Here is a 70178-nt window from a genome sequence, read left to right as displayed (position 1 = left end):
GGCCACGTGGTGTATATCGAAGGTCACACCGCACATAGACCAAAAAAATATTCGAACAACTTAGAATTATTCGAATATAAAATTTAGAAAAAGTCTATTAATTAGTTTAATACTCCCTCCGTCCCACATAATTTTACCCAATATTCCATTTTAGTCTGTCCCACATAATTTTACCCATTTCATTTTTACCATTTTTGGTAATGGACCACATATTCCACTAACTCATTCCTACTCACATTTTATTATAAAACCAATACTTTACAAGTAGGATCTATATCCCAATAATTTTTTCAACTCATTTTCTATTATATTTCTTAAAACCCGTGCCAAGTCAAATTGTGTAAAATTATGTGGGACAGAGGGAGCAGTAATTAGGATAATTAAATCGTAGTGAGATGGAGCATATATATAGTGATCCGAGGGAAGAAGCAAGCACATGATGGCAGGCAGCATTTGGCTTTGACTGTGACGATGATACCAAAGCCCCATCAAAGTATCATGCTCGCTGCACACCATGACTATAAATACTACTACTACTACTACTATTAATTATAGTATTTGATTCAAGTTATTAGCATTGTAATAATCCATGCCTCCTTGCCAGATAAGATCATTGTTTCTTTGGAAATCAAATTTTGTTACACTTTTATTGATGGGTACATGTGTTTGCGCCATGGAAATCGAGCATAGAAACAATTCAAAACATAAATAATATAGTAACAAAAAAAAAATAATGAAATCAAAATATATAAAAAAATAAATATACAATCTAAACCACCGCATAAGGAAAGCAAGACATCCGTAAGAAAATATAGAAAAAAAAAACAACAGATATTCTAACGTCTGGCAATCTCAATCATCACAGGTAAGTAATCTAACAATAACCTTAAAATGAAACAGATTTTTCACACAACCACCAAACCAACAATTTGTTAAACAACAAAAGTATAGCCTTAAAGTACCTTCAATTGAAATCTACTCCACTAGGTATTAAAAGCAAAAGGATTTAATCAATTTGAAAGTGAAACGAATTTTGTTGACCTAATAAGCTTATAAGAATCATTCAAGATGTAACTATATTTACATGATTGTCACTTGACATTAGACACAATTCTGTTTGGTTAAACTACATCAATTTTTTATGAATAAACTCAAACACAATTTGACTGTCAAGGGTAGTATTTAGTAGCATATCAATTTTTTTTAAAAAGCATCACTGTATATTTGTGTTCTACTAGTAAAATAAGCACTCCTTCTGTTTTTTTTAGTTTAATTATTTTTTCATTTTAGTAAATTCTTTGATATTTGAGTTATGTACATGATAATAATTAATTCACTTTTTTTTTCTTACTTTATTCTTTTCTACTTTATTCATTTTTTTTACTTTATTTTTTTTACACTTAACACATTAATAACCATTTCTTAAACTCCATGCTAAAAAAAGAGAAAATGTTCAACTATAAAGGTACGAAGGCAGTATACGACTATACGCCAGTAGTACATATTTAATGTTGGTTGGTATGACACAATAAAAAATTATTAAAAAGGGAAATCTGATGGAGGATAAGAATGAACAGGATCTGAACATTGGAATGAGTAATTAAGCAAAGATCACAAGCCCAAAACTAGTTAATTAACTAATTAATACTACTACTACTTAAAATTAAGAGAGACATTTATAAGATTGAAATGTGTGCGCACGTGCATACATGTGTGCTCATCTGTTGGAAAATTCTGAATCGCCATATGCACACGTGCCGACATGTGTGTGTGAGTGCGTGTTCAATTGGAGTTGAAGGCATGTGAAATCAGTTCACCAAAATTTACATAGTCACACACTATAATAAATCTGAAATTATCACCCAATTAGTTAAATCTAATCTCTTAAAAAAATAATACTATGTGATGATTAAGTACAGTGCATTATGGTACACAATTTGTTAGTTTAAGTTTAATGACTTCTAAATTAGGCATGCAGCATGCTAAATTCCCAAGAATCTGATGCTTCTAGTTTAACCTCAATTTGCATTTTAACATAATTAATTACACAATTAAGAATTTCCCTATATCATTTTTTTTAAACATATAGTGGTCAAACTGACCTAGTTTTTGACTGACCCATATGTCTTTTCTTGATCCCTTTTCTTTTTTTTAATTAATCGGGTTACAATTAGTCATTACTAAATCGGGTTAATCGGGTTACACATACTAATTAATCGGGTTACATAGTACACATTACACATTAATTACTAATTAATAGGGTTACACATTACAAGAGAATGCACACTTCTAATTAGATAGAACAATTTGTCGAATATAGAAAGAAAATGCTTATGGACAATCCAAATCGAAAAGAATTGACAAATTAACGATTATTTATAGATTGTTAGTCGCTCTGATATCACAATAGAATAACTAATCCAATAGCAGGATTATTGTTATGCATTGCATAATGGTTCAATCTTCTCATTCGATATGTTACATGCATCAATTATTTATAGGATTTATTATTATGACAATTATGATGTATAAATAAATTTATTCAATTATTGATCATTTCCTTTTTTGACTTGATCTCTTCTTGATTCTGTCCTCGATTCTTGACATGTTTCCCCTTCATTCTGCAACAACACCGAGCAAAAGTTAGAGAAAAGAAGATTCGCATTTAGTTTGGGAAATGAGTTGTTAGAGAAATGGGTGAATATATAGGTAGGAAGAAGTAGAAGATGCAATAATATTAGAGAGGAAAGGGTTGTATGTCCAAATAGTGAGGAAAAGAGAGTGAAGATTGTACCCTGTTTTGCTATGAGAGTACACTCTACCCAGCTGTCTTGCATGTGATACCCTTAATTCCCATACATTCCCCTTCTTCACATCCCACCTCACTCTCCCAATGTACCTATCTAATCATGAAAGTTACATAATTGTCCTTCATAACTTAATGATTCCCCAAAAATGGACCCAAATTGCATCCTATCTAAATCTCCATGCCAAGATGTAGTCTTGTGTTCGATGATCTGATCGTTGGTATATACAGATTCAAGATCAAAATTGATTTAAACGTTTTGTTTTGTGTGAGTGTGAAGTGGAAGATTACCAAATCGTCACGCTTAACTCAGTGATTCCCCCAAAATAGACCTGTATTGCATCCTATCTACATCTTTTAATTAAAACAGAGTATTTTGTTCGATGATCTGGTCGTTACTATATCCAAATTCAAGACCAAAATTGATTTGATTTTTTACAACATCTGTTTTATGTGATTCCAAACTCAGTCTCGATACGAGTAGGACAGTTCGACAAGTCTGACGCTAATTCACGTATTACAAGATGTGGCACCTCGAAGTATCTAACTGAAATCAAAGTTACTTAAGTGTCCCTCGTAACTCAGAATAATAAATCCGAATTGTTGTGTGCAAGTGCAAAGTGTCTACGGATACAAGTACGACAAATGTTTTTGTAAATGTGACACACTAATAAGCTTAGTTATGATGGGACAATATGCCCGCAACGGTAACGCAGTTAATTCAAAAGGGGCAGATTTGCGAGAAGTATGATTGGACAATATATAACTGGCCTACCTATTAACCTCAAAGGTTGGTGTTAATTAAACTCACATCAAACATATCCATTACCCACTTGAATAGTGCCAAAAAACTCTCATTTTCTCTTGTATTTATCCTCAAATCTACTACTCCCACAAACCTAAGAAGATCAACAAACAACCACCCTCTCCCACACATATATATACACAACATAAATAGATCAAACAGTATACAATACCACAAACAAGAAGAAGAAGAATACAATGAATTACATATTCGAAAATCAAGAATGCAGCAGCGGTTGTGAGTCAGGCTGGACTCTCTACTTCCAGCAGTCTTATAAAACGGAAGACGATTCGCCTGAGCCCCGGACGAAGAGATCTACCGAGGAGGACGACGAAGATCTGTCTATGCTGTCGGACGCCTCGTCCGGGCCGCCTCAGGTGCATGAGGAAGAAGGCAGCTGCTATGATAACTACGCTACGCTTTCTCAACCGTCGTCGGAAAGGAAGAAGAAAAGGGCAAATCGATGTCGGAAAAAGGTGCCGGAGCGCTCCTCTTTGCTCGACGACACTGCTAGCTCGTCGCTTTACGGCTACTGCAACGTGAGTTTTTTTTTTTTTTTTTCACAAACGACACGAGTTTTAATGAAACACTGAATAGCGTTGCTAAAATAGACCGAAAAAGTTGTTAAAGTACTATTACCAAAATAGAAGTTGATTTATTTTAATGATTATATAAAATGGAAAAATAAGACTAAATTTATATGTATGTATATGCAGAAAACAAGAAGGCAGGCATCAGTGGAGAATGTGGTGGAATATTCACAAGGCTACTCCTCAACTCAGTTTGAGGTATGACAAATTTCTACTTTTGATTTAAATTTTTTTGTTTATGGAAGTGACATGAATTTTCTTTTGTTTATTTATTTATTTAATTTTTCTAATTATGTGCAGGTGAGACCTACATATGTAGAGGAGCATTATGATTTCTTGCAGTCTGGAAACCAACAACTTCTGCAGCAAAACCAGTTGAGTTTTTATTATGCTTTTTTAATTACTAGATCTATATATTTTTATTTACTAGTAGTAAATTGGATTTGGTGTGAATCTTAGCAGGTGGTTTGAAGGTAAAATGTGGTGACTGGTGAGGCAATGAGATGATGTAATAATGTTCAAAAAGGATATGTTTTTGCAAAGGCAAAAATGAGTCTTGAAAAGGGGATTTTGTTTCCTTTTCTTCTCTGTTTCCCTCCCATTCTTTTTGTAGCTCTAATGCAAGTGGAAACAGCTTGAAAGAAAGAAAACAAGCAGAAGAAGTGGAATTTCATTCTCAATATTTTGTACTAATAGTAGATTCAAGATTTTCTAGTATTAGAAGTAATGACAACAATTATTTGTTTTTAATGTTAATATTTTAATTTATATGTAGACAGCCCCTTGTGCTCCCTTTTGCTGCGACATTGAAGATCTGTCTAGAATTTGTCTTTATGGCAGCAATTAATTAAATATCCAATTTTATGAAGAAATATACTCAATGAATACAATTAAAGGTAATGAGCAACTAATTTTCATGTATTAAGTTGGTTATATAGGTTGGATATGTATATAATTATATTAAAAGAAAATGTAAACCCAAACTTTGATAAAAAGATAATAATTCTACTTTTAATAGTGTTAAAAAAATTATTGGAAACAAGGATAGAGTGAGTACAACAAGGGTAACAATAATTATTGTCAGAAACCGAGATTTATTAAATCACATGAAACAATATATAATTGTCAGAAACTAGGATTTATTAAGTGGGCCAATTATTATATGTATATATCTATATCCACATGAGAGATCTTTAGCATGGACCATAACAAGTAAGCATGCATTTGTCTCTTTTCCAAATTTCTCCACTTTCTTTATTTCACAAAATAGACCTATTTAGGACATCATTAATTGAAATAAAATTAAAAGCCTAACAACCCATTTATTTAGTTTGACAAACCCTACTTCTTTATTTTAAGACAAATGTCTACCCTTGATACTTTTCCACTCTAATACAAATAAAAAGAAAGAAATATAGTTACTCTCGCCGGTAGAATTGATGAGCTCGTATCCACATAAAACACTGAAGTGAAAAAAAACAACAATAAAACTATTAAACAACAACTACATGCACGAAACAAAATCATCATTCAATCATAAATACGTAAATCGAGAAATTTAACCAGGACAGGAAACTCTTCGAGGTGACTAAAAAAACCAACGAGTCACCAAATCATGTTACAAGTCACCTAACCATATTTTATGTGTTTTAATTTATGGTTTTGAGACATTATAATGTAGAAATGAAATGATCATATGTAAAGATAAAAAGATTTTGTAATCCTAGGTGATGGGCAGTCAGAGATGAGAGGTAAAAGCCAAAACATATGTTGGAATATTTCATATGCATCTTTCTGACTCTTTTTCAATGTGTACAGATTCTGCATCAGATCTTCCTCACCCATTACAAACATCCTTTATCTTATTTTGGTATTATTATATTTTACTTTTGTACAAAATTATTTTTATTAGACCATCCTCAGTTTTTTTTTTTTTTTTTTTTAATTCTAATATGCTAGCATCTAACAAGTTGACTTCAATGTTTTTCATTTTCTTTTTTTCCTTCAATTTATTATTTCCATAATATTTTTAGGTAAATATATATCTACAAGAAATGCTTCCTTTTTCAATTTTCCATCTATACCTCCATCCCAATTCCCAACAGAGCAATGAATACACAAAAAGATGTAGTAGAAAACAAAAACCCAATAAATATAGATGATTGGATTGTTCTTTGTTTGTAGTGAATCATCAAAAGCGTATGGAGGGAAACATTTTTGTCCTTTCAACACCCACCAACACATTTACCGTCCATCCCCTTGTTAAAATGAAAAGGAACAATATTTAAAATAAATAAGTAAGTTTTTTTTTTACCAAAATTTTGCAAAAAAAATGAAGAATTTCACCTAGGACTGTTCCCAATAGTGATGACAACACTCTTCTTCTCCATATCTCTGCAGTTGCCAACTAATTTTCAGAGGTGTACCAATTACTTCTAACACCCTCTTTATTTTCTTGCAGCCCCTTGTGTTTTGCAACATTTAATAGTATATGGTTAAATTGTGCCTAAATAATAATCATTCATTGTAAAATCAGAATTTGGTAAAAGCTTGTCTATTTAGACACAATTAATCCTTGCTTTTAATTCGTCTTGGATTCAAAGGTGGACGTACATTACATGTACAAGTATAGTACATGAATAATGATGGCAATAATAATACATACTAGTATTTTATTTAATTTTGGATGCCAATTTTATGGAGACAGCTGGTGCAGCATCATAAAGGGTGATGGCATGTAACATATAGGAAATTGATGAGATGATGAATCAAGAAAGGACCACAAATGAAGAAGGTGAATATGATTGAGCAAAGTAGGAAACAAAATAAGAGAAAAATAAATAAATAGTGGGATTGAATAAATGAGATTAGATACAGTGCATGATGTGTTCAGACCAACCATGCATAAGCCCATATTCCCCATTGTTCAACCCATAATAAACCTATCCTGTTTTCATCAATTTGAAATAATTTTTTCTCTGTTTTCTTTTGTTTTTGTCTACTCCTCCAATATATATTCAGACTCCAATTCTTCCCCCTTTACCTTGTGCTGCATTTTCTGCTATAATCTTCTAACAATGATTGAGCCCATGAAGATTTAATGAATAGTAGATAACACGTAATAAAAATAGGATTGCATGATTACATTTAATCAAACTTCATTCTGATATATTCTTAGATGCTCATATTTGTATATATATATGCTTGTTTTTTGTTGTTAATTTACATATATGTAGTATATTCTAGAACACCATTTCTGAGACGTTGGATAGTTGTTTTGTCCAGCTGTTTTGCTAGGAATGATGTATACATATTGTATAAATATGAAAGAAAATACAGTACAATATTTATATAATTATATACTATCTCAGTCCACCAAAAAGTGGTAAAATAAGAAATATGTATAGGGAAAATGCGTAGTACTATCACTTTTTATTGCAAATTTAGCAGATCAATTTTGGACATTAGTATGTATATTATCAAACTAAAGAGTTTGTAGTGAAGTGATAAATGTACTTATAACCAAAGGTCAAGGGCTCGAATCCCACTAAGGTCAAATCCTCTAATAGGGGTGAGCAAAAAAAATCGAAAACCGAATATCCGAACCGAACCAAACCGAAATTTTGAAATTCAGTTCGGTTTTTTCGGTTTTTCAGATCGGTTCGGTTTTAAAAATATAAAAGTTATGATTTTTCGGTTCGGTTCGGTTCGAGCAAAAAAAAAACCGAAAAACCGAATTATATTTTAAATATAATATTATATATTTATTCTATTAATTTAATATATTATATCATATATATAATATATATTCTTTTAATATATTTTATATAATATGTATTATATATATTCTATTAATTTTATATTATATATATTGTATATATAAAATAAATTAAATATTCAGTTTTTTAGTTTTTTTTTAAAATTTTGGTTATTTCGGTTTTGTTCGGTTTTTGATGTTCAGTTTTTCGGTGTTTCGGTTCAATTCGATTTGTAATTTGAACTAAATTCGATTTTTCGGGTTTGGTTCGCTTTCGGAAAAAAACCGAACCGAAACCCGAATGCTCACCCCTATCCTCCAATGTGGGTCTTTATAGGTTTGATGATATCCCTTTGGTTAGGTTATAAACACTTGATGGTTTGATCACATGACCTTAATCTGGTTAGGCTATAAACTTCTCTGCCACTTCACTATGAGATCTCTTCTGAAAATGATATGAATTTCAAAAATAATACTCCTTCCGTCCCATAAAAATATGGACAATGTATATTAGGAGCGTGGGGCCGTATTAGGAGTTTCAAATAAGTGTGGGACCGTCCCACTTAGGAATTTTAAATAATTTTTCTAAAAATGGAATACACATATTTTCAATTCGGACATAACAAATGCACGTAACTGTAGTAGGGAGTAGTACTACTATTTTCGATGGAAAACTAAGTGCATTTGTACAATTTGTGAGATAATAAAAAGGAACTAATTTAGTAAGCGAGGTTTGTAATTAACACTAATCGCAGAATGGTTAGAATACCTAAACTTGCTAAACACATCTCCTTCACTAAAACAACATGGCTTCTCCTCATCAATCCTCCCAATTCTCCCCACTCCTCCGCCGTAGCTGCTATCCGCCGCCGCTCTCCTCCACACAATATTCCCCTCGGGGTCAACATCCACCCTCGCGCCGCCACCTCTTCCACCCATCGAAAGCAGCTGCATCAGATCACGAATATCCTCACCGCCGATATTCATCTCCTTTGACTCCTGAGTAGTTTGAGGAACGGTGCAGTTTACGACAGTACTGCGCCCACCGCAGTTGCAGAGAGCCTTACTGTAGATTTTTCTCGCTCTTGTAACAACTCCGATCTTACTCGTCTTCTCAATTTTGGTCTTTCCCGACATACCTGATCTGATTCTGCATCGATCACAACTCAATATATATATAGTTGATTGTCACATAATTTATATTTGTTAAAATGCGTATAGTGTGGAATTGTATTGTGGATTTTTTTGGTTTGATCGATGATGTGAATGATTGTGTTGATGATTTGGATTAGACGGCAAGGCCACAAAACAATCCGTGAGAAGGGATCAATTAATTTGATTTGTTTATGAGAGAATAAAATAATAGTAACAACGTTATAAGATGTATCGACATTTTAAACTATAGTTGTTATAATATGGGTTGGGATTTTCGTCTAATAATTAACATATGTTGTTTATTGGATGTAAGTAAGCTGCGCATCTTAACTTGGGCCGTGAGGACATGGGCCACAATTTTGGGCCTAATAGATCTCAAATTACCCACCCTAGATCTTCTAAGCACTGGGAGTAGTATTTTTACGATTGTTTGTAGTTCAATTTGTTTCTGATCTTTGATTCTACTAGTAGTAGTTAAATTCTTTTGGATATGTAACGGTATCGACGGCGGAGGCGGCGGCGGCGGTGGTGGTGGTGGTGGTGGTGGTGGTGGTGGTGGTGGTGGTGGTGGTGGTGGTGGTGGTGGTGGTGGTGATGATGATGATGATGATGATGATGATGATGATGATGATGTACTCCATTAAATAGCTAAAATGTACTACCTCCGTCCCCCAAAATTTGCTACACTTTAATCCGACACGGGTTTTAAGAAATGTATTGGAAAGTGAGTTGAACAAGTGGGTGAGATGTGGGTCCTACTTTTAATGTATTAGTTTTATAATAAAATGTGAGTAGGAATGAGTTAGTGGAATATAGGGTCCACTACCAAAAATGGTAAAAGTGAAGTGTATCAAATTTTCAAGGACGGACCGAAATGGTAATATGTATCAAATTTTCAGGGACAGCGGTAGTAATATTCTTAAAACTGGAAAAAAGAATTCCTAAGAAAAATTAAGATTCAGAATCTTTGAAAGTATAACTTATTTTTAGGATTCTGATTACTTTTTCTTGCGGATAATAAACTTTATTTCTTAGTCTTAAATGATACTCCCTACTACATTATTTTTATAAAGAATATATTAAGTTTTATCAATTAATATATTTAATTAATTTTTTTTTCTTTCAGTTAAAATTTTCAATTCTCTTCACTTTTCCATTTAGTACTTACACTTACATTTTCTTTCTCCATTAAAAGTGTATTTCTCCATTAAAGTGTACTATATTAATCAACAATTCCAAAAATTACGCGTCGACTAGAAAATATAGCATCTTACTTGGAACGGAGATGCATGAAAGTATTCAAATAAATTAAGTCCTACATATTTAACCAAGAGTTGTTCGCAATCATTTATAGCCGACCATAAACCAGTTCTCTCATTAATATTTTAAATATACGTTTTTATCTATTATTTATTAATTGAATTACAAAATTTATCCCTATTATAATCGATCATATCAAAACTAAATAATTTTACGATCATATTATTAACAAAAAGCCCTAGCATATGATTCATTACAAAGATGCTTCAAAACGCAAATAATGGGCCAGTAATAAGGTAAAGTATCGTTATAAGTCGATTTTTTCAAACCAAAATAAAATACTAGGAATTCCGTTCTTTAAAATAAAAACTATTTTAATTTTAGATTATCCTTAAAAATAAACTTTCTAAACTTTCCATTTTATCGCGTGGACCATATAATTCATTAACACCACTTTCACTACTTTTTCTGTACCTCTCTCTTACTTTATCCATTTTTTTTTCTTTTCATCTATTACTTCACCAATTTTTCTCTTACTTTACTAATTGTGCATTAAAACACGCTATGTTTAAAAAGTTTCTACTTTATCCGTCCCTGAAAATTTGTCACTTATTTCCATTTTTAAATTTAAATTGTTTATCAAAGTAATACTCCATCCGTCTCATAATAGATGTCACACTTTCCTTTTTAGTTTGTCCCACAAAAGATGTCACATTTCCTTTTTTAGAAAAAGTTCCCTCTCATATCAATTATAAAATTATATTTTCTTTTACCACTTAATAAACAAAATAACATCAATCTCCACAGTGTGACATCTACTATGAGACGAAGAGAGTAGTACGTACCGATACCGAAAAGTATAGAACAGTAAAAATTGAATTGAATAGCAAATGAGTAGAAATCATGAACTCTGCATTGGAACTAGAGTCGTATTGTACTTTCTACAAATTTTACATGAGTTTTTAGATTAAAAAAAAGAAAACAAAAGACAACTAGCAACACGTTACCTTGGAATTTCATTCCCATCTTATACTCCCTTCGTCACATAAAATTTGTTCCAATTTAACTCAGCACGAATCTTAAAAAACTGTTTGATTTTTATATAAAATGGAGATGTGTAGGCCATTGCTGTGGGCAAAAGGACAGCATTTGATGTTGTGCCCAAAAACGAAGTAGTTTCATCTTTAATACTCCTCTAGCATTTTCTTGCAAATTTGTTAATTATTAATCCATTTCATCTCGTTTCCTTCCTCCTCTTTCTCCCTTTTTTTTTCTCTTCTCTGGTGGAACATCTTTTTTTTTTTCCCCAACCTTTGTCTTTACTCACCAAATTTAGTTTCTGAAAGATGAATTAATTTTGCATATTTTATTTTCATTAGTTGTAATTAATTGGATTGATTGTTTTTTTTCCTTTTTCCTTTTCTATGTAACCAAATCTTATACTCTGGAACATATTGGATCAATTGTGATTAACTTTTTCACATTTATTATGTAACCAAATCTTATATTAGTACTCCCTCCATTGAAATGTTGTCAATATTGAGCTTGACATGGATTTTAAAAAATATAAAGAAAAGTAAGTGAAAAAATTAGTGAAATGTGAGTTCTTTATTTATATAATACTATAATAGAATGTGAGTGTGATGAGTTAGTGGAAAGTGAGCTTCATTTACCAAAATTAAAAATAAAGCAAAGTAGACAATATTTTGCGGAATTATTGAAATGACAAAAGTGAATAACATTTCATGGATGGAAGGAGTAGTACGGAACATATTTCAGTAGACATTTCATTGATGGAAGGAGCAGTACGGAACATATTTCAATAGAGACGTATCTAATGACAACTATCAAGATGGAAACTGATGGAAACCGAGATCAATAATATTATAATGTATTTTTGATACAAATAAAAAGTGTGTTTCAATTTATTTTTGTATTTAGTCACTCAAGTATTGTAGTATTACAGTGTGATTTTATATCTTATGTCAACTATTAATTGGGTATTTAGTTTTTATTAAGATAATTTGGTGGTACTCCATAAGTTAGAGTTGGTAGTATTAAGCACAAGAAAAAAGATTTAAGAAAAGATATGAAAAAAGATTCCATATAATATGTCCATAGATAAAAGCAAGTAAAGTCAAAGAATTAATAAAAGTAAAATGACGTGAATTAAGTTGCTGTAGTGACAATTTAAGATGAAACTACGTTGTTTTGGGGCACAACATCAAATGCTGTGTTTTCTCCTACAGTAGGGGATCCTTCCCCCGATATGTAGTGGAATAAAGATCCCAAATTAAGGAGATTGATTAATTAAAGGATGTATTTAATGTCTAATTTTGGTAAGATTCCAAATGGAACAAACTTTGTGGGACGAACGAAAATGGTAAAATGAGATAAACTTTGGGGACGAAGGGAGTAACACTATGCAGAGTGCTTCTGCACACATCGCGGACATCACGAGCCCCATATGTAGCACACGCATGCGGTGTGAGACTAGGCTTTGTTAGTATTTAATTGTTATTACTTCATCCGTCTCAATAAATGTGAAATATTTATATTTTCGCACGAGATTTAATTTAGTACAGCTATTGTTTTGTAAGTTAAATAGAAAGAGAATAAAATAAATATGATATTGTTTCCATTATAGAAAATGTATCAATGAGATGCATCGCGCACGTCACGAGCCTTGCATGCAGTCAGGGGCGGAGGCACGATCGATGGGGCCCTGGGGGCCCTTGGGCCCCTCACACATTTGAATACTTCGTGTATATAATATATGTATGCATAATTGATTATATGAAATTCTGGCGCAGTTGGATCAAATCTTGGCCTCTTGCCCAGGATGGCACAAGTTCGACCTTCCTTGGAACATTGCTATTTTTTTGAGTTTGTTTCTTAGTTTGGTTCATTTGCGCTTTATTTATTAATAATATTATCTCCGTCTCGCTTAACATGACACACTTTCCTTTTTAACATTGCTATTTTTTTGAGTTTGTTTCTTCTAGTTTGGTCCATTTGTGCTTTATTTATTAATAATATTCTCTCCGTCCCGCTTATGATGACATGTTTTCCTTTTTAGTTTGTCTCAACTAAGATGACACGTTTTCCTTTTTTGGTAACTTTCTCTCTCCAATTAATACACTCAACAATTTTTTCTCACTCCTATTAAAATATCCATCTTTCTTCATTTCTCTACTTTAATATTTACACCCACCTTCTCTCTCTCCAATTAAACACTTTAACCAATAACTCCTAAAATTCCGTGCCGGCTAAGCAATGTGTCATCTCAGCCGGGACGTAGGGAGTAGTAATTTTGTATAAATAATTTTTACTTATGATTATAAATATATAATAAATTTGATTTTGAAGCTATTGACGTATTTTGTTTGTGGCTTTTTTCTAGTTTTTTCATATTCATTTATATTTTATAGATTTTCTTACATTAGTAACTTTTATTGATTTTTCACTAGTAATTTTATATACATATCCTTTTTAATTTATAATCATAAAAGAATGATTTTTATAATTTAAGAAAATAAAATATTTTTTTGATTTTATAAATATTTTATAGTATTATATATGATAATAAAAATAAATTTTAATGTGATTTTCTTTATTATAAAAAATTTATAATAAAAGATAACTTTTGATCTAATAAATATGATAATATATAAATTATGTTAGTAAACTTTTCTTAAATTGCTAATTTGCTAACTCATCAACATATTGTATTAAAAATGTTAACACGATGATATTGAAATGTCAATATAAACTTAAATTGATATTTTAACAAATTGTGTTGACATTAATATTAAAATGTCAACACAGATATGTGCTAATATTTTAGTATGATCGTGTTGACATTTTTAATAAATTGCGTTGATGAGTTAGCAAGTTAGCAATTTAAGAAAAATTAGCATTATAATACACCCTGTTAGTAAAATATGTGATATGCTCTAAATATCTATTCACTAATTAGATTTCTCATCATTCGTTTTTCACGCGCAATTTTTTTATTGCTCACGTTTCTGTGTCGTTAGCACTGAAACACTCAACAAATATTAATGATAGTTTGGACCCCCACTATTAAAATTCTGGCTCCGTCACTGCATGTAGCACATGCTTGGTGTGCGAATAGTAGGCTTTTAAATAATGATGTGACGGATCTGGTTTCTAGTTGTGCTGGGCCCCTCTGGGGGAACCAAACAATTAATCAATAATAGCGAAATATATGCATGTCACACATGAGTTTTTTGGGTAATTAGAGAGAAAAAAATTTTGGCCCAAATTTTAGTTTATCCCATAATTTAAAAAAATGGCCGATTAAATTATAACTTTGATGATTTTTTAAATTGTTTTATGAATTTTAATTTGGAGAAAATCGAGCATGACATGGACGTAGGCAACGTGATTTCAACCCTATATTTTGCAGGGAACGTCATTGTGCGTGAATTGAACGGTGATTTTAGCTCTATAAATCATAACTTAAACAATCGTGACTTCTCTTTTTTTCATAAAAGAGATAAATCTGGAGTGGAACGATGTTGTAATTTATTCCAAGTCATACCTTCCCGACGTCCATGTCACACTCAATTTTTTCCAAATTCAAATTCATGGGACGATTTTTTGAAAGTTCGTCAAAGTTATGATTTAATTGGCCATTTTATAAAATTACGAGATACATCAGAATTTGACCAAACTTCTTGCTATGTTTTTCCTTTACTCTAATTTTTTCATGCATCCGCTTGCAAATAAAATCAAATAAGTGGGACAGTTAATAACACTCACGGAACTTAATAAGCGTAAAGTACAATTAATTATAGTCGAATTTTTCAAACCCAAAACAAATCCTCCTCCTCGTCCAAACTAAGTTGAGTTGTATTCGCTTTTAGAATGTCCCAACTAAGTTGAGTCATTTCTATTTTTGACAAAAGACATAACATCTATCACTCTTACTATATTTCATCTCCTACTTTATTCTCTTTATTTCTCATACTTTATTTCTTTCTCTTACTTCCTCCGTTCCAACTAAGTTGAGTCAAAACTATTTGGTACGAAGATTAAAAAATTATGTTGAAAGATAGGAGAGAGGTATAAAGTAGGAAAAATAAAGAGAGAATAAAGTAGGTAATAGAATAAAATAAGAGTGATTGAATGTTGTTTTTTAACAAAAAAAAATAAAAAAAATAATTCAATTTAGTTGGAACATTCCAAAAATGAATACGACTCAATCTAGTTAAGATAGAATGAATACTTTTTAACGCAATTTGCCAAGAAAATTTATTAACTTAATTGGGATGAGGGAGTAACTCTACTTCTGCGGTGCATTAAAATAATTATGACAAATAGTGTACCATCATGATTTACAAATAGTCAGACAGATTGCGATTGAAACATAACCACAGGTACTAGCGTGACAGCGTCACTAATTCAATAATTGAATTTATTGATTGAATTGCAAAAAGATTCCCACAACGTTAGAGGATAAAAAAACAAAATATAAGATGTTAAAAACATAATTAGAACCGTAAAAAATGATTCAACATGACCCAATCTTAAGCTGGTAAATCACATCGCAAAAGTTCAGTAGGCAAACTTTTATGTTAAAAAACTCTAGTGCGTGCACCACGGTGTGCACACTCTTCTTCTCCGGTCCTCCCTTCTCCTTTCCGTCAGGGCTGGACCCATGTATAAAATGGGTAGGGGGCTAAAGCCCTTAATTCATGGCAAATTATTATGTAAAAGTCCTTATAAATAATTTAAAACAATAAAAAATATATTTTAAAATAAAATTTAGAATTCATAGCCTTTATCGTTATTTATTTCTGCGTCCGCCCCTGCTTTTCATTGCCTCCTCCACCTCCATTGCAATCTACTCGCTTGTCTTCTTGAGCTCACCACACGCTGGGCCCAAGACTAGCTCAACTTTTAAATGGAGTTGGTAGCAAAATATCATCACAAAAAATGCCATGGGTGAAACAATAATTGTGGACCTTTGTTAGTATTTAGTTATTACTTATTACTACTTCATCCGTCCCAATAAATGTCAAATATTTGTTTTTTGCACGAAATTTTATTTAGCACAACTATTGTTTTGTGAGTTAAAGAGAAAGATAATAAAGTAAATATGATATTATTTTCATTATAGAAAACGTGTTAATGAAGTAAATATAATATTGTTTCCATTATAGAAAACATGTCAATGAGTCGCATCACGCAAGTCACGAGCCTTGCAGGCAGCATATGCCTGGTGTGCGAGTAGGCATGTTTTTCCATTTATTTATTAGTAGTCTTTTAAATTTTGTAATATTTATATTTTTTTTACTACATGAAATAAAATACTATGATACTAACTTGGAGTATATTTTTAAATGAGCGCCTCGCTATTTGGCAGTTCTAAAAGAAATTGATTTAACATTTAATGTTTGGAGTGTAAGATATGGATTGTGTTTTGAAACTTTACTGAATAAGGTAAAATCGCACGTTCAATTAACACTATTTAGTACTCCATTCTTAACGTTAATTAAGTCATTTTTTTTATTTTAAGAGGTTCTGTTACATGAGTAATTGAGTAATTTATATTTTTTTCAATGTACTTTATTTCTCTTTTACTTTATTTACAATCACCGTGCACTTAGTACACTCTCTTAATCTCCGTGTAAAAAACAACTGCCACAATTAGAAAGGAAGAAAGGGAGTATATAGACACGTTTGAACTCACTTAGGAATGCAATGTCATAAGCCATGATGCCATTTTTGTTGCATTTCCTTGTTTTACTTTTGGTCGGATTCAAGCCTGCTGCTTCGCAATCAATCGTCGAAACCCTCCCCGGCTACGACGGAGCTCTGCCTTTCAAACTCGAAACAGGGTCTCTCCATTTCTCAATTCACTACACTCTGTTTTTCTCTGTTTAATTAGAAAGAATTGATGTTGTTTTGTGGGATTCAGGTATATTGGTGTTGGAGAGGATGATGAAGTCCAGCTCTTTTACTACTTCATCGAGTCCGAAAACGACCCAGCTAGAGACCCTTTGCTCATCTGGCTCAGCGGTGGCCCCTGTTGCTCTACCCTTTTCGGATTCTTTTATGAAATCGGTCTCTTCACTTCTCTGTCACTCACACACACACACAGAAATGTAGTTTTGAATTGGAACTTAATCCTATGTTTTCTGAGCTTGGTGGCCTATTTGTTGGATTTGGTGGTAATTAGAATATTTGATGTTAAATTGTAGGTCCACTGGCCTTTGATTTTGAGAGCTTTGATGGAAGCTTACCTTCTCTTGTATTGAACCCATATTCATGGACTAAGGTTTGACACATAAATTTCCATTTTGAATTCATCCACATTGCATCATGATGGTGGTGATGATGTTAGGTTGCCAGCATTATTTTCCTAGATTACCCTGTTGGAACTGGATTCTCATATTCCAACACTACAAGAGGCTACTCTTCCTCCGACACAAATTCAACCCAACATAATTACTCATTTCTACGCAAGGTAGCTTTTGCTTGACATGTTTTTTTTTTGGGTTGTTGTTGTTGATGAAAGTTTACCTTCTTTTGCTGGTTTTACTGTCATAAATACAGTGGTTGTTAGCCCATCCCGAGTTTATCAAGAATCGTCTCTATGTTACCGGTGTCTCTTATGGTGGCAAGATTGCTCCCATGCTTGCTCTTCAAATAGCTAAAGGTAGGTAGTTAGTTGAATCTGAAGACTTAAATATACTTATGCTTTGTTTAACCTTTATTGTTGTTTCTACCTCATCAAAATTTATGTCGAAAACTTGCAGGCAATGAAGCTGGACTAGAGCCAATAATGTCTCTCAAAGTAATGGGAGTTCTTGATTTGTTTTCTTATCATTGGTTTGTTTCTAGCCTAACCAGATAAAGTTATTTTGTTGAATGGGACAGGGCTACTCTATCGGAAATCCGGTGACGGATGAAGATGCAGATATTAATGAAAGGATACCTTATGCTCATAGAGTGGCACTCATTTCAGACAAACAATTTGAGGTGCTTTCATTGTCTACTTGCAAATTTAAACTAGTGTTGTAGATATTACTAAAGTTGCTTCAATAATGTTTTCAGCAAGCAAGAATCAGCTGCAACGGAGAGTATGTGAATTCAGATCCAAATAACATCAAATGTTCATTCGCTCTTTATATTATCAATCAGGCATACAGTACTAAACATATTTTCCTTGGAAGATTTTGATGTTTTAGACAACGCTGATTGCTTTGCCTTTTAATCAAGTGCAGTGCACCAAGCTTATCTATGGTGATCATATTCTGGAGCCAAAGTGTCAAGAAATCACAACACCAAATCAAAGTGGTTCTAGAAGGTTCCTATTAGATGATCCAATCGACTTCCTCTCCCTCTCGAGCCGAAATGAACTAACATGCCGTGTATTCCTCCACTCTGCCTGTCACATTGCCTTCATGTCATCTTCGAACTAACTCAAAGCTGTCATCGTTTGCAGGATCACAGATATGTGACCTCCAATGTGTGGGCTAACGATGAAACTGTGAGAGAAGCTCTGCACATCAGAGAGGTACAAAACATGACTCAACTTTTTGAATTTGAGTATAACAAATTATTAAGATGTTGTTTTGCTTGATCATTAACCAATCAATCAGGGAACGGTACCTGATTGGAGTATATGTAACCGGCACTTGAGCTACAAAAAAGACATAGAAAGCGTTGTCGAGTATCATCAAAATCTGAGTGATAGAGGCTTCCAAGCCTTGGTGTATAGGTGAAATCAAATCTAATTCATGTCTGAAAACTCGCGTATAATTTTTGACATTGTTAGTGAAGCTATACACCTCTTTGTTTCAGCGGTGATCATGACATGACTATGCCTTACATGGCCACGTTGAAATGGATACGCAAACTGAATGTGTCCGTGTATGATGAATGGAGGGCATGGACCGTTGATGGTCAAGTTGCAGGGTAATTTTTCTGCTGTAGCAACTGATGATTGAAGTAAAAATATTACTTACTCAACCATGTGTTTTGTGATTTGCAGATACACAGAGCTATACAAGAGTAAGATCAAGGAGGCTTATCTCATGTTTGCTACAGTCAAGGCAAGATAAAGATGCAATTTATTTTATATACAATTTGAACTGAAGTAAAAAATTATAGTACTAATAAATTTTGGTTAATTGGTTGCAATGCATATTTGCAGGGGGCAGGGCATACAGCTCCATCATACAAGCCTAGAGAGTGTTTTCAAATGATAGAAAGATGGTTATCACTCTTCCCATTGTAAAATCTCTCTCATTTTCATTTCTGTAATAATTTTCCGTTGTTGATTGGATTAAAGCACTTGGAAATTTTTATTTCGACTTCTTTATGTTACTTCATTTCTGTAATAATTTTCCATTGTTGATTGGATTAAAGCACTTGGAAATTTTTATTTCGACTTCTTTATGTTACTAATACATATATATTTGTAATAGTTGCATGATTAGGGATTTAATTACTACTCCCACCTTACACTATTTAAAGACAATTTTGACTTTAACACGTGTTTTAAGAAATTGATTGACTTTATATATTTGTAATGTGTTACTAATATATATATATATATATATATATATATATATATTTGTAATAGTTGCATGATTAGGGATTTAATTACTACTCCCACCTTACACTATTTTAAAGACAATTTTGACTTGACACGTGTTTTAAGAAATTGATTAACTTTATGAAGAAAAGTAAATGGAAAAGGTAAGTGGAATGTGAGACCCATTTTTAGTACTACTAGTTTAATAATGGACCGTGAGTGTAAAAAGTTAGTGGAATGTGAGATCCGTGAATCAAAAGCGGAAAAAACTAAATGTTCCTTTAAATCGTGGACAATCTAAAATGACAAAATAACTCTTTAAATGGTAGAACGAGGGTGTATCAATTCATGTCAAAGGTTAATTTTTTACTTAACTTAGAAGTTGACATAGAAGAACAAAGAGGACGTGAACGTAGACACCATATGTAGATTCTAGGTTTATAAGAAATTAATTAATACCAGCACTTACACAGTACTCTCTCCGTCCCTGATTAAGAGTCACACTTTTCTATTTCGGTCCGTCCCCAATTAAGAGCCACACTTCATTTTTACCATCAATAGTAAGTAGGTCTCACATTCCACTAACTCAATTCACTCACATTTTATTATAAAATCAATATAAAAAAATAGGTCTCACATTCCACTAACTTTTTCAACCAACTTTTCTTTATATTCTACGTATGCCAAAATCGGATTGAACAAGATTTCTGAAATCCGTTATAATTAGATTCTATATATGTTAAAACCACTACTAGTTCATGTGAATGTAGACTTTGATATTTTTAAAATCACACATTCATCGAAATATTCCTCCAGCCAGTATAATTTATTATTTCTAAACATAGAAACATCAATTTTTCTAATGCATCTCTCTTTTACATTACTTTCTCTATCTCACTCACAAAATAACACTACATAATATCATGTGTCGAATTAGAAATGCGCCACTTAAAATGGGACGAAGGGAGAAATAGGTGCGAGACTCATACATAGTGCTGACTTAATTTATTATGACTTAAATAGTTTTTTGATTCACTTGGATTATACATGGGTTTTAGAGGGTAGTTTTACTTGGATTTGATCGTATATTGTGTATTTTGAGACATGGTAATAGTTACTTCTCTATGATATTGGTACTTTGACCATTTTGTGAAGAATGTGTAGAAAAATAGTCGAAAATGAGCTTAAATGACGAAAGGAGGCAGCCGAGATGAAAAAGGACGAAATTGCAATGCACAGCTGGTGAACCGCCAGCTTCGAAGATGCCCAACCTGGCGACTCGCCAGAACAACAGCCTAAAATCGCCGAGAGCAGCTGGCGATCCGCCAGCTTCACCATACAACGAACCTGGCGACCCGCCAGGTTCGGCCGACAGTTCAAAACAAGGAAATTTCGAGCCCTATTTAACCTAATATGCTTGAGACCCCTTGTTGGCATAGTTAGGAAGTTAGTTGAGCATAGGATAGTTGTTATCGATCCCGTAGGATTCTACCCTTCTCATCCTTGATCTACATCCGTTTTCTTATTTGCTTTTAGTTCTTTAGTTGTTTTTAATTGTTTTTACCTTGATTTTAAGTAGATTTAGAAAACCCAAACTTTCTGATTCATCTAGATAGTAGTTGAGGTTGGTTCGTGGTAATTAGGTTGACACTGATTGTCTCTATGGATACGATACTCTTTGCTTACTATTTGCTACATTAGCCTCGTACACTTGCGGGTATACTTGTGTTAAAAATAAGTTGAGTCATGTTTTTGGCGCCGTTGCCAAGGACAATTTTGTGTTACTATAGCCACATATTGTGATAAAAATTAAGATTACTAATCTAGATTTTACTTGCTTTATTTTTTTTTCTTTTCTTTTTGAGTTATTCTCACTTTTGTGTTTGTCTTTTCAGGTTGTATGCTCACTCGCTCTAAGGGGCAACCATTAGAGTTATTCGATCCTGAGATCGAAGCATCCAACCGAAGGAGGAACGCTCAGAGAAGGCTCAACCAAGGGAGATCACTTTTGCCTCTTAAGAGAGAACCGCCTACTCCTGTTGCAGTAACAATGGCGGATAACGAAGAGAACAATGTACCACATCCAGATCTGATAGTCCAACAACTCCAATTACAACTTGCAGATGTGGTGAAACAACTAAAAGAAAAAGAGGGACAACAAACCATAGTGCCAGTGTAAATACACACATGTACGCTTACAGAGAGGTAGAGAACCCACCAATTGGCAATGATGGGATCGATGCCAATCATTTTGAGCTCAAGCTAGGATTGCTTAATATGGCCGAGGCTAATGCTTTCGCGGGGAAGGCCAATGAAGATCCCAACAAGCATCTCACTAAGTTTATTCAAATCAGTAACACGGTGAAGCTTAATGGGGTGAGAGATGAACAAATTAGACTAAGACTATTCCCATTTTCCTTGAGAAATGATGCTAGAGACCGGTACGACAGCATGGGGTCAGGATCTGTTAAAACGTGGGATGCCATGGTAGACTTATATTTGGAGAAGTACTTCCCACCCAGGGAAGTTCTAAAGAGGCAAGCAGAGATAATTCAGTTCCAGATGAAACCTCATGAGACAATCCGAGAAGCATGGGCTAGATTCAAGACACTGCTGAAAAGATGCCCCAAGCATGGTCTTCCAGGACACCAAGTCATAACTTTTTACAGGGGGTGTACTCCAGATGCAATGCGTGAACTGAATTGGAGCGCAGGATGAGCACTCCTTAAATTAGGATAGAATGATGCCATGCAAGTGATTGAGAGAGTAGCTTCCACTGATGAAGGATGGAATAATGAAAGAAACAAGTCATACAGGGTGGCCTCCGTTATAGAAGATGATAGAATAGACAAATTGTCTCAGCAGCTAGATCTTTTGACCACTCAACTGGGGATTATGGAGATGAGACAACCTGGACCAGAACTGCAAGGAGGAGTTGAAGGTGTGAACTATGTGCACCAAGGAGGAAATAATAGGAACTTCAACAACTATCGCCCAACTAAGGTGGTGGTAACTATAACAACTATGGTAACAAGGTGCATCCCAATCTCTCATGCTCTGCAACCACCGCCAGAGTTCACAGTGTCTAATGGGTTGGTAGAACAACAGAAAAAGCCTAGTACTGAAGATATCTTGGCAGCATTCATGAATCAGACTACCAAGTATATGGAGAAAACACACAAGTACATGGAGTGTAATAGTCAAAGGCTGGGGAAGGTTGAGAATGACGTGCAATGTTTGAACGTGCATATGAAGAGCATTGACACTCAGATTAGTCAAATTTCTCAAGCTGTAGGTATCCAACATCAGCCAGGTCAATTCCCAGCACAGACCATAAACAATCCCAAGGACTGCAAGACCTTAAACTTAAGGAGCGGTAAAAGCTATGAAGGACCTTCCATGCCTGTAGAGGAAAAGAAGAGTACTCCAGCGGAATATGTCAATGCAGAAGAGAATTCTAAGGGGAAGAACAAGGTAGACAGTCAGACAGAGAAAGAATCAGTGCTAGAAAAGATGCCCCCTCTGCCTATTCCTACGACAGTCAAGGTGCCCTTCCCATTTGAGATGAAGAAGAAGAAGATGGATGAACAATTTTCCAAATTTCTTGATATCTTTAGGAAGGTGCAAATCAGTATACCATTGGTGGAAGCTTTGCAAGAGATGCCAAACTATGCTAAGTTTTTGAAGGATGTTGTTAGGAGTAAAGGCTGACACTCGAATAAATCAAGCACGAGAGGTGCTGAAAGAAGTTTATCTCACACAGAAACTTGGCACAAATTGTTCAGTTAAATGCTCAAACAAAATACTCAAGAATCTGGAAGAGAAACTCTCGATTATTTTACCAAAAGGAAACTAAATGGAAATGAACACAAAAGAGAAAAACAATGAAACAAAATCCTCACAAAGGAGGCCTAATCCTCCGCAGAGGCCTACGAGAAATCTCGTCCTATGAACTGATCTTCCCAGATGATTTCTATCTCCTAAGAATCTAATATTTATAGACGATTAATGCAGCTAAACAAATCAAAATAACAAGCTTAACAAGATTGCCTATTTCTTCTCCCCATATCTTCTCCATCAGTTAGCTTGAACAAACTAACCAATCAGCTAGATTTGTGGAGCTATCATGCTGGCACCCACTTAGCTAGACTATCCGTATCAACTGCCTCACTCTCGAAACAACCTTGAGGGCCCTCAAGGTTGAGCTCAAAATCGAAACACAACACATTCTCGGTGGAGGTTCAAACACATGCTTCCCGTTAGTAGCCAGAGCATCGAACCATTGAAGATGACGCACTATATGAAGGAATTGCAGCATGACTAGACAGGAGAAAGGAACGTCAACTGCTGCATATGGGAAGCCCGGAAAGGAAACCATCGTCTGCATAGATTGGTGGCTAGCAGCGGAAACTAAACAACGCAGCAAGGAAGAGAATGGAGGTTGAAACTGCAGAATGTAAGGGTTGGAGGTGGACAACAGCGGTGCTGTCACTGGTGCTAGTGTAGGTGTAGTTGCTGGTGTAGATAGACTAGGAGGAGATGGTAGAGGCACCAAAACTGGAGGTGGAATGTGTTGTTGTGCTGCCAAAGGTGTGCACGTTTGTTGTATAGGTAGGGGTTGTTGGATGGCGTGTAGAGAATTCTCCTTGGCTGTTTTAGGTGGACTAGAGAAAAACAGCGGTGCTGTCACCGTTGCTAGTGGAGGTGGACAGGTAGGAGATGGTAGAGGCACCAAAACAGGAGGTGGAATGGGTTGTTGAACTGCCAAGAGCAGGGGCACTGTATTGATCGCTTTAATGTCGATATTAGTGTGTATTGCAGACGGGGTAATAGCTGGTATCTCCTGGCGAACAGCAACGCTCTTGGGTTTCCATGCTTCTGAATCACCAGAACGTTTCATCATTTCCTGCGCAAACTGGTCCCAAGATAGAGTGGGAATTCGTCGCATAAGGAGTTGGATCCATGGTACTGCCGGGCCTGCCAATGCTTCCATGGCAACACTCACGCGATTATCCAGTGGAATTTTAGACACCAGGAAACACTGTTCAGCCCGCGCGAGCCACACGATCGCATCGGAGCCGTCGAATGTGGGGATTGTGATTGGTGGTGTGCCACCTGAAATTTTCATGTTGGAGCCGTGCCCGTTAGATGAAACTTTAGGGAACGAACCAGTAATGCTGTTCGGATTCCCATAAAAGAAAGCAGCCCGCATTTCTGCCCTGAACCTCTCGAGTTGAGACCCCAACGCCGATACACTTTCGTCCATTTGCAGGCATTGAATTTTCAATTCATTGACCACAGTGGCCAACGTCTTCGTCCTCTTCTCCAGATTGCCGACAACCTTCTCCAAACCATCTAAAAGGGTGTATGTGGTACGCGGAGGCACCATCGTTCACCGCACCAATTGTTAGGAGTAAAGGCTGACACTCGAATAAATCAAGCACGAGAGGTGCTGAAAGAAATTTATCTCACACAGAAACTTGGCACAAATTGTTCAGTTAAATGCTCAAACAAAATACTCAAGAATCTGGAAGAGAAACTCTCGATTATTTTACCAAAAGGGAACTGAATGGAAATGAACACAAAAGAGAGAAACAATGAAACGAAATCCTCACAAAGGAGGCCTAATCCTCCGCAGAGGCCTACGAGAAATCTCGTCCTATGAACTGATCTTCCCAGATGATTTCTATCTCCTAAGAATCTAATATTTATAGACGATTAATGCAGCTAAACAAATTAAAATAACAAGCTCAACAAGATTGCCTATTTCTTCTCCCCATATCTTCTCCATCAGTTAGCTTGAACAAACTAACCAATCAGCTAGATTTGTGGAGCTATCCTGCTGGCACCCACTTGGCTAGACTATCCATATCAGATGTTATCTCCAAGAAAAGAAGGTGGGGAGAATATGAAACTGTCAATTTGACAGAGAGCTAATTCAGAAGAAACTGCCAGCCAAGCTTAAGGATCCCAGTAGCTTCACTATTTCTTGTATAGTGGGCAACAATCAAGTGGGGAGAGCATTATGTGATTTAGGGGCAAGCATTAATCTTATGCCCCTATCATTCTTCAGAAAGCTTAAGATTGGAACATTGAAGCCTACTACTATCACACTCCAAATGGTAGACAAGACGGTCACATATCCTAAAGGCATAGTGGAAGATATTCTAGTCAAAGTGAATAACTTTATCTATCCGGTCGATTTTGTTGTGCTAGATATGGAGGAGGACCAAAAGATCTCATTGATTTTGGAAAGACCTTTCCTTGCTACATGGAAGGCAATGATAGACGTGGCAAAGGGAGAGCCTACACTTCGCCTTGACAATGAGAGCATTACATTTTCCATCTACAAGGCCATGAAAGTGCATGATGATGAAGAAGTAGAGATGATAGAGCATTGCAACTATGTGCAAGTGGTGGAAGATTGTGTTGAAGGAGTGGCCGGGATCAACTCTTCACATGATCAACTTGAGCGATGCCTATTTCAATCTCTTTATTCCTCTGATATTAATGAAATAACTGATGCTAACTCTGAATTATTTGATTTTGTAGGTGCACTTGACTCCTCCGAAGAGATCCCTTGTCGTCAACAAAAATTTCTTCCATTAGGAACGAGGATGAAGAGAAAGAAAAGGAGAAAGGAAAGGGGACCAAAGTTGAGCTAAAACCATTGCCAACTCACTTGAAGTATGCATTCCTTGGAGAAAATGAAACGTATCCGGTAATTGTATCTTCTTCCCTATCTGTGTCTGAGCTTGATAAGTTGTTGAGAGTTCTTAGGAAACATAGAAGTGCTATTGGATGGTCTATTTATGACATTAAAGGGATTAGCCCGACTTTGTGCATGCATAAAATTTTGTTAGAAGAAGGGTGTAAACCTAAGGTTCAAAATCAAAGAAGACTTAATCCAATTATGCAAGATGTAGTTAGGAAAGATGTCATAAAGTGGTTAGATGCAGGAATTTGTTTATGCCATATCTGACAGTGAATGGGTTAGTTTAACTCAAGTTGTAGCTAAGAAGGGTGGTATGACAGTTGTGCAAGGAAAGAATGATGAATTGATAGCCACTAGAGTTGTGTTCGGGTGGAGAGTTTGTATTGATTATCGTGCTTTGAACGCAGCCACTAGGAAAGATCACTTCCCACTCCCTTTTATTGATCAAATGTTAGATAGGTTGGCAGGATATGAGTACTACTGTTTTCTTGATGGATATTCGGGTTATAATCAAATTTTAATTGCCCCGGAAGATCAACATAAGTCTGCATTTGTATGTCCATATGAAAATTGGTTGTATTTAGAAAAAAAAAATAACAAGAGAAAAGAAAAGAAAGAAAAAAAGAAAAAAAATGGGAAAAGAAAAAGAAAAAGAAAATAATAGTATATAGAGAATAATTCAAGGTCTTTGGAAGTTGGGAAGAAATTAGACAAAGTCTAGTTATTGTTGAGAAGTGTTTTGGTGAATGGTTGAAGTTGAAAGTGGATTGTGTAATGTCTTGGAATTTCACATCTTTTTGGGAATTTAGTCACTTTAGCCAAATATTACCCTACCTTACCAAAGAGCCTACATTATAACCTAAACAAAAGACCTTTCAGACTCTAGATTTATTGTCACACGAAGTAGAGGAGAGGTTAGACATTGAGCAAGCCTATGGTAAACCATGCATTTTTGATTGATTTGAGCGTTACTTGATATCCTATACACCTTGAGTGAAGTGAATATACACACATATATACATACCGAGTGAAGCATGAATCCAAGGTGATATACGAGTTAGTTGTAAAAGTGCATTCGACGGCTTAACTTGATAGAATTTGTATTGTGATGTGCTCCTTTATTCCGTATTATTGTGTATTTTGAGATATGGTAATAGCTACTTCTCTATGATATTGGTATTTTGACTATTTTGTGAAGAATGTGTAGAAAAAGGGTCGAAAATGAACTTAAATGGAGAAAGGAGGCAGCCGAGATGAAAAAGGACGAACTGGCGAACCGCCAGCTTCGAAGATGCCCAACCTGGAGACTCGCTAGGACAACAGCCCAAAATCGCCGAGAGCAGCTGGCAATCCGCCAGCTTCTGTAATATCCCTGAGCTAATTAGGAAAACAAAATTAGGATAATATTGGAGTTAGTATGTGTTTTACATGTATTTTACTCCCTTCGTCCACAAAAAATAGATCACTTTGTGTATGACACGGGTTTTAATATAGAATTGGAAAAGTAAGAGAGAGGAGGAGAAAAAGTAGGTAAAGTAAGAGAGATAAAGAGAAAAAGTGAGTAAAGTATGAGAGAAGGAAGAAAAAGTGGGAAAGTATGAGAGATAAACTTTTCATATTTAGAAAGTGATCTATTTTTTGTGGACGTCCCAAAATGGCAAAAGTGATCTATTTTTTGTGGACGGAGGGAGTATTGTTTAAACCAACTGGAGTAGTTTTTATATAGGAGGTCAAAAGAAATATAGTTTAATAATAGAATCGAAAGAGATAAGTAAGGAAAAAAAAAAGGGAAGATACGTGTAGTGAGGAAGGAATTTAGGGAAAATTATAAAGAAAAAGAATAAAGAAAAAGGATGGAAGGATTTTGACGAGTAATAGGGAAGTGTGTTTTTTTTAGGAAATTAGGAAGAGGAAAAAAAAAAGAATTAAAATTAGTAAATGATTTGGTTAGAATTTTGCAAGAGAAAGAAATAGCTCATATCTCTTTTCTCTCTCTCTTCCCACGCTGCTACCTTCTTCACTATAAAATTTCACAGCTTTTCTACTCCCTTCGATCAGCCACCGTGATAGCTCCGATCACTCAACCGTGAAGCATGTAGTATCCACCATCAATTCAAGCTCTCAATTTCCTCCTAGTTTTTCTCAATTTTAGAGCTGAGGTTGCAAACTCATCTCCACTTAGCTTTGCAAATTAGTTGAAATTAGAGGTTAGACTCCTCTATAACCTCCTTAATCTTGTTTCTAAGCATAGTAGTGGTGTTAATTTGATGTGATTCTTGCTGTTGGAGTCGAAATTAGGGTTTTTGAATTTGGGGATTTTGTTGCTTTGATGCTTTTGTGTAAATTGGCTATGCAATTATGCAATTGGAAGTATGTTATGACATTTAAGCATGAAAGTGATAGAAAAATCTGAGTTTGAGGGTAGTATGTGACCTTAAACTCTTGATAGTGATTTTAATGTTACTTTCTTGATGGTTTTGATATTGTATAAAGTTGGGGCTGCCTTGTGGTAAAGTTTGATGTTGATTTCTATTACATATTCAAGCTGGAAATTTTTAAAAAGGATTTGGTAAAAGAGGTTTAGTTGTTGGTTGATATCAAAAGACTTTTGGTTATGAGTTTAGCTTCAAAATGTCAAATTTTTGAGTTTAATGTTAAAATAAAGTTGCTGTCCCATATTTTGAAAATTAATTAGGTTTGGTTTATGGAGGAAAATGGAATTTTGAGGTTTATAATTTTGGGACAGCCAGGTATAGCCCTCTTTTTCCGGAGTTATTGAATAATATTATTGAATTACTTTGCTTCTTTTTGCTATAAATGAAGTTAGAAATCTTTTAACTTGCATACATATTATATTTGGCTTATTTTGTGATAAAGGGAAGAGTATGGAAAGTGAAATAGATAGATGTGATTATTTGGCTTTATTTGTGTTTATTTATAAACTGTGTATGTGATTGTTTGAAAAATTAGGTGAACCGAGTGCAAGCACAAACGATAGGGGAAAGGGGCACATCCACGGTTGACTAAACAAATAATAGAGCTTTTGTGACGTGTACAGGTAGTGTACGCGGGTTCTAGAGTTTAATCTCTTTAACTTCGAGACATATTGCTACATTTTTATATGTTTTATCTGCTTGTGCAATAGAGATTAAATATGGTTGTGTGAATGGTATAACTCAATGACATAAATGAGATATGGAAAGGTAAGATGTGGGAATTATGTTTTAAAATTGTGAATTGTTGTGATATATGATATGCAAAGTGATTTAAGTAGTTATATGTGTTCAATAATGTGAAAGTTGATATGAAATAGTTGTGTTATGCTCCATTGCTTGAGTGAATCACATGGTATAGTTGGCATGACATATGACAGCAGTACTGCACACATGTTTGATCATTCGTCTTCCGGATAACCGAAGCGATGATCCATATGATATGTTGATAGTTGATATGAGCCCTATACGGGTAATATGTGACAGATGCCTTATGATAGGCTATACGAAAGATATACAACATCTGATAGTATCTCACCAAGATGTATACATGACAGAGGCCCTCATCGGGCTACTTATAGTGTTCGTGTACCCGTGTCCATTGCTAAGCATAATTTTGGGCTGATATGTGATATGAATGTGATATCTGATTGAGAATTGATGTTCCGTGCCTTGGATAGCTGAATAGTTTTCCTAAAGCATATTGTTGATTAATTAAAGGAATTGATAGTTGTATGATATATGTTACTTCGTGCCATATGGTTTTGATTGATCGATGGTAAATGGTTGCATTTGAAAGTATCATCATGACTAATATATTGTGTTTGTTGTATCAAGATAGTTTGGGAGATATTATATAAAGTGTTAGCAAACTATAATAGACTTTGAAAGGAAAATTGAACAGATATTGCATAGCATTCCAAGTTATAATTTGATATTTTGTGTAAGTGATATCGATTGAAGTCTTTCGAGATTGATTTCTGGAATGCGTTTACACTACGAGCTTGTTGAAGCTCACCCCCATTTTTTCTCCCTCCTGCAGAGTTTAGAAGCGAGTGATCTCGCTCGTGGGTAGCTGCATGTGTCAAGTCACTACCCTCCTTTTTGCTGGTACAGTTGGAGTTCTCACGTGGAATGCTTAGGCTAACTTTTGATTGTATATAGTTGGTTTGGAGATGTAAGGTTATGTAACCTTCTTTTGCTAATGGGATTGTAAATAATTGTCGAAGCATGTTATCGTTACTTTGTTATGTATAGTAGTAACTGGTTGTGCTAACAGGTTTAGTTATGCTGAGTGTTTGCAAAAAGAAAAAAAAAAGTTATACAGGTTAAATAGACAGGTTTTAGTTTATCGATCGTACCGAGATGTGACACCACTTATTTAGTTAAAATTAACCAAGTAAGGGGTGTTACAGCTTCACCATACAACGAACCTGGCGACCCGCCAGGTTCGGCCGACAGTTCAAAACAAGGAAAGTTCGAGCCCTATTTAACCTAATATGCTTGAGACCCCTTGTTGGCATAGTTAGGAAGTTAGTTGAGCATAGGATAGTTGTTATCGATCCCGTAGGATTCTACCCTTCTCATCTTTTATCTACATCCGTTTTCTTATTTGCTTTTAGTTCTCTAGTTGTTTTTAATTGTTTTTACCTTGCTTTTAAGTAGATTTAGAAAACTCAAACTTTCCGATTCATCTAGATAGTAGTTGAGGTTGGTTCGTGGTAATTAGGTTAACACTGATTGTCTCTGTGGATACGATACTCTTTGCTTACTATTTGCTACATTAGCCCCGTACACTTGCGAGTATACTTGTATTAAAAATAAGTTGAGACGGTAGAATTATTCACAAAATGTGCTACGATAAGAATTTCGAAGGTGCCAAAAATTTAAAATAATTGACTATTCACTCACCGAATGTAATGTCATGTGAATCATCGTTTAACATTTGTCTATTTTTAAATGGAAATAATTGTGCATCAATTGTGAGTACAAACAGAGAGCGATAGAAACCAAACCCCATTTACTAGCATTTGTCATTGAATGCAAAAAGATAAATGAGATATTTAACTTGGAGTACTCCTTCCGTCCTGATATAAGTAAAATACTTTTTTTGGGTACGATATTTGAAAGAGTTAGAGTGCAGAGAGTTAAGTATGAGAGAGAGAAAAGTAGGGGAGTGACGAGAGAATAAAGTAGGTGTGGGGTATAAAATAAGAGAAGAGATTTTTTGTTAAAAAGAAAAATGGATCACTTATGGTACTGGGATATCCCAAAAAGGAATGTGACTCGGTTATCTTGGGATAGAGGGAGTATAAGATATGAATGGTGTTTTGAATAATTATTACTTCATCTATCCTCCATTAATTAACACTGTTTGATTTAGCACGAGTTTTAGGAGATATAGTGGAAAGTAGGTGGAAAAAGTTCGTAGAGTGAGATCCTATTTTTATATATTAATTATATACTCCATCAGACACTGAAAATTTGTCACTTATTTCATTTTCTCGTCCCTAAAAATTTGTCACTTTTCACTTTTACTATTTTTGGTAGTAAACCCCATATTCCACTAACTCATTTATACTCACGTTTTATTATAGAACTAATATATAAATTGATAGGCTAGTTTTTGTCACTTGAATTTGATCACTTTTCGCACTCTTTTGTTGAATACTATATGCATGAGAAGATGCTATTTAATTTGGCAGGGAATTGAGCTTATAATTCAGAGGCATTGTAGAAAGACATTTATAGTTGAGTGATGCAAAAAGTGCAATAATTTGAAGTATAATTTGAAGTAGTCGAAAGAATGGCAAACTGCCCAAGTTGTCAGCTTGGCCAACCTGGACTCGACGGGAAAACTGCATGAAGTCATTTGAGCACAATTACAAGACCGCTTCCTTTTGTGGCACGTGTCCATCTTCGTCTAAGGCATGAGAAAAGGGAATTATCTTTTGTTAAAAAAACAATACTTAACTTAGCTTGAGACCAACTACCACGAATTTCCATCTATCATCTTTAGTTTTAGTAGTAGCTGACTCTCTCTCTAGAAACATACTCTCTTCATTACAGAACAACCATCATCTTTTTGCTCATCATGGGGTGAAGTTGTAGTTTGTTTGTAGTGGTTAAATGCTCTAGTTCTTTTGTAGCACTTGTTTTGGTTTTACTTTTGCTAACATCTCAACTCTATAGTTAAGAGTGTTGGCCTTATTTTGCTGCATATTGAAGTAGTAGTTATTGCTCTAAGTTCTTGTGTATTTATTGCTCTTGTTGTTTAGTTGTGTTGGGAATTGATAGTTAGTTGCTTAGTGCATTTAATTTTCGGTTTTGCTTGTTATAATTTAGTTGTGAGCTTGAGTTTATATTTACTTCTAAATCTTATTTCAGTTTGTGTTCAAGGATTTTGAAGAAAAAGAAAGCACCAAAAAAATATTTATTCTTGTTTGAATGTTTAGGTTTTAGCTTGTTGTTTAGCTCTAGGGTTTGTTACTTTCTTGTTAGTCAAAACTTCTTTCGAGCTTTTAAATCAGTTTATCTAGCTTATTTCCTTGATTGTGTTTGAATTTTGTGGAAGAAAACGCAAAGGAAAAACGTGTATGCAAGATTGCCGGTTGATTTCGTGATTTTTGCCGTCTAGTTGGGTTCGATTTGCATGTTTTGCATGGTTCATGTTGGTCTTGTTTTTTAGCATTTCTTTCACCATGTTTAAGTGTTCTTAAGCTTCTTTAACTTCTTCAACGAGCCTTTAATTTTCAGCTTTTAATTTGATGTTTTGTATGCATATGTTTTGGAAGTTTAATGAATTGATTTTGTGTTTTTAAGGTTTAGGTAATTGTGTGTCAGCCATTTTTCTTTTCCTTCCTCATTTCTTGCGTGTGATGGGAGTGGAATTAGAGAGTTAGGATCACGTTTTAGTAATCAAATTGTTTAACCATTATTAGTTGAAGTATTTTTGTCCATTGGTTTTGCACATTGGACAATAGAAATTAAGGGAACACAAAATACTAACACCTTTTCGCATCGAGTTTCTCTCTCTTTTCTCACTAAGTAGAATCTGATTTGTGCACTCTTTCACCACTTTAGCCTCCATTTCACATTCAGTTTTCAGATACACTTTTAGACCACTTTTTTGGGAGTCATTTTCCTAGTTTTTATAACATTTCTAGCTCCCCTTGGTGAGACTTTTTGTTTTATTTTTAGCTTTTAACTTAGTTCTTTTGCTTCTGAATTTAGTAAATTGTTGCAAGTTGCTGCTTTGTTTTTATGTCTAAAAAATTCTAATTTCCGCCACAGTTTGAGTTATTCAGTTTGTCATCTTAGCCTAATTGGAACTTTGGAATTTGGGCCATGAGAAGACATGGGCCAAAATTTAGGGCCTAAGAAATCTCATAGTACTCATTGTAGGCATCTGAACTCTTCTTTACCTTGTTTGTAATCTTAAATTTTTGTTTCACTCCTTTAGATGTTCTAAGGGCGTTATTGGCAACTTATGAGCATTGAACGACATGCGTAAGAGAAAACGCACGGTGTGCTTACATGCCGTAGCGTGTAAAAACACGTTACAACACATGTTGTCCTCTTCTCGTACGATGAATATGGAGCATGAATCTTTTCAAAAAATTACTAGATGCCAATCAAAATCAGAATAAAAAAACTTCTTTTTCTATTTGTCAAAGTGTGCGTTCAACCTTTTATTCTACTCCCTTCGTTTCGCCATAGTTCTGACGAAACTTTTCGCACAGAGTTTTAGAAATGAATATTGGATGTGTTAAATAAATAGATATAAAAGTAAAATAGAGAGAATGAAGTATAAAGTAAATAAAGTAGAGAGAATAAAGTATAAAGTAAATAAAGTAGAGAGAATAAAGTAAGAAAGAGAAAAAAGTTACCATATATAGAAATGACTCAACTGTGAAGAAACTTCCCGGAATGAAAAATGACTCAACTATGGCGAAACGGAGGGAGTACTAGTACTTACATTATTTTAATTTCCCGATCGTTTATAAATATCACATTTTATTCGCATTCATTTTTAACATTATTAAAAAATGAAATTTTGTGCATGAATACGACAACTAAAAAAAGTTAAAATTTCATAATTTAATGCTCCCTCTGTATTTTCTCTACATTATTTTCTCTTATTTTATCATTTCTCCACTTTAACTATTTATTATCATTTTATAAAACGAGTGCAGAAACGGAAGTGTGACTCCCAACGGAGGATGGAGGGAGTATTACGTTTTCAAAGATAATTTAACTGGATTTCATATTTAAATAGTAGCTATTTTCGAAAATTAATAATGTTTGAGCCCATAATTAATTCAATTAAATTAAGCCCATTCAATTCATATAATGAAATTAAACGCCGCGCTCTTCTTCTTCCCGACGCCTCTGCACATCCGTCGCCGCTTCTTTCTCTTCCAGGTATGTCTCTATCTTCCTACAGTGTTTCTTCCACTCACAGAATTCTGCAAATGCATATTTATTGGTTGATTTGCAATTTTCCAAAAATATTTGCAGTTCAAACGCATATACTGTAGCAAAACGAAAAAAATGATAAATTGGGATAATTGAGCTTACATTTTAACAAATTGAAGATGTAGCATTTCATGTTAATGCTAAATGCAATCTGTATTGCGCTTTTGAACATTTTGGATGATGTGTTACAGCAACATGTTTACCAATGATCAGAGACAAAAGGAGCGCACCGGAAAATATGGATCTCCGAGATTGCAATATCTTCAGGTCAGTTTCCTATCTCAATCAAATGTTAATTTTGCCCTAGAATTGTTCAATTTTTCTAATTTATCGTGTATTTAAGGAGTATGATCAATTGTCAATTGATGGGGACTAGGTTTTAGGGCTTTAGCTTTCTACATTTCTGTGCCACAGGAACTGGTTGCACAATTTCAAAATGCATCTGATGAAGGTATGAGATATCAATCAATTGTTTCATGTATTTGAACTCCAATCAGCATTTAATAATTTGTGGTGATGATAATGCAGAAACAAAAGAGAAAGTTGTTGCTAGTTTGGGGAACTTTGCTTATGATCCTTATAATTATACATTCTTCCGTCAGGTTTGTGTTTTTATTGTGTTCGGTTTAGTTTATTAGTGAAACGGATCTCGTATTGGTGACACGAGCAACTGTTCTTTTTTTCGTTGAGCAGCTAAATGTTTTGGAGCTTTTTCTGGACTGCCTAACTGAGTCCAATGAGAGGCTTGTGGAGTTTGCAGTCGGAGGAATTTGCAATGCTTGTGCAGGTGTGGTTGGACGCTATGTAGTTATCATTTTTTTCCCGTTGCAACGATTTCTCGTTTAGAATTCTTTTCCAAATTGCAGATCCAACAAATGCTGCGGTTGTCATCCAATGCGACGGTATTCCTCTTGTCATCCAATGCTTATCGAGCCCTGTTAGAAACACGGTAAATCTTCTTTGAGCTCTTAACACATACTACTATACATTATTTGCTCCACCGTCATCAATAAAAAGATTCCATTCAAGATTGTTTTGGAGCTTTGAGCTCGATTTGATGGCTCTCGTCTCAATGTAGTTAAGGTTATGTTCATCGAGAAGTTCCTTAAAACGCTTGTATGCAGGTGAATTACGCAATTGGATCTCTGTACTATCTGTGTAGTAGTGCAAAGGCTGAGGATGAAATTTTGAAACCAGAGGTAGTGGATGCTATGAAAAGGTTTACAGCAGCTGGTGCGAGCTTTAGCAATCCAGCACGGGCGTTCTTGGATAGGTACGTTACGTCTCTCAACGAAAAATAGGCTTGTGTTACAGCATGTAAGTATAGCAGATAAGTTTAGTTTCACATCTCCTGAATTTTTGAGCTTGTAAGTTGGAAATTATGATCCTACATGACATGAATGAGAGCAAGAGGCTTATCAGATGAGAAATCATGAAGATTATTTTCTTTTCTTCTAAAACATTTCATTTTGTATATTTTTTTATTGTAAAATGTGAAAATTTATTGGAAAGATACATTTCTGTGTTAATTGAGGTGACAAAAGTCACACAATTCTACATAAGGTTTATAAATTCTTGCCAAATTTCTATAGAACACCTTTTTTTATGGGTGTTTATCTCAAAATCATAGAAAAGGAAAGTGGATTTGTCTCAACTCTTAAATGATGATGTGATGGAGCTGCTTACTAATTCTGCTGGGCCCCTCTTGGGGAACCAAACATTTAATCAAATATTAAATATTAATAGCGAAATATATGCATGACATGACACACATGAATTTTCTGGGTAAATAGAAAAAAAAACTTGGTTCAAATTTTAGTTTATCACATAAAAAAATGGCTGATTAAATCATAATTTTAATGATTTTATGAATTGTTCCATGAATTTGAATTTAGAGAAAATTGGGCATGACATGGACGTAGGGAACGTTGCAACCCATGTGATTGTGCGTGAATTGAACGGTGATTCAGCTCTATTAAATCATAACTTAAACGATTGTGAAGAAGAACGGAAGGAACACAATTTCAACCTCTTTTTTTGTAAAAGACGTAAAGCTGGAGTGGAACGATGTCGCTAATAATTTATTCCACATCATACCTTCCTGATGTCCACGTCGCACTCAATTATATTTTCCAAATCCAAATTCATGGGACAATTAAGAAAATTAGTCAAATTATAATTTAATCGGCCATTTTATACAATTATGAGATAATACATAAGAATTTGATCAAACTTGTGTCTTTTTTTTTTCTTACCCTAAATTTTTCATGCATCCAGCTTGCAAATAAAATCAAATAAGTGGGACAGTTAATAAGCATGAAGTACCACTAATTTAAGTCGAATTTTTCAAACCCAAAAATTTCAAACCTAAAACAACTATTCCCTCCGTCCACCATTTAGAGAGTCCTTCTGATTCAGCACGAGTTTTAAAAATTTGTTTAACGTTATGAAGAAAAGTAAAAGGAGAAAGTGAGTGGAATGTGGTATCTATTTAAATTGTGAGTGTGAAAAGTTGGTGGAATGTGGAGTCAACATACTAAATGTAGAATAAAAGTAAATGTTTCTATAAATCATGGACAACAAAAGGAGTACTCCCTCCATTCCACAATAGATGTCACATTTTCCTTTTTAGTTTGTCCCACAAAAGATGTCACATTTTCTCTTTTAGAAAAAGTTTCCTCTCACATCAATTGTAAAATTGTATTTTTTCTCATTATTTAACACATAAAACAACATCTCTTAAAATCTCATATCATTTTCTAAATGAGTCATCTTCGTTGAGGCGGAGGGAGTAAAATGATTCTTTGAACGGGGGAAGGAGGGAGTACTCCACTGCTACATTAAATAATTGTTCATTGATATACTGTAGCATCGTAACAAAGAGTATACCATCATGATATACGTAATCAGACAGATTGAGATTGAAACCAAATCATAGATAATAGCGTGACAGCGTCAGTAATTCAATTCAAAGCTTAATTCTTATCTTTCTCCTTTTGTCCCGAGCTACCTATTTTTCTCTTTTCGTATTTGATTGAATTGCAAAAAGATTCCCACAACGTTAGAGGGAAAAAATACTAACAAAATATAAAATGTTGCAAAACAATTAGAGCCGTTAAAAATGATTCAACATTACCCAATCTTGAGCTGGTAAATCACATCGCAAAAGTTTAGTAGGCAGTCTTTTATGTCAAAAAAAGCTCTAGTGCACTTGCACGGTGTGCACACTCTTCTTCTCCTTTCCGTTGCCTCCATTGCAATCTACTCGCTTGTCTTCTTGAGCTCACCACGCGCTGGGCCCAAGACTAGCTCAACTTTTAAATGGAGTTGGTGGCAAAATGTCATCACAAAAAATGCCATGGGTGAAACAATAATTGTGGACCTTTTGTCCATATTTAAAGACATAATTATATGCTACTCAAATATTCCTTTTGTTTAAATAATTGAAGCAGCCTTAAAATCAAATCTGCAATAAAATCTTTTGAAGCAGAACAAATGTTAATATAAAATTGATAAATTAGAAGAGATCAAAAGAAATGAGTATAAATTGAAAATGATAGTATCTTCTACTTTTAGTAGACGGATAAAAAGACAAAAATATATATATATATATTTTTATTTAATCATAGGTGTACCGAACCCGTCTTTTAGCAGAATTCGACTAATCCTATTCGACCGAACTTGCGGATTAAGGCCGAAAGTCTTCTAGCAGGTGACGGAGTTTGAACCTGTAACCTCATGATCACCACGTCTCCACGTGCTGCCTAAAAAATTTATTTTTAGACAAAAGGAGTCTTAATTGCACCGAAAGAAGATAAAAATGTAATATGTTAAATAATGGATAGTGATGTTTTGACAATTTAGCCCTTTGATTAGGATAATATGATAATATCACATGATCTTTTTAAGTAGCTGCCGATGTTTGATAATAGAAATATTAAGACACGTTGAAATTTCACGACCATGAGGTGGAGAGACATGAAGCCATTTTTGTTGCATTTGCTTGTTGCTTTGCTTGTCGGAATCAAGTGTGGTGCTTCACAATCAATCGTGGAAACCCTCCCCGGCTACGACGGAGCTCTGCCTTTCAAACTCGAAACAGGGTCTCTCCATTTCTCAATTCACTCTGTTTTCCTCTATTTAATTGGAATGAATTGATGTTGTTTTGTGGGATTCAGATATATTAGTGTGGGAGAGGATGATGAAGTTCAGCTTTTTTACTACTTCATCGAGTCCGAAAACGACCCAGCTAGAGACCCTTTGCTCCTCTGGCTCAACGGCGGCCCCGGTTGCTCTGCCTTTTCCGGCCTCGTTTATGAAATCGGTCTTTATCGTATGCTTTTAAGGTGACACCAGTTGGATTTTGGTTCTGATTAATTCTCCTTAATGCTAATTTGTAGGCCCACTTGCCTTTGATGGAAGCTTTCCTTCTTTCCTATTGAACCCATATTCATGGACTAAGGTTACTTACAATTATTGCTACATTCATTATCTCTTGATTGATTTCATCCATTTTATTTGATGGTGGTTATGATGATGCTAGGTTGCCAACATTATATTCCTAGATTACCCTGCTGGAACTGGATTCTCATATTCCAACAATGCAACAACCTTCCCGATCTCCGACACAAATGCAACTCTACATAATTACTCATTTCTACGCAAGGTTGCTCTTCGATCGTTTTAGCTGCTTTTTTGCATCTTTGTTGTTGATGGAAGCTTACCTTCATTTTCTGGTTTCACTGTCATTTTTTGGAAAAACAAGTATAGTGGTTGTTAGCTCATCCTGAGTTTATCAAGAATCGTCTCTATGTTTCGGGTGACTCTTATGGTGGCAAGATTGTTCCTATGGTTGCTCTTGAAATAGCTAAAGGTAGTTACTTTTCACATAAATATGCTTACGGTTTGTTTATTTCCTCATCAAAATTTTAAGTCGAAAACTTGCAGGCAATGAAGCTGGAATAGAGCCAATAATGTCTCTCAAAGTAATGGGAGTTCTTGATATCTTATTTCCTTCTTTATTTGTTTTCTTGTCATTGGTTTCTATGGCTAATTTATGGAATGGGAATAGGGTTATATTATTGGGAATCCACTGACATATGAAGATCAGGATATGAATGAAAAGATACCTTATGCTCATAGAGTGGCACTCATTTCAGACAAACAATTTGAGGTGCTTTTGTTGTCTATTTGCATATTTAAATTAGTGTTGGAGTATTTTTTTTTCCTTTGCTTGATCTTCCATATCTTGAATAATGATTTCAGCGAGCAAGAGTCAGCTGTAACGGAGAGTATGAGAATCCAGATCCACATAACATTGAATGTTCATTTGCTCTTTATAGCATCAATCAGGTATACATCATTCAACACAATTTCCTTACAAAAATGCCATTTGGTTTTGATGTTTTACACAATGGTGATGGCCTTTTCATCAAGTGCAGTGCACCAAGGTTATCAATGGAGCTCATATTCTAGAGCCAAAATGCAAATTCCTATCACCAAAACCAAGTGGTTCTAGAAAGTTCCAACCGTCTATGGTAGATGATCCAATCGATATCCTATCCCTCTCCAGCGGAAATAAACTAACATGCCGTGTATTACTCCACTCTGCCTATCACATTGTCTACATGTCATCATTGAGGTTAACCCAAAGCTGTCATGTTTTGCAGAATATGAGATATGCGACCTCCTACACGTGGGCTAATGACGAAACTGTGAGAGATGCTCTGCACATCAGAGAGGTACAAAACATGACCCCACTTTTTGAATTTGAGTATAACACATTATTAAGATGTTGTTGTGCTTAAAAATTAATCAATCAATCAATCAGGGGACGGTACCTGATTGGACGAGATGTAACAAGAGCTTGAGCTACGAATATGACATAGAAAGTGTTGTCGAGTATCATCAAAATCTGAGTGATAGAGGCTTCCAAGCCTTGGTGTATAGGTGACCTCAAAATTTGATCCCACGGTCTGTAAACTCATGTATATTTTTTTGACAACTTTAGTGAAGCTATAAGCACCTCCTTGTTACAGTGGCGATCACGACATGGATATACCTTACATGGCCACGTTGAAATGGATACGCCAACTGAATTTGTCCGTGTATGATGAGTGGAGGGCGTGGAACGTTGATGGTCAAGTTGCAGGGTGATTTTTTCTGTTGTAACAACTTATGATTGATGATTGAAGTACAAATCTCATTGTTCAACCTTGTGTGTTATGTGATTTGCAGATACACTGAGCTATACAAGAGTAAGATCAAGGAGGCTTACCTCATGTTTGCTACAGTCAAGGCAAGAAAAATAATATAATTTGTAATGAAGTAAAATATTAGTAGTGCTATCATATTTTTATGGTTGCCCTGCATGTATGCAGGGGGCAGGGCATACGGCACCAGAATACAAGCCTCGGGAGTGTTTAGAAATGTTAAGAAGATGGTTATCTCTCTTCCCACTCTAAATTCTCTCACATCTTCATTTCTGTAATAATTTTCCATTCTTGCTTGGATTAAAGCACGTGGGATTTTCTATTCATGTTTTTGTATGTTTTGGTTTCTATCTTTGTACCCATTAGCACAAGTTACTTTTTTCTTGTGTTGAAGCATAGTCGTTACAGTCTTTTTGTATTTTTACAATCTCATATTCATACATAAATATCACATTTTCCTCACGCTTCATTCGTACCATGATTCTGTTTTCTTCAAAACAATGGACGTGAGACTCAAAAAGAATGAATGTGACTAAATTTATTGTGTAATAAATACTACTACTAATACTAGCTTTTAAGGTATCATTATTAACAAAATTCACTACCATATGATCTTCGAATGTGCCAAAATTCGAAAATAATTGGACGCAACAGAGAACACGTCTGAATGTGTTAGAAAAGGAAGATATTGTGATTGAAATCAATTGTTTCATAGAATAGGATTATTCTTCTCCCTTGTACAAGACATACCATGTATAGTGTCTTCAATAGAATAATCATCTCATTCTATATAAACCATATTCTATGTCTTCTTCTATATCATTTAACATGGTATTAGAGTAGTTATTAGAGTGGGTTACCGATTGTAGGTCAAATTTAATTAATCTAACAGAATATTGGGTTGAAACTAAAAAAATGACCGACCCAATAGTATGTCTGGACTTAAAATTAGGGTCAATGATCCAATCGATTTGAAAATTTTTGGGTCATCCGTCCAATTGATCAAGAAAAAGTTCAACCCCTCCAAGGTTTGCCTTGTAGGGTTTGAGGGAGGGTGTTGGCAATTGAAACTAAAGAATAAGATATAACTATTCCACATTAGTTTTAAAAGAAAACCGAAACTAAGGATATAAATCTCATAGGTCACTACTCCTAGTCTCCTATCACCAATTAGTTTTGGGTTAGAACCTATGTATTTCTCTTTTAAGTCATGAAAACTACTGTTTATTTTGTTGATTTCAAACCACGTGAAAAACAAATATTTCAAAAATATAGAGCCTATATTTTTGAGCTATAGTTGGATTTGGTGCTAATTAGAAGAATATTTAAAGTTAATTTGTAGCTCTACTGGCCTTTGATTTTGAGAAGTTTGATGGAAGCTTACCTACTTTGGTATTGAACCCATATTCTTGGACTAAGGTTTGATAAATTCATTGATTCTTGATTTCCATTCTTGAATTTATCCACCTTACATCATGATGGTGTTGTTGATGGTGTTAGGTTGCCAACATTATATTCATAAATTATAGATTACCTTGTTGGAGCTGGATTCTCATATTCCAACACTACAAGAGGCTACTCTTCCTCCGACACTAATTCAACCCAACATAATTACACATTTTTACGCAAAGTTGCTTTTGCTTTACATGTTTTTTTCATTTTCTTTTTTGTTTAGAAGTGTAGTGAAGGAGTATGATGTTGGAATTTTGGGCTTCCACATGATTAATTTAATGTGTATGACTATCTTTCAGTTGATCAATTAAAGTGATCCAATAAAAATTAAGGTTTGGGTTAAAGTGTATTTAATTGTTATGGAAATAAGTGTAGATACCATAAAGTGATTTTCTATTTGATGAGCGACCGAATAGAAAATAAAAGGTCTTATATTTATATAAATATAAGATAGGGTTATGCTCCCAGACGTAAGAAGAACATTTGATATCTCTGTATTCTTTCGGCAGACTATTTATGCTCCTTCTCCATCGTTCTCGGTTAATCATCATAGAGAGTTTTATATAATTGTTCACTCAATTATCCCAACAAGTGATATCAGAGCCACTCTATTGATGATTCTCTGAGAATTGGAAAAGGAGAATTAGAGTTTTAATTTATTGTTGTTCCGTAAATCCATAAAATTAGGGTTTATATTTTATGGATCTGGTTTGGTTATTTTTGGTGTTACTCTGGTGTTTCGAGAATCAATAATTGTTCTATTGTATGTTAGATATTTTAGTGTAATTGGATTAATTTGAATGATCGGTTATTGTTATAATGATACATCATTTAAGTATGGAGGTGCGGAGTGCACGCTTATTTGAATTCGTTATAATATTAGGAGCGAAGCTCCTAGATAGATGAACGGGGGTTCGGGGGCAGCGCCCCCGGGTAGCGGGGTCCAAGGGGCAGAACCCCTGGCTGGGGTCGAGCTTGGAAATTTTTTATTTCCGACAAAGTTACTGTATCGAAAATTCATCCGAAAATATAATTTTCAAAAGTCGAAGGACTAAATTGCAATTTAGGAAACCTTTGAAATTCGGTTATTTTCGGTTTCATCTCCCAACAGTTGCAATGTTTCATTTCACTATTTCATCTTCTTCTTCTACTGATCATTTTCTGGTTCAATATATCGAAAATACAAACATATGATCTTCTAATACTCTGAATTTTATCCGATCAAACATTTTGGTTGAACCCCGAAATTGATTTGATCTGAAAGTGATAAACACGACTTTCAGATATCCGGTTTTTGTTTCTCTGTTTTATATCTCCCTAACAAAGATCAAATCAATATGTCGAACAAAGAAACAATGAAGGAAGGAGCGAAAGGTTTCGCAAAGTTAGATAAGTTTGCTGGCCAGGACTTTAGACGCTGGCAAAAGAAGATCCATTTCATGCTGACAAATCTCAAGGTGGTGTACGTTCTGAGTACTCCCATGCCCGAGGCTGTTGATAATGAAACTCTGGAACAGACGAGGAGGCGGATGAAGTGGGAGAACGATGACTACATATGTCGTGGTCACATCTTAAACAGTATGTCTGATTCCCTCTTTGATGTGTATCAAAATGTAGAGTCTGCTAAGGAATTGTGGGATTTTCTCTAAGCCAAGTATATGGCAGAAGATGCCTCTAGCAAGAAATTTCTTGTTGGTAACTTTATCAACTATAAAATGGTTGATTCGAGGCCTGTCATGGAACAATACAATGAATTGTTGAGGATATTGGGACAGTTTTCCCAATATGATATGAAAATGGATGAATCTATTTATGTTTCTAGTATTATCGATAAATTGCCACCTTCTTGGAAGGATTTTAAAAATAATCCGAAACACAAGAAGGAAGAACTAAACTTGGTCGAACTTGGAAGTGATTTCCAAATTGAACAGTCCATACGTGATATGGAAAAGAGTTCTGGTGGTAATACTAAAAATGTGGTCGGTTCTTCTGTGAACATGGTGGAAGAGGGTGAATCCTCAAAGGCTGGTAAAGAGAAACGTAAGTTTCAAGGGAAACGGAAGTTTCAAGGTTATAACAGTAAGGATGGGAATAAGAAGCCCAAACTGACTTGCTGGAAGTGTGGCAAATCCGGGCACTTCAAGAAGGATTGTAAGTCTGGAAATGGTGGAGGAAAAGGGAAAAACGAGGCTGGTCAAAATGGATCCAAGGATCCGGAAAAGCAATCAGGTTCGTCTTTTGTACCTAATGATCATTCGGTTGAGAATTATTATGCATCAATAATCTCTGAAGCATTTTATGTGCAGGATGATGATATCTCATGGTGGATTGATTCGGGTGCAACATGTCATGTATGCAAGGATCGTCAATGGTTCAAGGACTTTAAACCAATTGAAGATGGATCTTCCTTGAAGATGGACAATGTTGCAACTGAACCAATCAAAGGAATAGGATCTGTTAGCCTAGTATTTACCTCTGGAAATTCGTTATTGTTAGAAAATGTTATGTATGTACCTGGAATTCGTAAAAACTTAGTTTTTGGTATTGTATTGAATAGTTGTGGCTATAAACAAGTATTAGAAAGTGATAAATACATTCTGTCAAGACATGGTAATTTTATTGGCTTTGGTTATCTTTGTGGCATGTTTAGGTTGAATCTAGATGTCTCTTTTGTGAATAATTCTGTTTGCATGACCTCTTCAAGTATTGGTAATCATGTTAGTAAATCAGAATTGTGGCATGCTAGACTTGGACATGTTCATTATAAGAGATTAAAAGATATGTCTAAAATGAGTTTGATACCTGCTTTCGAGTTGAATAATGAAAGGTGTAAAACTTGCATGTTAACTAAAATAACTAGACAACCTTTCAATAATAATGTAAATAAAGAAACTAAGGTATTAGAACTTATACATAGTGACTTGTGTGATTTTCATTCGACTCCATCACTTGGTAATAAAAAGTATGTAGTTACTTTTATTGATGATGCTACTAGATTTTTCCATGTCTATCTATGTCATTCAAATGATAAAGCTCTTGATAAATTTAAAATCTTTAAGGAAAGTGTAGAGCTTTATCATGGTGTGAAGATTAAAACTCTTCGCACTGATAGGGGGGGTGAGTATTATGATCCAGCGTATTTTGAATCGACTGGTATAGTACATCAAACGATTGCTCCATATACACCACAACAAAATGGTGTAGCTGAAAGAAAGAATAGAACGTTGAAAGAAATGATTAATTCAATGTTGTGTTATTCTGGCCTAAGTGAAGGATTTTGGGATGAGGCTATGTTAACAGCCTGTTATTTGTTGAATAGAGTTCCTAACAAAAGGAACAAGATTACCCCTTATGAACTTTGGCATAAGAAACCTCCAAAATTGAGTTATCTTAGAGTTTGGGGTTGTCGAGAAGTGGTAAGACTAACTGACCCTAAAATGAAAACCATAGGTCAAAGAGACATAGATTGTGTGTTTATGGGGTATTCAGAAAATTCTGTTTGTTATAGGTTCTATGTCTTAGAACCTAATGACTATGTATCTGTGCATTCTATTATTGAGTCAAGGGATGCTGATTTTGGCAATGAGGATAGATTCACGTCTATACCTAAACCTGGAGGCATGATTGCAAGGTCTAGTAACTCTGATGATGTTACTGGAAAGGTGATAGATACACCTCCTGAGGCTAGGAGAAGTAGTAGAGCAAGAAAAGCTAAGTCCTTTGGAAATGATTTCCAATTGTACTTACTTGAAGGATCAAGAAATGAAATTAATTTTCAATATCAGTATTGTTTTACTATTGGTGATGATCCAAGGACTTACAAAGAAGCTATGGCTTCAAGAGATTCCGCTTTTTGGAAAGAGGCAATCCAAGAGGAGATGGATTCTATAATCCAAAATGGTACTTGGATACTGACTGATTTACCACCTGGTTGTGAAGCTTTAAATAGCAAATGGATCTTCAAAACGAAGATGAAGGTGGATGGAAGCATAGACAAATATAAAGCCAGATTGGTTATCCAAGGCTTTAGGCAAAGGGAATGAATTGATTATTTTGACACCTATGCTCCTGTTGCTAGGATTTCCACAATTAGATTATTGTTAGCACTTGCTGCTATACATAATCTTGTAATTCACCAAATGGATGTCAAAACTGCCTTCTTGAATGGTGAATTAAATGAAGAGATTTATATCAAACAACCAAAAGGATTTGTCATGCCTGTTAATGAACATAAGGTTTGTAAATTGGTAAAATCTCTTTATGGACTAAAGCAAGCCCCCAAACAATGGCATCAGAAGTTTGATGACGTAGTATTGTCTAATGGTTTTTTATTAAACCAAGCAGACTAGTGTGTATATAGCAAATTTGATGCTACCGGTAAAGGGGTTATCATTTGCCTATATGTGGATGACATGTTGATCTTCGGTACTGACCAAGATCAAGTTGATAAAACAAAGGCATTTTTGTCATCTAAGTTTGAGATGAAAGACATGGGGAAGGCTGATGTGATTCTTGGAATTAAGATCACACATGGAGAACAAGGAATTTCCATTTCTCAATCACATTATATTGAGAAGATTTTGGAAAAATTTAACTTCAAAGATTGTTCTCCAGTTAAGACTCCTTTTGATCCTAGTGCAAAGCTCGTACCTAATAAAGGAGTTGCTGTGAATCAGCTTGAATATTCAAAGGCTATTGGATCACTAATGTATGCTATGATTAGTACCAGACCCGATATAGCCTTTGCAGTTGGAAAGTTGAGTCGATATACTCATAATCCAAGTTTAATCCATTGGCAAGCCATGAATCGAGTATTTAAGTACTTAAAAGGAACAATGGATTATAGGTTGTCTTATTCTGTATTTCCTTATGTTCTTGAAGGTTATTCGGATGCAAGTTGGATCACCAATATAGAAGATCATTCCTCCACAAGTGGTTGGGTATTCCGTCTTGGAGGTGGTGCTATATGTTGGGCATAAAGAAACAAACTTGTATAACAAATTCAACAATGGAATCGGAGTTTGTGGCATTAGCAGCAGCTGGTAAAGAGGCTGAATGGCTAAGAAATTTGATATATGAGATTCCATTGTGGCCTAAACCGATATCACCTATATCTATCAGATGTGATAGTGCTGCTACCTTGGCTAAGGCATATAGTCAAGTGTATAATGGAAAGTCAAGACACTTAGGTGTTAGACATAGCATGATTCGTGAACTTATTTTGGATGGTGTGATATCTGTGGAGTTTGTAAGAACTCATAACAACTTAGCCGATCATTTAACCAAAAGGTTAAGTAGAGATCTTGTGTACAAATCGGCTATAGGGATGGGATTAAAGTCCACTACAAATCTCTGATATTAAGATACCCAATTCCCATTTAGTATGACACTAGATGCATAATTCAATGTGGAAAACTTAATGTTGGAGATTGGAACGCATTTGAAAATCGTCCCAAGGTATGTGTTCGGACCTACAAGTTAAGGAGGTTGAATATATAGATTCTTAATAGTTCTTTTGAAAAATTGCAAATGTAGGTGCAAGAATAAAGGAGCTACCTATATAAGCATGAAGTTTAGCCGCTTCAAGAAGCTGGGACTTGGTTTCGATATGTTTATGAAGGATAAGGACATAGGCTAGTAAAATATAGTGTCAAGATAGAACTATTCATATGTAAACTTTTGTGTACATTATCTTCGTGTATTCAATGTGAGTTCCCAGGGTTCAATCCTTAGAGACCCCCGAGGTATTCGAATATTTGGAATGTGTAATGTACTAATATGGAATTCAATCGTTACGATATTTCATTTATGCAAAAGTTTGAATGTTTGAGTTGACTTGTTTTAGTTAATCAAGGATTGCACTAAAATAGGGGAGGATTGTTAGATATTTTAGTGTAATTGGATTAACTTGAATGATCGGTTATTGTTATAATGATACATCATTTAAGTATGGAGGTGCGGAGTGCACGCTTATTTGAATTCGTTATAATATTAGGAGCGAAGCTCCTAGATAGATGAACGGGGGTCCGGGGGCGGCGCCCCCGGGTAGCGGGGTCCAAGGGGCACAGCCCCTGGCGGGGGTCGAGCTTGGAAATTTTTTATTTCCGACAAAGTTACTGTATCGGAAATTCATCCGAAAATATAATTTTCGAAAGTCGAAGGACTAAATTGCAATTTAGGAAACCTTTGAAATTCGGTTATTTTCGGTTTCATCTCCCAACAGTTGCAATGTTTCATTGCACTGTTTCATCTTCTTCTTCTACTGATCATTTTCTGGTTCAATATATCGAAAATACAAACATATGATCTTCTAATACTCTGAATTTTATCCGATCAAACATTTTGGTTGAACCCCGAAATTGATTTGATCTGAAAGTGATAAACACGACTTTCAGATATCCGGTTTTTGTTTCTCTGTTTTATATCTCCCTAACATTGTATGATTGTTTTGGAATGAATTGATTTGTCAACCATATCGTGAATTGATTTTAACTGTTTTTGAAAATTGAATCAAATTTGGTTTTGGAGATTTCACGTGAATTCCAAATCATTAATGCTTGGATTTGCAAATATATTTATGGATATTTACCATGTAAAGAAATTGATTGTGGTGATTACATTTTAGACATGTGCAGATACCGAGAATTGAGAATTCTAATTATGGTTCATTAATTGAGAATTTCTTTTTACTATTCGTGCTTATAAAGGAGTATATGTTACGGCAACCGCTACTAAGGTTGATTTGGATGAATATAATTATGCACGCATACGAGTATTTTGTTATCTGGTTTATGAATTGAGTTATGTTCTGTCTTGTGAATCCATGCTTCTATATGTCTTTCTTATTAATGTAAATCCATGAAATTTAGAGTTTGTGTTTCGTGGAATTGTTTGGTTGTTTTGATGTTACTTTCGGTTGCTTATAGTCATTGGTTTCATTCTTGGGAACATCAAAATTCGGATATTTTGTCAATTTTAGTGAAAATCGGATTTGGAAAAATTATATGGAATCCCATTAGGAGTCAGCAATTTGCGATTTGCTGGGGAGTTATAAGGCTGGCCGTCAGGATTTAGCGACTTGCTGAGTTCGCAAGGTATGCGAACCCAGTGACTCGTTGGCTAACCACTATATTCCAGACAGTTAACAACGACTTGCTTGCAAGTGTTTGTATTCGGTTTTTAAAATTTTTAATTCAAATTTTTGGTGCATCTCATGTTCCTTCATTGATGTGTGTGTATTTTAATGCCAATATTAGTCGGCCCAAATGAAGATTAATATTTGGCACGAGATACACACATACCTTTAGTGATAAATACGTGATAATTATTCAGTTTTCGTGTAAGTAATGTGTGATGCCCACAGGTGGACACTGCTTATCATGATCTTATTGTCAGTGTTTGATCATTATAAAGAGAATACCACTTACAAATTCACATTACAACTTATTGTGAATGTTGTGCTCAATACCTCGATCCGGTTTACTAATGTTCAAATAGATTAGTCGAAATAAGACGTTGCAACAGTAACCTCTCTTGTCTAGGCTTCTTTACTGCGAATGTTAGGACGGTAAGTGTGTGCGTATTTTTAATGCGGATATTAGTCGGCCCACAGGAAGATTAATATTTGGCACGAGATACACACATACCTGTGGTGATAAATACGTGATGATTATCCAGTTTTCGTGTGAGCAAATGTGATGCCCACATGTGGACATTGCTTGACATGATCTTATTGTCAGTGTTTGATTACTGCAAAAGGTTGCCACTTGCAAGTTCATATTATTGTCCACAGACTTGATTCGTTGTTGTGCTGGTACCTCGAGATGCTACCATTTTATTTGAATTTTATGATGTGAGCATGAAAATTAATTTGGTTTTGTTCTCTATTCAGTTGTGATGTCTGCTTCTGCAGTTTCTTCCAACATGAACAATATGTTAGTGTTGAATGGGTAAAATTTTAAGGATTGCAAATATTATATTTTGATTGCTTTGGGTTGCATGGATCTAGATTACGCGCTAAGGATTGAGCAACCTACTTCTCCTACGGACTATGGTGCTTCTTATCAAAGAAGACACTATGAGAAAGTGGGAATACGTGAATCGTGTAAGTCTACTGATCATTAAGTGTAGCATCCCAGAAGCCTTTCGAGGCACTGCATCTAAGTATATCACTAAGGCCAGTGAATGTCTTGCCAAAAATTAAGGAACGTTTTGTGAAAAACATTAAGGTTGAGACAAGCGTGCTTGATCTCAATAAAGTATAAGGGCAAGGGCAACATAAGGGAGCACATTCTGAAAATGTCTCACGTTGCTTCACTTAAACTTGAATTCTAAAGACTTGTTTGTGCATTTGGTGTTGCACATCTGGTCAGTATCTCAAGAAATAAATTAAAGGACATTAAGAGAAAGTCTATTGAGAATGCTGCTATGGATAAGAGTTCATCACAAAAGAAACAACATAAGGATAATGATAGTTGTTTCTATTATGATAAATGGATATAAAAAAGAAGAATTGTGATAAATATCACGCATGGCGTGCAAAGAAAGTTACAATTCTTGTTTTGGTCTGTTCTGAAGTTAATTTGGATTTAGTCCCTAATGATATTTAGTGGGTAGATTCTGGTGCTACTACTCACATAAAGTTATCAGTGCAAGGCTGTCTGAGCTACCGAAAGTCAATTGATGGTGAAAGATACATCAATGTGGGATATGACAAATCGGTGGAAGTAGAGACTATTGGGCATTGTAGATTGCTATTAAAGACTGGAATTATTCTGGTTTTGAAGGATACTTTATTGTACAGTCATTTAGACTGAATTTGGTTTCTATTTCTGTTTTGAACAAATTTGGTTTCTCTTGTTCATTCAGAAATAGTAAAGTTCTTTCATCAAATAATTCTAATATTGTGGGCACTGTTTCTTAAGTGCATATAACAATCTTTGTATGCTCGATTATATTACTTCATATTCAAAAGCTTTACATGTTGTATCAAAAGGGACTAAGCAAATTAAATAATGAAAATTTGGTTAATTTATGAGACAAGTGTTTTGGTTATATCTCAAAATAAAGGATTGTGAGACTTGTGTCAGATGTTGTATTGAATACACTTATCTTTTCAGAACTTGATTTGTGTGTTTAATGTATCGAAGGAAAGCAGACCAAACTTAAGAAATTAGGTGTCAATAGAGCTATACATTTTAGAATTGATATATGGGGACATTTGTGGTTCATTCACTTCGGTTTCTTGGAATGATCAGCAATATTTTATATCATTCATAAATGAATATTCTTGTTTTGGGCACCTACATTTAATCTATTAAAAGTCTGTGGCTTTAGTCAAGTTCGAAATATTCAGGGCTGATGTTGAGCTCCAACTCAACAAAGGCATTAAGAAAGTCAAATCCGACCGTGGTGACGAATACTACGACAGAAATGACTGCTCAGGTGAACAATGTCAAAGACCTTTTGCCTTCTATTTGGAAGAGTGTGGGATTGTCCTTTTGTACACCATATCGAGATCGCCTAGCATGAGTGGTGTAGCTAAAAGACGAAATAAAACTCTTAAAAATATATGTGAAGGAGTATGATTTATCATTCTTCCTTGTCGCATTCGCTTTAGGGAGAGGCATTAAAGACTATAGCATATATTCTCATTTTGGTCTTCCAGAAAAATTTAGGGGTTTTTAAACTTTATGATCCCACAAAAGAAACTAATTTTTGGGACGAGAAACATAGTATTCCTTGAGAATGTTGAGTTTGGAGAAAGAATGTGTTAAAGAACATTACTTTTGAGGAGGAGTCTGTATAGGCACCTGCTACTGCTTCTGACAATGATCATGTAAATTACTATCATTGAAGAAGAAGCATATTAAGAACCTCAAGATGATATTGTCGTAAACATTCAATCTCATGCGGATGATATCAGTTAAAGTCAATCTCAACAACCTCAATTAAGACTTTCGTCAATAGTACCACAAATTTTATGAAGTAGTTCTTTAATTTGGATTCAGAAAGAATGCTATTGATGGTTGTGTGTATCACAAGTTCAGTGGGAGCAAATGCATCTTCTTTTGTATTTAGAATCGAAAGAAATAATTTTCGATAAGGATATGTTGCACTAACACCAAGAATTTTCTCTTGAAGAAATTTGAGATGAAAGATCTTGGGGAAGCCTCTTTTGTATTTGGAAATCGAAAGAAATAATTTTCGATTGTAACAGAAGGGATATAGTGAAAAAGGTGCCTAAAGTATTTAAGATGCATAATTGCAAGTAAAGAAATACTCCTATGACTAAAGGAGACAAACCTAGTCTCATTCAGTGCCCTAAGATAAATCTTGAGATTTAGAAAATGCAGAAGGTTCCATATGCTTCGGTGATTGGGAGCCTAATGTGTGCTCAAGTGTGTATTAGACCCAATTTGGTTTTAATTATTTATATGTTGGGCAGATATTTCAATAACTCGATATGGATCATTAGGAAGCAGCAAAACGGGTTATGAGATATTTATAGAGAACTAAGCATTACATGCTCGCGTATAGAAAATCAGATCATTTGGAGAGATCTTTTGGCATTTTGATTCTGATTTTGTTAGATGCCAATACAGTAAATGATCCATTTTAGGTTACGTGTGTCTGTTGGCTGTAGAGCCATTTCGTGGAGAAGTGCTGAGCAAACACTTGTAGCTACTTCTACCATGACAACATAATTCGTAACTTGTTTTGAGGCATCTAGTTAATGAATATGACTGTGAAATTTTGTCACTGGGCTGCATATTGTAAGGTATTGAAAGACTACTTAAATTATGTTGTGACAATAACTCTGCAGTATTATATTCTAAAACAACAGGAGCTTCCTGGTTGGTAAATAAAGGGTTCAGAATGGACAAATACATATAGAGCATAAGGGAATGGATTTGATGATTATAAATCCAATCATTAAAGGACTATCACCCAAGGTCTTTCATGGGCATGTAGCCCAAATGGGTGTTATGTTTTTTAAGGATACTTCCGTTCAGTGGGAGTAGTTTTAGTTATTGCTCTATATTGTGTTTTGAACATATAGTTATAAAACTTATGTTATTCTCTGCAGAAATAAAGTATTATGTTTTGTCCATTATTTTTGGTTTGATCTCACTTTGGGAGGACTAGTTGGAAATAGGCATGTATGATCACCTTGCATGAAATTTTCATGCTACACTCTATAATTGATCTGTTGTTGATTATATTTGCATATGTGATTACTGATGGGTTTAATCATGAAAAAATATGGTGACTGCCCCTTTAGTCCTATGTCGATATGGTTGATAATAAGATTGTTTGAAAATACACTATGTGATAGCACTTTTGAGCGCTCATTCGGTTTGTACACATTTATTTGGTGTCATGTATTGCCCAATTGGGAGATTGTTGGAAATTTGGGCTTCCACATGACTAATTTAATGTGTATGGCTATCTTTCAGTTGATCAATTAAAGTGATCCAATAAAAATTAAGGTTTGAGTTAAAGTGTATTTAATTGTTATGGAAATAAGTGTAGATTCCATAAAGTGATTTTCTATTTGATGAGGGACCGAATAGAAAATAAAAGGGTCTTATATTTATATAAATATAAGATAGGGTTATGGTCCCCAGACGTAAGAAGAACATTCGATATCTCTGTATTCTCTCGGCAGACTATTGCAAAGAATGTCTCTAATCGTTTGGAAGATCCATAGCCGCTGCAAAGCAATTCCGCCTTTCAATACGTTATGGATCTAAGGTACGCTTCTGCTCTACAGTTTATGCTCCTTCTCCATCGTTCTCGGTTAATCATCATAGAGAGCTTTATATAATTGTTCACTCAATTATCCCAACACATGATTATTTATATTACTGCTCAAATATGCTTTCATTTCGTGTCGACTTCAGCTGCAACGGACAGTATGTGAATCCAGATCCAAATAATATCGAATGTTTATATGCTCTTTATAGTACTATCATTCAGGTATACATCACTAATGATGTTTTCTTTGCATATGTCAGTAGATTTTGATGTTTTAGACGACGCTGAATACTTTGCCTTTTAATCAAGTGCAGTGCACCAAGCTTATCTATATTAATCATATTCTGGAGCCAACGTGCGAAGAATACAAAAAAACCAAAACAAAGTGGTTCTAGAAGGTTCCTACCACCGGCGGAACTACATGGGGACCCAGACACAGACTCCCCATTACATGGCCTTCCTCCGACTAGTCTCCGCCCCAAGAGCCAGTGAACCCCGCGCCCGATTTTCTAAAATTGAAAGTAGTATCAGGAAGAAGAACACAAGAATTGGGCGGTGAAGTGGAGAAGAGGCCGAGAGAAGTACGCAAAAAGAGGAATTATGGAAAGAAGGAAGAGGAATGGCGAGACGGTGGGGAATAAAGATGAACAGGGGAGTGCAAAAGATCTGTTTCTTTTTTCTTTTTGGATATATCTCTAGCATTGGAAGAAAGAAAAATATTTGACCGGTCAAATGGCATAAAAATTAGTGATAAATAACTATATTTACCCTATTCTCATACTCCATCTTATTCACCAAAATGAAACTTAAACGAGCATTTAATTTATTTTATTCTCCCCAACATATATGTAGTCCAATACTTCATCGTATAAAATACTTTCAGCATAATTTAATTCCACCCTTAATCATTAAAATCAAATCATCACAAACTATATAATTATTCTAAATAATGAAAAAAAACTTAGTTCCAAACATTCTTAATTTTACTAAGATAAAAAGAGTATTTGTGAAACTTATTAAAACAAATTTGTCATTTGTGGATAGAGCATATAAAAATGATGGTAACTTTTTTTTTTACTACAATTCGTCTGTGATAATTACTTCATCTGCAGCAGAGGCGTTTCATTTAAGCACTCATTTTGGAAAAAAAATATACTACTAATAAATAGTTAAAGTGCACATAGAGTAAAGTAAGAGGGGGGAATAATATACAAAAGAGTATTCTCTATATTATTCTCTCTTATTTAACTTTTTCTCTACTTTAATTATTTATTACTTCCTCCGTCCATGAAAATTAGAACACATTTGTCATTTTTGATTGTCCATGAAAAATAGAGCACATTTTAAAAAAAGAAAGTTTTCAATAACCTCTCTTTTACTTTTTTCCCTTCTCTCTTACTAATAATATAGATCCCATATTCCACTAACACTACTTATATCTTAGTACATTTTTCTCTTCTCTCTTAGTTTACCAATTCCACGTTAAAACTCGTGTCATTCACAATGTGTCCTATTTTTCGTGGACGGAATGAGAATCATTTCTTCAAAATGAATGCTGAAAATGAAATGTCTATATTGCATAAGGACAAAAGGAGTACTCCCTCCGTCCCCGATTAAGAGTCACACTTTTCCGTTTCGGTCTGTCCCCAATTAAGAGTCACATTTCACTTTTACCATAAATAGTAAGTAGGTCTCACGTTCCACTAACTCAATTCACTCACATTTTTATTATAAAACCAATATAAAAAAATAGGTCTCACATTCCACTAACTTTTTCAACCAACTTTTCTTTACATTTCTTAAAACTCGTGCCCGGTCAAAGTGTGACTCTTAATCGGGGACGGAGGGAGTATTATTTAATACGGAGTACTTTTTAAAATTGTAATGTTGTTATATATGAAATTAAATATTTTACTACTGTTATAATTTGTAAATTTTTCAGCCCCGGCTTATTTAAATTTCTGATTCCGCCATTGGTTCCTACGGTCTCTATTAGCTGATTCCACAGTCTTAATACCCGTGTATATTTTTTGACATCGTTAGTGAAGCTATACAACACCTCCTTGTTACAGTGGCGATCACAATATTAATATACCTTACCTTGGCACGTTGAAATGGATACACAAACTGAATGTGGACCGTTGATGGTCAAGTTGCAGGGTGAATTTTGTTGCTATAGCAACTGATGATTGAAGTAAAAATCTCATTGCTCAACCATGTTTTTTTTGGTGATTTGCATATACAAGGAGCTGTACAAGAGTAAGATCAAGGAAGATGACCTCATGTTTGCTAATATAATTTGAAATGCAGGGGGCAGGACATACAACACCAGAATACAAGCCTAAAGAGTGTTTGGAAATGTTAAGAAGATGGTTTTTTTTCTCTTTTCAATGTAGCATTTATTGTGCTTCCTCATTTTCAATCAATTTGTACCGATAAATCAATAACATATTTCTACTATCAGTATGCTTCCTCCTTTTGAATCTATTTATACATGCAAATGAATACAATATTATATACTATAATACTATATCAGTAACTTTACAAATATCAATCACTTAATAATTTTCTATTCTTGCTTGGATTAAAGCACTTGCCATTTTCTATTCATGTTTTTGTATATGTTGGTTTCTATCTTTGTACCCATTACCACCACTTTTTCGTGTATCATGTTTTTAAATTCTTTTAGATGACCTTATGGGCATTGATTATGTAATTTTAGCATTTTAATTATGTAAATTTTCTTTTATTTGAATGAAATTTATATATCAAATTAAAATATGTCAATATAACTATAAAAGTGTATAAATAAGTTATATATTATGAAATAAAAAATGAACTATTATCGGGAAGTGTTTATAAGACTTCGCGATAGTAACCGTTGCGAATAATTGTCAAAATAATTGTTAGACTCATTTACACCTGAAGGAATCACCTAATAAATTATATAGTATATTTCTTAATACACTATTACACACAAATGGATCTATATTTACGTAAAGAAAAGCTATTTCTAGTCTAAACTTATTCCACAAAATAAAAATGGGTTAACTTTTCTTTTCTTTTATTTTCTTTTATTTTTAATTTTAGTGGAACTTTTAATATAAAAAAAAGGTTACTATTGATTCATATACAGATATGATAAACTAGAATTTGGCAACTTCATGATTTAATTAGTTATTATGTCAATATAAAATTGTATTGTATAAAAAAAATTATATGATGTTTTAAAGAGTAAAGGTCAATTTTAGCCCTAAACATATGGCTGAAATACCAATTTGGTCTAAAACATTCACTTTTTGAAAAACAGGTCCATAAAAAATGAAATACTTGTCATAGTGGTCATTTTCTTATGATTCCGTAAAAAACTGACAATCAGCTCTTGATTAGTGATATTTTGACTGTATTAGTGGATTTTAATTAGTACAAACCATCTCTCTTTCTCCTTCTTTTTCATCTCAAGAACCCTAATTTTCTCTGCAAAAACACACTACCTCAACTCCCAGAATACTCTTCCAATTCACTATTGAAAACCCTATGAAGAAATCGCCCAGTAAAACACCCTTCAAACCATTTTCTGACTCCACGAGTCTCGATTGCTAAGTTAACAATCATTTTCTGACAACGGTGGAAGCATCCCAGTCTGGAGGAGCTCTCGACGGTGAGCTGTGAATCTTCGTGGAAGCAGCAGCTCCACACCGGCTAATCGTCACGAAGAGAGAGCGAGCTTGGAAGTGGTCATGCTGATTGCACAGGGGCATGACCGAGAGGGTGTAGCGGTGAGCAGGGAAATGAACGAGAAAGACAAAGGAAAGGCGTAACGGAAAGAGAGAGAGAGGGAGACAGATCTGGAACAGTGTGAGGGCGATGGTAAGACGTCATCACACGTTGGCTATGACGGAGGAAAAGAGCATGCAGGGGACTGACGGAGGCGGCCGCTGGAATAGAGACAGAAAAGAGAGTGAATTGGATTGGATTGAGGAGATAGAGAGGATAAGCGTGAGAAAGAGAACTGGCAGCACCGCAACGGTAGCGGCGGAGGGGCTGAATTTCGCTGGCAGGGAGAGAATTTTAACGAAGGAGAAGAAGAGAGAGATGGGAGTGTGAATTTGGAGTTTGTCTCTGATTTTTAGAGACGGAGTTGAAAAGTTAGAGGCTTAAGCACCATGTCGGCGAAGACAGCGGTGGGCGCTGGAAATCTGTTTCCGAAAGGGGCGTACCCTGGTTAAGCCGGCGATTTGCTAGTGGAGACAGGTTTTTTGACGAAGAAGGTGAATAGTTTTTTAATTTTTAATTTTATTTTTTACTTAATTATAGATTAATATACTAATTAGGTCAAAATGTGGTTATTTAGTGTTGACCGTTAATTTTTTAATGGAACCGTTAAAAAAGGACTACTTTGGCAACAATTTTATTTGTTATGGACCAGTTTTTTAAAAAGTGAATGTTTTAGACCAAATTGGTATTTCGGTCATATGTTTAGAACCAAAATTGACCTTTACTCTTTTTTAAAAATAATTGCAAAATTTTAATTATTGAATAAATCATGCATTATATAATAGGCGTGAGTGGAATCAGGATGACCGGTGTGTTCTTTGCAAGACGGAGCTAGAGATAATTGAGCACGTTATATTTAGTTGCAGGATATTGGGAAGCTTGTGGAACATTCGTGTGAGCTTTCACAGAGAACCGATGGTTTTTTTCCTGTTGGTTTCTAGATTATAAGAGATAAACCAGGTGTAATACAATCCAAAAGAATACAAAAAGAAGACTGAAACGAAATTACAATAATTGGAAGCGAAACAATAAAACCGTAAATGCAGTAGTAAGCCGAGTCGAGGAGGCCTTTGTCTACAAGATGAGATACGCCATGTAGTTATTTCGGATTGGCGTGTCGTCCCAAAAGATAAAACGACTTTTGTCTCTGATGAAGCAGCACTGCTATCAGCAGAGCTCCGGCGAACTGGATGGAGGTGAGAGCAGGGCTTCGACAGAAGAACAAATGCAAAAATGAGAAAGAACTTATGATGCAGAATGCTTTTTATTGTGTGTATTATGCATGGAATGACTAGCCTATTTATAGGCTTAGTCAACTGCAAGGGTCAACACAAGCTTGATGGTTGTCATCGTTGCAAGGCTGTAACCGCCGGGCGTTACAAGCCGTTACGGGAGCTAGAGAGGCTGATCTTGGGCAGATGTATATGGACACACTGTGTGTCTAGGTTCGCTCACGATGTGGACTTTATCACGTGTCAGCCACGTTGGTTTCACTGCGTTATACTGACGAGGTGTCATCCCACTTGGGTTGCTGACGTGAAAGCGTGATCTAAAAAGAATTAGACTAGCCTCAGGTCAAGCCCAACGATCGAACCCAAAGAACAGTCTAAAGACCACCCAAAGACCAAGATCCAACTCCAAGGACACGAGCACACAGTCACGGCAGCACTCGCGGCGACATCGCGCGTGTGGGCTCTACAGCCCATGTTAGTAAACTATAATTATTACATGTAATAACTCTTTTTATTAAATACTCCCGTCGTCCGTGAATATGAGTCTCATTTTTTCCATTTTAGTCCGTCCGTGAATAGGAGTCTCAATTCACTTTTACCATAAATGGTAATAGGTTCCACATTCCACTAACTCATTCCACTCACATTTCATTTAAAACTAATATATACAAGTGAGACCCTTATTTTACTAACCTTTTTCCACTCAATTTCCTTAACATTTCTTAAAATCCGTGCCACCAAGGAATGAGACTCCTAATGGCGGACGGAGGGAGTGCTAGTTTAAGAAGGTTGGCATTTCCAATGTGAAATAATTAACTCTCTTAATTAATCGCATAGCTTCTCTCATAGCTCATTTAATTAGTTCACATTTTTGTCCAACTTTAATTCATTATTTTTCACCGGGAATCGGATTTGAGAAAATAAATATACTACGATCATCTGCGTAGATCGACACTATATCATTTAATTACACAAAATTAAATGTCTCGTCATATTTAGTCTTGGTCAACTCATTTGACTGGACACACGATTTCAACAATTCTTAGCATGGAAAGGGTCCCTAGTTTGAGAGTTTGATAAGAAGCTCTTCATAGCGATGTTCTTTGTGATTACATGAACCATTTGGGACATAAGAAATAAAATCAACTTTCAAGTGTTTCAATCCAATTGGAAGTTTGAGAAGAAATGCTTATTCTAGAGACTTGGCGCATGGAATCGAGGTTGGTGCCCAGAATTTCCCTTCTCAGTGGAACAAATAAATGATGAGAGGAGTGAAGTTAGACCTTGGAGAGAACCAAAGAATCAACGAAGAGCTCTTGACAGGATTTCGAATGCCACAGCATAATTCGAGAAACATTGTGGGGTAGACATGGCTGACCTCATCCTCTTGTTTGATCATGCTCGTTTCGTGCTTTTGAGAGTTTCTTTTGGTCGCTTTAGCCTTGGGTGGTGCTGTCCCTACTAGTCGTTCTCTTTTCTATCTTGTTGGGTCAAGGCTTGGTGTATTTGTGCTTGCTGGTAGGGGTAGAAAATTGGTTAGATTTGGTTTGGGCGTATTGTTGTTTTGCCTGAGAATACGATTTTCTCACATCGAAAAATATATATATAATGTGATAAAAAAAAATATCTATGGCAAAATTTTAATTCTACAATAAATTTTGCACCACAATATTTTATATTTCTAAAATCTCTCTCATCTTCATTTATGTATTAATTTTCGTATGTTTTGGTTTTTATCTTTGTACCCTGTACCACCACTTTTGTTTTTTAATCGTGTTTCTAAATTGACCTTGTGGGCATTGACAACGTAGTGCAGTAGTGCTTATGCTGCACATTTGCTGAGGCCTGAGGACACACCTTCCTTGACCAATGGTTGTGGTGCGCGGGTTAATTCTAGTTATAGATGTTCTATATTAAAATAGTACTCCCTAGATAATTTGGCCCATTTAACTTTTATCATTTTTAGTTTTGGAACTCATATTCCACTAATTCATTCCTACTTACCGTTTATTATAAAACTAATATATAAAAGTAGGATCCACATCCCACTAACTTTTTCAACTCACTTTTCATTATATTTCTTAAAACCCGTGCCCAGTTAAAGTAAGTCAAATTATCCGGGACGGAGGGAGTAAATATTATTCCCTCTGTCTTACATAAGTATGCAATCTTGGTTGGACATAAATGTTAATGCATAATTGATAAAGTAAGAGAGATAGAAAGAACAAATAATTAAAGTATAGTTAAAACGAATCTCACATCATAGAGAGAAGAGTTTTCAAAATAGAAAGCATAATCGAATTTGAATTTGTCATCATGGCTAGTTTGAATTAGAAAGCATAATGAAGGTACTCCCTCCGTCCCCAAAGAGTGTGAACAATGGGTTCGGCACGAGATTTAATAAATAAGGAGAAAAGTAAGAGAGAGAGAGTAGTGAAAATAATGTTAGTGGAGAGTGAGGTCTACATTATCGTATTGGTATAAATTATTAATGATAATGGTATAAGTTGTAAATAAAATTATCATGTAGGGGTAATATGTTGTTTGACCTTTTTAAAATTAGAAAGTTCATACTTCTCAAGGACGGATGAAAAATAAAATAGTTCATACTCGTTGGGGACGGATGAAGTATTTTATTTACAAATAGAAAAAATGAATATCCTGAATGAGACAAATAACTGAATGAGACAAACAAATAAAAGAAAGATAGATATCTTGATTGAGACATAAAGAGTACATCTTTTATACTCTTCTAATATGAGATAGTAGTTAATACACTATTAATTAATCTATATATGACTAACTTTAATCTATTATTTTTCACGCACCAGAAATCAGTTTGGAGAAAATGAATATATCATGGTCATCTACTCTCTTAGTAGATCAACATTAAATCATTAAATATTATAAAATTAAATTTTTCGTAACATTTATTCTTGATCAAAACCCTTTGACCAAGCATGATTCTAACATTTTAAAACTCACATTCATATACTCCCTCCGTCAACGAAAAATAGACCACATTTGTCATTCTTGGTTGTCCACAAAAAATAAACCATGTTTAAAAACAGAAAGTTTTCAACCAGTTCTCTCTTACTTTTTTTCCCTTCACTCTTACTAATAACATGGACTCAACATTCCACTAATACTACTTCTCTCTTCTTTTTTTTTCCTTTCTCTCTTATTTTACCAATTTCATATTAAAACCCGTGTCATTCACAATGTGTCATACTATCATATTTTCCTCATGCTTCATTCATTCATACCATGATTCTATTTTCTTCAAAACAATGAGCACGAGGCTTATGTAGAAAGCGACATAAATTTATTATAATTAAATACTCCTTCTGCAAAATATTATCAAAAATGAAAAAATAAGTAAAGTGGACAACATTTCACGAACAGACCAAAATGACACTACTAGACAATATTTCACGGATAGAGGGAAATAGGTTTTACAGTAGAATTATTCACAAAATGCCCCACTGTATGATTTTCAAAGGTGCCAAAAATCGAAAATAATTGGACTAAAATACTCACCGAATGTGAAAAGTCATGTAAATTCCCGTTACTTTTTTTTGGTTTCAAACCTAAGGAAAACACAAACTGTACATGGAAAAAACGTGGCAAACTGTGTGCCAATCAAGTTGTCTGATCAAGCATATAGGGATTGATTTTTAAACAAACCTCCTTTTAGTAGCGTCAGTGGTCATTGAATGCTAAAAAAACTCTATTTTAGCGAGGTACTAAGAAAAGTTTGAAGTAGATTTGTCACAAGCCATGAAGACATTCCTTCATTTGCTAGTTGCTTTTGTTGTCGGAATCAAGTGTGCTGCTTCACAAATAATCGTGGAGACCCTTCCCGGCTACGACGGAGCTCTGCCTTTCAAACTCGAAACAGGGTCTCTTCATGTCTCAATTCACTATACTCTGTTTCCTCTGTTTAATTGGACAGAACTGATGCTGTTTCGTGGGATTCAGGTACATTGGGGTTGGAGAGGATGATGAAATTCAGCTCTTTTACTACTTCATCGAATCCGAAACCGATCCTAATAGAGACCCTTTGCTCATATGGCTCAGCGGTGGCCCCGGCTGCTCTGCCTTTTCCAGCCTAGTTTATGAAATCGGTCTCTTCTCTTCTCTTCTTTTGTTGGAGATGAGCTATACTTGGATTGGGTCCTAATTAGAATATTTAATGTCAATTTGTAGGTCCACTAGCCTTTGATCTTGAGAGCTTTGATGGAAGCTTACCTTCTTTTGTATTGAACCCATATTCTTGGACTAAGGTTTGATACATAAATTTCCATTCTTGATTTTCATCCACATTACATGATGATGGTTGTTTTGATGGTGTTAGGTTGCCAGCATTATATTCCTAGATTATCCTGTTCTGACTGGATTCTCATATTCCAACAATGCAAGAAGCTACCCTTCCTCCGACACTAATTCGACCCAACATAATTACACATTTCTACGCAAGGTTTTCATCCTTACCCTTTGTTTTGTTATTGATGGAAGGCTTGCTTATTTCTGTCGTCATTGTTTGGAAAAATAAATACAGTGGCTGTTAGCTCATCCCGAGTTTATCAAGAATCGTCTCTATGTTTCGGGTGACTCTTATGGTGGCAAGATGGTTCCCATGCTTGCACTTGAAATAGCTAAAGGTAGTTAGTTGCATCTCAAGACTTAAATATGCTTACGGTTTGTTTATTTCCTCATCATTAAGTTGAAAATTTGCAGGCAATGAAGCTGGACTAGAGCCAACAATGTCTCTCCAAGTAATGGGAGTTCTTGCTATATTAATTATTTCATTCTTGATTTTGTTTTATTAATACTTCTATACTATGATTATATGAATAAGATATAAGTAGACAGTAATTATTTTGTGGATTGGGAACAGGGCTACATGGTTGGGAATCCAGTGACACATGCTGAGGATGTGAATGAACAGATACCTTATGCTCACAGAGTGGCACTCATTTCAGACAAACAATTTGAGGTGTTTTCGTTGTTTATTTGCAAAATTAAACCAGTGCCTACTATACATATTACTATATCGCTATTGGTGAACTTGCTGCTTAAATATGCTTTAATTTCGTGTCTTGAATAATGATTTCAGCGAGCAAGAAGCAGCTGCAACGGAGAGTATAAGAATCCAGATCCAAATAACATCGAATGTTTATTTGCTCTGTATAGTATCAATCAGGTATACATCACTAATAATCAGGGATGTTAATCAAGTCGGCCCAGCGGGTGAACCAACCCTACTCGGGTTGTGATTTTTTTGGGGTTATAAAAGTTCAACCCTAACCTTAAAAGTTCGGGTTTCGGGCTGGCCAACGGGTTAATCGGATAAAATTAACATGCGATCAATCAATAAATAATGGTGAAAATCAGTTATATTTATAAAATGTAAAACTTTTAATTGTGATAAATTTGATATATATACCAAACATAAACTTGATCAAATACTAATATTTGAGATCTGTGCAAAATAAAACATCGTCATATTTCGAGAAATTTTAAAACATGTTTTAGAAATTTATTTTTTTTACTGAATTTGAAGTTTCTAATTTATTTATCTATTATTATATTAATAAAAATATAATATATTAATTAATATAAAATTGAAAGTTTTTTTTTTGTTATCTGTATTATAAAAATAATCAATGTAGTGTCGAATTATGAGTAAAACAAAAAGAACAATATAAATTTTATCGGGTTTTTGAGTGTGACCGTAATGGGTTGCGAGTTAATCGGGTGCGGGCTAACCGGGTTGTAATTTTATCATGCTAGAAATTTTCAACCCCAACTCTATAAATATGGTGGGCTATTCGGGCTGGCATCCCTACTAATGATATATTCTTGGCATATGTTAAAAGATTTTGATGTTTTATATTGCTTTGCCTTTTAATAAAGTGCAGTGCACCAAGCTTATCTATGGCGATCATATTCTAGAGCCAAAGTGCAAAGAAATCACAACACCAAATCAGAGTGGTTCTAGAAGGTTCCTACTGTCTATAGTAGATGATCCAATCGACTTCTTATCCCTCTCCAGCCCAAATGAACCACCATGTCGTGTATTCCTCCACTCTGCCTCTCACATTGCCTTCATTCATGTCATCCATCATCGACCTAACTCAAAGTTGTTGTCTTTTGCAGGAACACACATATCTGGCCTCCAACGTGTGGGCTAACGACGAAACTGTGAGAGAAGCTCTGCACATCAGAGAGGTACAAAACATGACCCAACTTTTTTAATTTGAGTATAACACATGATTAAGATGTTGTTTTGCTTGAACATTGACCAATCAATCAGGGAACGGTAGGTGATTGGATTAGATGTAACCGGAGCTTCATCTACGAATATGACATAGAAAGCGTTGTCAAGTATCATCAAAATCTGAGTGCTAGAGGCTTCCAAGCCTTGGTGTATAGGTGAAATCCACAGTCTTAATGCTCGCGTATAATTTTTGACAATGTTAGTGAAGCTATACGCCTCTTTGTTTCAGCGGTGATCATGACATGCGTGTACCTTACATGGCCACGTTGAAATGGATACGCCAACTGAATTTGTCCGTGAATGATGAGTGGAGGGCATGGACCGTTGATGGTCAAGTTGCAGGGTGAATTTTGCTGCTATAGCAACAGATGATTGAAGTAAAAATCTCATTGTTCAACCTTGTGTGTTATGTGATTTGCAGTTATACAGAGCTATACAAGAATAAGATCAAGGAGGCTTACCTCATGTTTGCTACAATTAAGGCAAGATAAAAGATGCAATCTTTTTTATACTATTAGTATTTAATTTGAAATGAAGTAAATTATTAGTAACAATTTTTTATGGTTGGCAATACATATATGCAGGGGGCAGGGCATACAGCACCATCATACAAGCCTAGGGAGTGTTTTGAAATGTTTAGAAGATGGTTATCTCTCTCCCCACTCTAGAATCTCTCTTATCTTCATTTCAATTTCCAAACTAGAGAATGTTTGGAATTGATCGGATGATGGTCATCTTTGTACCCATTGTAGATCTTCTGACGTTTTTTGTTCCATCACTTTTTATGTATCATGTTTTTGAATTCTTTGAAATGTCCTTTAGGGCATTGACAACGTAATGCTCATGCGCACTACACGCCATGCTCCTGAAAAAAATCATGACGTCGTCACGTCGACATGTGTGCTACACTACCACAACGTGTAAAATTATGTTGCACACATGTCATGTCATTGCTGAGGACCTACCATTCTCTCTTCATTTTTCTTACTTTACCATCTGTGTACTAAAATCCATGTTCAATCAAAAATTTATATTCTTCGGAGAACAGATGAAGTATATGCGATTTGAAAAAAAAAGTTACTACTACTATTCGTTGAAGCATGGTTATTACAGTCTTTTTCTATTTTTATAATCACATCGTCTTCTATTATATTACTCTAGCTTAGTATATTTTCCTTACGATTCATTTATACCATAATTCTATTTTACTTCAAAAATAATAGTAGGTGTGAGACTTATAAATAGTACTAGTACTAGCTTTTACGGTAGAATTATTCACCAAATATCCTACCATAAGATTTTCGAAGGCGCCAAAAATTGAAAATACTGGACTATTCACTCACCGAATGTTTTTGGAACGGAGCGTGAAGATGACAGAGAAAATATTTCTGAGTCTTCATTGGGCTCAAGAAGGTGTATGATTTAAACTAATTGATTTTGGCTCAACACCTTTGTAAGTGTTTAGCCCAATTCTTGTATTTTACTCCTACTTAATTGGACTTTAACTACTCCCTCCGTACGTCATTAGAAGTTCCGGTCACTTTTGCGCACTCATTTTATAAAAATAATACTAAGAAATAGGTAAGGGGGAGAAATAGTAAATTAAGAGAAAAAATAGTGTTGAGAAAATTCTCTCTTACTTTATTATTTCACCACTTTAACTATTTATCATTTTTGTAAAACAAGTGCACAAAAATGACCGGGACTCCTAATGGTACTATTTTATTTAGTTCATTATACGAAATTGAGTCAAATAAACAATTCGAAAGAGATTATCAAATTCAAAATTGTACAACAATTCCAAGCACTTGTACAACATTTTGATTTTATTCGTTTGAGATCAAAATAGTACTGTACTAATTCCCTCCATCCCAAGTTAGAAGTCCTGGTTTACTATTTTTAGGTGTCCCACTTTAGGAGTCCCGTTAGAATATTCCATAACTGATAATAGGCTCCACATTCCACTCATCTTTTCCCACTTACATTTTATTATAAAACTAATATATAAAAGTAGGACCCACATTCCGCTATCTTTTTTCACCAACTTTCTTTTATACTCCTATTTCTTAAAACTCGTGTCGAACTCAACCGGGACTCTTAAAGTGGGACGGAGGGAGTACTAAACTTCATTCAAGTCATCTCGACTCGCAACGAGATATGGTTCGCAGTTCGCACAATCAATCCACGTAATTAAGTTCATTAATAAAACACCAAGCATTAATATCATGTAGTAATTCCACGTGCCTCATTTATTTCACTGACATTCTACCCTTGTGTGATTCCTGTTGAAGCATATTCTGGGGTGGGTGCATGTGGGTATATCAATACCATCCGAGCTCTCTTAAAGAAATAAATTTCTAAAGTCACATGTACTGAAAAATTAAATAACTCAATCCAATTCTGACGTAAAAAATGGTGGAGTGGTCTGCAACAACGCAATAAATGACAAGCCCTGGTTGAAAGATAAAAAAAAACATTTAAAAAATTAGAAAACGTATACATTTGTGTAACAATAAAAAATGAAATAGTGGATGTTAAGATTTTGCATCTAATCATAATCATTCATTTCTTACTATACAAATATAAGATACCACCACATGTATTTGCATAATTGCATTTGCATATGGAGTAGTGCTTGTTTCTGAGATTTGTAATGCGTTTCCACCTGCTCGCGGCGTTGACCGTCGCATTCTGGCTAGCGGTTCACTCGCAATCTCTAATTCAAACTCTGCCTGGTTTTCCCGGCAAACTTCCCTTCAAACTTCATACTGGGTATGTTGTGTTGTTTTATCAATTCATCCCATTTTTGTAATATCTTCTCTGTTATGATTATGATGAAGCTATGTTGGTGTGGGAGAATCACAAGAAATACAACTGTTTTACTACTTCATTGAATCCCAAAGGAGCCCTACAAATGATCCCCTTTTCCTTTGGCTCACCGGCGGCCCGGCCTGTTCCGGTCTTTCCGCACTCCTTTATGAGATTGGTAATTCCAATCATCACATTTTTAACTTCAATTTCAATCTCAGATTTCAACAATTTGTTCAAATTAATTTGATTATTACATGCAGGGCCTATCCACATTGATTATGCTAACTCCAATGGGAGCATACCTGCACTCCAATTGAATCCATATTCATGGACTAAGGTTTTACAGAGCAATTGAATATTTGGTTGTGATTTTGGGAGAGTTTATGTTGATTGCATTTATATGTAGGTAGCAAACATTATATTCATAGACCAACCTGTTGGTACTGGATTTTCGTATGCAAAAACTGAACAAGCTTATAAGACCAGCGACACGGTTTCAGCTACGCTTACTTATGATTTCCTGAAAAAGGTGACCTTTTTTCCTGAAAATCCCAATTACTATTACACATATAGATAGTAGTAGTAATTTAGTTGGTTTCTTGTGCAGTGGCTTATAAATCATCCCCAATATTCGAAGAATCCACTATATATTGGTGGTGGCTCTTATGCTGGAGTTATTGTCCCTCTTGTTGTCGACCAAGTATATAATGGTAGGAATCATAATGCGATTGTGAGTCTACTTTTGTGCACAATTTAAGTTGGGGACCAAATGATAGAGCAAGATTTGATTTAAACCAAAATGAAGTTAAGGCTAAAGCTCAGTGAAAACCAGAGTTCGTATGAGAATTTGTAACACGTTCTTCTCTATGTTTGATAGGTATTGAAGCCGGGAACGAACCTCCTCTGAATCTCAAAGTAGTCCACCCTGCCTAGGCATTTTAACTTGGTTCTGTTGCAATTTTTGTATTTGTATAATTCCTTAATTACATATTGTGGTTGCGAGCAGGGCTATGTACTGGGAAATCCATTTACTGATATGAATGGAATGTCGGGAGAAGTGAATGGAAGAGTTGCTTATGCTTATCGAATGGGACTCCTGTCAGATGAACTCTACACGGCACCTCCTTACTCTCTTCCACTATCATAACTCCCATTTATTATTGATTTCATTGAGTCATACGCGTCTTACATTTTTCTTTCTCTTCTTGTGCAGTCTGCTAGAGAAAATTGCAATGGAAATTACCTAAACATTCATCCGGACAATCATTTATGCATGGAAGATCTCGAAAGAGTAACTGAGGTGATGGCATTCTGGTTTGTGGTTCGATATGCTTGTGTTATTAGGTTTCATGTGCTCTAAACATGTTCTACTTATTTCATGTACAGTGTCTGGAAAAGATATATGTAATGCAAATTTTAGAGCCCGTGTGTGATGTTGGGAATGATAAACGAGGCCTGTTACTGGATCATATGCCTATGCATGATGAAATTGCTAGGCGCTTTCTACGATCTTCTTCT

The 70178-nt window shown here is 34.9% G+C and overlaps 7 protein-coding genes and 2 long non-coding RNA genes across 15 annotated transcripts in view; 8 read left to right on the top strand and 1 right to left on the bottom strand.

Moving 5' to 3' along the window:
• Window positions 1-3657: 3657 nt before the first annotated feature.
• LOC125185506 (protein SOB FIVE-LIKE 5-like) lies at window positions 3658-5073 on the top strand. 2 transcript variants are annotated; one of them, XM_048082043.2, is made up of 4 exons: window positions 3658-4150; window positions 4328-4399; window positions 4502-4575; window positions 4664-5073. In XM_048082043.2, the coding sequence occupies exons 1-4, from the start codon at window positions 3809-3811 to the stop codon at window positions 4686-4688; spliced, it is 513 nt and encodes a 170-aa protein (XP_047938000.1). In that variant the 5' UTR covers window positions 3658-3808; the 3' UTR covers window positions 4689-5073. The 2 variants fall into 2 exon arrangements, with proteins under 2 accessions (XP_047938000.1, XP_047937999.1); XM_048082042.2 differs by having other exon boundaries at window positions 4661-5073.
• An 11978-nt stretch (window positions 5074-17051) lies between these two features.
• Window positions 17052-19794, top strand: LOC125223664 (serine carboxypeptidase-like 7). Of its 3 annotated transcripts, none has more exons than XM_089063024.1 (14): window positions 17052-17242; window positions 17323-17423; window positions 17606-17682; window positions 17749-17871; window positions 17961-18063; window positions 18164-18201; window positions 18285-18386; window positions 18462-18548; window positions 18632-18778; window positions 18853-18924; window positions 19010-19128; window positions 19212-19325; window positions 19402-19462; window positions 19564-19794. In XM_089063024.1, the coding sequence occupies exons 1-14, from the start codon at window positions 17118-17120 to the stop codon at window positions 19645-19647; spliced, it is 1353 nt and encodes a 450-aa protein (XP_088919150.1). In that variant the 5' UTR covers window positions 17052-17117; the 3' UTR covers window positions 19648-19794. The 3 variants fall into 3 exon arrangements, with proteins under 3 accessions (XP_088919150.1, XP_047982870.1, XP_047982871.1); XM_048126913.2 differs by having other exon boundaries at window positions 17053-17242; window positions 17323-17468; XM_048126914.2 differs by lacking the exon at window positions 18462-18548 and having other exon boundaries at window positions 17053-17242; window positions 17323-17468.
• Window positions 19795-24091: 4297 nt separating this feature from the next.
• On the bottom strand, window positions 24092-25336 carry LOC148933881 (uncharacterized). The gene is made up of 2 exons (XM_089061907.1): window positions 24835-25336; window positions 24092-24738 (listed from the first exon to the last, which is right to left on the bottom strand). Exons 1-2 carry the CDS (start codon window positions 25334-25336, stop codon window positions 24092-24094), a joined length of 1149 nt encoding a protein of 382 aa, XP_088918033.1.
• Window positions 25337-28593: 3257 nt separating this feature from the next.
• LOC125223667 (uncharacterized) lies at window positions 28594-30931 on the top strand. Its single transcript, XR_007176758.2, has 3 exons — window positions 28594-28869; window positions 29633-29720; window positions 30698-30931. It is a non-coding gene; the product is annotated as an uncharacterized LOC125223667 (long non-coding RNA).
• A 4050-nt stretch (window positions 30932-34981) lies between these two features.
• LOC125223665 (ARM repeat superfamily protein) lies at window positions 34982-36662 on the top strand. Of its 2 annotated transcripts, none has more exons than XM_048126915.2 (7): window positions 34982-35079; window positions 35325-35400; window positions 35548-35584; window positions 35662-35735; window positions 35827-35920; window positions 36000-36082; window positions 36258-36662. In XM_048126915.2, the coding sequence occupies exons 2-7, from the start codon at window positions 35329-35331 to the stop codon at window positions 36432-36434; spliced, it is 537 nt and encodes a 178-aa protein (XP_047982872.1). In that variant the 5' UTR covers window positions 34982-35079; window positions 35325-35328; the 3' UTR covers window positions 36435-36662. The 2 variants fall into 2 exon arrangements, with proteins under 2 accessions (XP_047982872.1, XP_088919427.1); XM_089063301.1 differs by having other exon boundaries at window positions 34989-35079; window positions 35347-35400.
• Window positions 36663-39056: 2394 nt separating this feature from the next.
• Window positions 39057-41807, top strand: LOC125223663 (serine carboxypeptidase-like 7). 2 transcript variants are annotated; one of them, XM_048126910.2, is made up of 14 exons: window positions 39060-39236; window positions 39312-39457; window positions 39534-39595; window positions 39677-39799; window positions 39904-40006; window positions 40081-40118; window positions 40205-40306; window positions 40399-40485; window positions 40575-40727; window positions 40803-40874; window positions 40964-41082; window positions 41172-41285; window positions 41371-41431; window positions 41514-41807. In XM_048126910.2, the coding sequence occupies exons 1-14, from the start codon at window positions 39097-39099 to the stop codon at window positions 41595-41597; spliced, it is 1404 nt and encodes a 467-aa protein (XP_047982867.1). In that variant the 5' UTR covers window positions 39060-39096; the 3' UTR covers window positions 41598-41807. The 2 variants fall into 2 exon arrangements, with proteins under 2 accessions (XP_047982869.1, XP_047982867.1); XM_048126912.2 differs by lacking the exons at window positions 41371-41431; window positions 41514-41807 and having other exon boundaries at window positions 39057-39236; window positions 40964-41106.
• A 12893-nt stretch (window positions 41808-54700) lies between these two features.
• Window positions 54701-55337, top strand: LOC125223668 (uncharacterized). The gene is made up of 2 exons (XR_007176760.2): window positions 54701-54779; window positions 54872-55337. It is a non-coding gene; the product is annotated as an uncharacterized LOC125223668 (long non-coding RNA).
• A 7943-nt stretch (window positions 55338-63280) lies between these two features.
• On the top strand, window positions 63281-66654 carry LOC148933880 (serine carboxypeptidase-like 7). The gene is made up of 14 exons (XM_089063297.1): window positions 63281-63468; window positions 63548-63693; window positions 63776-63852; window positions 63924-64046; window positions 64128-64230; window positions 64307-64344; window positions 64467-64565; window positions 64686-64772; window positions 65491-65646; window positions 65729-65800; window positions 65886-66004; window positions 66079-66192; window positions 66271-66331; window positions 66434-66654. Exons 1-14 carry the CDS (start codon window positions 63347-63349, stop codon window positions 66515-66517), a joined length of 1401 nt encoding a protein of 466 aa, XP_088919423.1. The 5' UTR covers window positions 63281-63346; the 3' UTR covers window positions 66518-66654.
• A 1786-nt stretch (window positions 66655-68440) lies between these two features.
• LOC125220606 (serine carboxypeptidase-like 18) overlaps window positions 68441-70178 on the top strand; it is a 3859-nt gene continuing 2121 nt past the window's right edge. For both annotated transcript variants that reach the window (XM_089063296.1, XM_089063295.1), the window contains exons 1-9: window positions 68441-68621; window positions 68690-68835; window positions 68921-68997; window positions 69067-69189; window positions 69268-69370; window positions 69538-69575; window positions 69667-69777; window positions 69874-69960; window positions 70047-70178. The exon at window positions 70047-70178 is cut by the window's right edge and continues 27 nt beyond it. In XM_089063296.1, coding sequence (XP_088919422.1) covers window positions 68503-68621; window positions 68690-68835; window positions 68921-68997; window positions 69067-69189; window positions 69268-69370; window positions 69538-69575; window positions 69667-69777; window positions 69874-69960; window positions 70047-70178 — 936 coding nt within the window. In that variant the 5' untranslated portion in view covers window positions 68441-68502. The remainder of the gene's footprint in view (window positions 68622-68689; window positions 68836-68920; window positions 68998-69066; window positions 69190-69267; window positions 69371-69537; window positions 69576-69666; window positions 69778-69873; window positions 69961-70046) is intronic.

This window comes from Salvia hispanica, chromosome 1 (genome assembly GCF_029641045.1).
Source record: "Salvia hispanica isolate PSC_SH4W2 chromosome 1, Shi_PSC_v1, whole genome shotgun sequence".
Lineage (NCBI taxonomy): Eukaryota > Viridiplantae > Streptophyta > Magnoliopsida > Lamiales > Lamiaceae > Salvia > Salvia hispanica.
Note: the sequence above shows the minus strand (reverse complement) of the source record. Positions and strands in the feature narration are given on the sequence as shown.

Excerpts from the sequence above, each read along its gene's own strand:
- LOC125185506 (XM_048082042.2), top strand. The coding sequence starts at position 3,809 with ATGAATTACATATTCGAAAATCAAGAATGCAGCAGCGGTTGTGAGTCA. Across the intron at positions 4,400-4,501 it reads ACTCCTCAACTCAGTTTGAG|GTGAGACCTACATATGTAGA; the intron begins GTATGACAAATT and ends AATTATGTGCAG. Across the intron at positions 4,576-4,660 it reads CAACTTCTGCAGCAAAACCA|CAGGTGGTTTGAAGGTAAAA; the intron begins GTTGAGTTTTTA and ends TGTGAATCTTAG.
- LOC125223664 (XM_048126913.2), top strand. The coding sequence starts at position 17,118 with ATGATGCCATTTTTGTTGCATTTCCTTGTTTTACTTTTGGTCGGATTC. Across the intron at positions 17,683-17,748 it reads ACCCATATTCATGGACTAAG|GTTGCCAGCATTATTTTCCT; the intron begins GTTTGACACATA and ends TGATGATGTTAG. Across the intron at positions 18,549-18,631 it reads CTCTTTATATTATCAATCAG|TGCACCAAGCTTATCTATGG; the intron begins GCATACAGTACT and ends AATCAAGTGCAG.
- LOC148933881 (XM_089061907.1), bottom strand. The coding sequence starts at position 25,336 with ATGGTGCCTCCGCGTACCACATACACCCTTTTAGATGGTTTGGAGAAG. Across the intron at positions 24,739-24,834 it reads GGAAATGATGAAACGTTCTG|CGATCAATACAGTGCCCCTG; the intron begins GTGATTCAGAAG and ends TCGACATTAAAG.
- LOC125223665 (XM_089063301.1), top strand. The coding sequence starts at position 35,008 with ATGAAATTAAACGCCGCGCTCTTCTTCTTCCCGACGCCTCTGCACATC. Across the intron at positions 35,736-35,826 it reads ATTATACATTCTTCCGTCAG|CTAAATGTTTTGGAGCTTTT; the intron begins GTTTGTGTTTTT and ends TTCGTTGAGCAG. Across the intron at positions 36,083-36,257 it reads CGAGCCCTGTTAGAAACACG|GTGAATTACGCAATTGGATC; the intron begins GTAAATCTTCTT and ends GCTTGTATGCAG.
- LOC125223663 (XM_048126910.2), top strand. The coding sequence starts at position 39,097 with ATGAGGTGGAGAGACATGAAGCCATTTTTGTTGCATTTGCTTGTTGCT. Across the intron at positions 39,237-39,311 it reads CCTTTCAAACTCGAAACAGG|ATATATTAGTGTGGGAGAGG; the intron begins GTCTCTCCATTT and ends TGTGGGATTCAG. Across the intron at positions 40,119-40,204 it reads AGCCAATAATGTCTCTCAAA|GGTTATATTATTGGGAATCC; the intron begins GTAATGGGAGTT and ends GAATGGGAATAG.
- LOC148933880 (XM_089063297.1), top strand. The coding sequence starts at position 63,347 with ATGAAGACATTCCTTCATTTGCTAGTTGCTTTTGTTGTCGGAATCAAG. Across the intron at positions 64,047-64,127 it reads ATTACACATTTCTACGCAAG|TGGCTGTTAGCTCATCCCGA; the intron begins GTTTTCATCCTT and ends AAATAAATACAG. Across the intron at positions 64,773-65,490 it reads CTCTGTATAGTATCAATCAG|TGCACCAAGCTTATCTATGG; the intron begins GTATACATCACT and ends AATAAAGTGCAG.